The sequence below is a fragment of the Strix uralensis genome, chromosome 1, assembly GCF_047716275.1.
Source record: "Strix uralensis isolate ZFMK-TIS-50842 chromosome 1, bStrUra1, whole genome shotgun sequence".
NCBI classification, from domain to species: Eukaryota; Metazoa; Chordata; class Aves; order Strigiformes; family Strigidae; genus Strix; species Strix uralensis.
Window position 1 is genome coordinate 78,989,619 of NC_133972.1, and position 72,089 is coordinate 79,061,707.

Genomic DNA, 72,089 nt, shown 5'->3' on the forward strand with positions numbered 1-72,089 from the left:
CTCCATTAACCTCATTTATCAGCCAGGTGAAAATATTTGTGGATACTTGTGTCACTAATGGTATACCTATGTGCATGTTTCATGGGGAAACATACCTGTATTGCGTAATTTTTGCACACGTAGGAAATACTTCTTACTCCTTTAAATTCTTAATAGGAACACATGCAAGGAACACAAACAAGAAATTGCTCTGATTAATTCCCAACCTACTGTATAGGGCACGAGTACAGGCATACCATTTTACAGTTGAAAACTTAGAAATGCTCATATTCAAAGAGCTGGAAAACAATCTAGGCTAGACAACAAAGACAACAAAACTTAATATGTAGCTGGCATTTCTAAGTTAGATTGTAGCGAACAAAAGTTTTTGTCAGTAAAACTACAGCCAACAGCATTGTTGTGTATTTTCACTTATGTATTTCAGAAGAAAGACATAGGATTAAGTTTGTGCACATTTTCCCTACTGGTACCTTTAGTTGGTCAAGGAGTACAGCCAGGCAGCATGAGAACTTTGAGATCTTTAATACTTCCACTGCCTCTGCTTGTGATGTACAATATCTATTTCCCGGATAAACAGAGAAGTTAAGTCCCCAGAGTCTGAATCCAGTACCTTTCATAAGCCCTAACTTCATTTTTAAAAACGATAAAAGAAAATGTAATTTGCTTTCCAGCTTTACCAGTAATCCATACGTGTTCATATTGCAGACTGCAAAAACATCTGTGAGATCAATAATAAACATCCTACTCGTCGTTCATTCTTCTGCTTTATTTAAAGAGAACATTCCCCAGCATACACGCCGCTCTACATTTTCTCCAGTTTGAATGATGGAATACATATAATAGAAATAGAAAAATGCATTGCAAATGGCAAAAATGCATGTGCTTTACCAACAGGTGGGAGACCTTCCAAGGCAAAAATCAAGTAGTCTAAAAGAAAAAGTTAAAATAGGACAGCAACAAGACTGCAAAGTCTCAGATATTAGGGAACATCAGAATCACATTTGCCACTTTCTCTCCTCAACATTCTTCCTACACAAGCCCCATGCCCCCAGGTTCCTCGTTGCAGTTACAGGTTAGTCAATCCCATTTAGTGGTATGGTTTGACTTTTCCTCCTACCTACCTGCTCCCACTGAGTCATTCATGCACACTATACTCCAAATCTTGACTCCTATGTATTTTAATTTGCCTTCCAACTTCAAAGTTGGGAGCTTTGCGATCCCTCTTGATACCCATTTCCCACCTAGTGGTAGCTGGAAAAAAATAACATTGCGGACAAATGATCACTTCACTTAGATCTGTAAAATTCATTATGAACAACGTATTTAGAGAATTTACTTACAGGAAACTAGAAAATCCCAGCCGACCATGTGCAAGCTTGGATTCATTGACTTGAGTTATTGGGGTCGCTACTTCTATCATGGAGATGGCAAAAAGCTTCATCCCTATTGTTGCAAAACCCACAATTGTTTGCTAAATGTGAAATCCCTCAACCCAGATCAAGGAAACACAAACCAAGGAGCACTGGAACCTCTCAAGAAGATAGGTTCAAAATTATTACTATGTTTTTAAAGTCAAGCTCATACTTTCTTTTTGGTGTTTGTCACTTAATAAATATCCTTAAAAATATGATTTTAAATACTGGTGCACTTGTTGCTACTATCTGTAATACATACTGATTTACTATGGTAGCACTGGAAAAGGTAAAAGCAGACTTTTAAAACACTGCAAACATAAAAGCTCAAATTTCCCAATCACTACAGGACAATAGATATTTATGTATAATGTTAAATACGCCTGCACATTGTTACTAGAAACATAGCGTTTCCATTTTATAGCCTGATATGATTAATAACTAGATTTTATGTATTTTCAAGTTATATCTCATTCACATATTTTCAAAAAAATGCCTTTAGCTACTTTTCTTGCAGAGGTTTTTACCTGGCTCCTTTGGCCGTTATGTTTTCTATGCATTTTCCTGCTATTGCTGTCATTTACCTTTTTGCTTGTCATTATTAAATATTTTTATTATTTTCTTCCTGCAGTCTCCCATGGGAAGATGACCACAAGGCCTCCCTGTAGGGCCAAAGGGACGTTTCGATTTTTCACGAAGGCAGCAGCTTCACGTGGGTGATACACTACTCACATTGAAACTGCAGATTACTACCCAAAGCTTGGAACAAAACTTGCCAGGGATTCCAAACTACTTCGATTACCACCGTGGCACAAGACACAACCGCGTTCCCCAGAGGCCGCCCCTCACCAAACACCCCCCGGGCGGGCAGCTCACACCCGCGGGGGGAGCAGGCGGGTGAGACGCCCCTCAGCGGAGGGACCCTGGCTCCTGCCGCCCGGGACAGCTTCCCCACACCGGGAGACCGGCACCCCGCTTATTTCCCGGCGGGGCAGAGCGCGTAGCGGAGCGGCACCTCGAACGACCCGCCCCGGCCCCGGCCCCGGCCCCGGCCCCGGCCCCGGCCCCGCCCCCGTGAGCAGAGCCTCCACCGCCGCCGTGGGCGGTTCCTAACGCAGAGGCCCCGCCCCCAGCGAGGGGGGAGGTGGCAGCTGGAGGGCGCCGCTACCCACCCGCCTCAGGCCGAGTAGCGGAACGCCGAGCGAGTGACGCTCTTTCGATGCGCTCGACGCTCGCGCCGACCCCTGGCATCCCCACCGCCACTTCCGGCGGCGCGCGAGGCGGGAGGGAGCGGACCGGGCGCAGTGGCGGTTGGCGGAGGAGGACGGTTGGCCGCGGCCGCCGCGCCCCTCCTCCCCCGCGCCTCCGCCGCCGCCGCCGCCACACAGGTACGGGGGCGGGGCCGCTCCTCCCCCACGCACCGAGGGCGAGTGGGGTGGAGGCGGGGTTGCTTCCTGGGGAGCGTCACCCGGCAACAGGGGGCCATGGGCGCCGCGGTGAGGAGCGCGGGGGCCGGGGCCGGGGCCGGCGGCGGCTGGTTCTGAGTGGCGGGAGGGTTTTGGCTGGCCCGAGGAGGCGGTGTCCCGTGGTGCTGGGCCCTCGGGGCCCGTAAGCAGCGAGACGTTCCCTCCCCCGGGGGAGGGGTGAGGAATGGCGGCCTGTGGCGGCTCAAGAGCCTCTGTCCCAGCCCTGCCCGGGGCAGCTGGCAGGTGCTCGGGCAAAGCCACGTCTGTCCCGGCCTCGGGGCGTGGCGTGGGTCGGCCCCCGGCTGCTCGGCTGGCAGAGGGCTGGGTGCAGGCGAGGAGGCAGGAAGGAAGCTTCAGGGATCCTGCCGGTCCCTGTCCCCCTTCCTTCTTTTGTCTCCGGAGCAGGAGCCAGGTACCACCAAGCAAAGGATCTGCCCCGGTTTCCGACAGATGTACGTTTGCGAGCCTGTAACCCGGAGCATCCCTCTTTACGGTGCCAGCTGCTGTCCTGCCACCAAGCATTTGGAATTGGCTCCAAAGGAGATGGATCTTGGCCAGGGCCAGCGTGGAATTTGCCTTGCGTGGCTCATGCAAGCAGTTTTTCTGCGAGTGCTGAGATGCTAGTTTCTGCCATACTGATGTCTTTAAAGGGTGTAAAATAGACAGGGTTGAATAAAAAAGCCCTAGCTCCTTCATAATGTTTTTTCCATGCTTGGTAGAAGTCATTAACTACTTGGAGGCCAAAGAAATTTTGCTTTTCTAGGTACTTGTTCATTTGCATCTTTTTCATGTAATAATCTATTTTACTTGTGTGCTAGGTTAAAATATTGCTCTATGTGGTACTCTTTCTCAAAGGGGAAGGAACAAAAAGTCTGAGCCAAAGAATGCGTTGTTTACATTTTTACACACAGGAGAAAAAAAAGGAGGGAAATATGCTATTTTACACACATCAGGACAGTTCTTAAGCCACTTGACTCTTCATAAAACAGTTTTTTGCTGCATGTTTGTTCAAAAGGTGAATCAGTTGCTTGAGGGATTTTGGTGAGAGGAGGATGAATAGCATTTTTGATACTTAGAAAAATGACAGTTTGAGAAGTCACAGGGGACTTCAGAAGAGTTCTGTTACTGTTGGTAGTGAAGTTACTTGGTGGAGAGTGTTTGAAATGGATACATACATTTGCAGTTTCTTCAGTTGTTAAATAATGTTCCTTGAAATGTTTCTTGAACATGGTAATTTTTTTGTTTCCTTTAGAACATAATAGAGAAAAAACAATTACTGTGCATTGGCTTCTTACGGATGGCCTTGGGTGTGACTAGAGCTATCAGTGTTGTTTCTTACTACTTTAGTGGTAGATGCAGTAATCTGCAAGAAATTAAATGGACAGATTGTAAAAACTGATGGTGTTCCTGAGGAAATATTTTGAATACAAATAGTTGAAAATCAGAAAAGTTGTGTTAATTGTGATGTGGGTTAATGCCAGTAGGCAGCTAAGCACTACACAGCCACTTGCTCACTTTCTCCCCACTCCCAGAGGGATGGGGAAGTGGAAAGGAAGAGTAAAAGCAAGAAGACTTATGGGTTGAGATAAAACTTGTTTAAGAAGTGGAGGAAAGGTGGAAAGAGACAGAAAACAAAACAGATGATGTAAAGGCAATCACTCCTCCCACAGCAGACCGATGCCCAGCCAGATCCTCAGCAAAAGATGGGTAACCTCCTTAAACCCCCTCCTCTCACTTACTGTTGCTGAGCATGACACCTTATAGTGTGGAATATCTCTGGTTAGTTCTGGTCATCTATCTAGTTGTGCCCTTTCCCAATCCTCTTGCACACTCCCCAGTCTTCACTGGGGCAGGGGCGGAGGGAGAGGGAGAAACAGAAAAGGCCTTGATGCTGTGCAGGCTCTGCTGAGCAATAGCTGAAATGTTAGTCTGTTATCAGCATTGTTTTGGTCACAAATCTGAAACACAGCACCACTCAAGCTGCGATGAAGAAAATTAACTCCATCCCAGCCAGACCTAACACATAAATACACTTGCTACTGTTTCTTCTTCCCTCTACTTCTGCTTCTTCTGATCCTAACACAGGTATTACAAAAATAATATCCAAATTAGTGGCCAAAGTGGAAAAAGTAGGTACAAAACTATGCATTATACAATTTACTCCATTTTTGGACTCTTGAAGCGCACATGATAGTACATGGCTGTGCCTTCTGCTGGCATATATCATTCTCTGTGTTTCAGTTTAGGTGAAAAATGAGGCTCAGATTACTTCTGCAGCTCTTGTTGCTGTTGAGAAAGCGTGATGTTAACAAATGTTGTGTGCCTGTCAAGAGGAAGTGTACACTGGACAGGAAAGATCTGAACAGGCACCAATTAAAATACAAGTTCAGTTAAGATGTCAGCAATGGGTAGATTTCTAAATACATTGTCTTTCCTTCATGGTGATTTGCTCCTTGGGCTTGAATTTGGGAGTCCTAACTTTGCGTGCAGCTCTTCTGGGGGGAGTAGTAATTCATATCCTGGTTTAGTGAAAAAGTAAGGGTCACCAAGTATCTTCTACAGGCACGCCTACTCGGCTTTCCATAGTGATGGAATGCTATAAACAGGTCTAAACGGGACTGCACTGTCATCACGCCCAATCTTAACAGCTCTGCGTAACTGCTTTCATAAACTTCACCTTAAAACCAGTTCAGTTGTTCGTTCCTTCTTTTTTTAGGCTTCTCTAGAATACAGATAGCCTAGGAATGAAAAGGTAGTTTCTAGTAAAGTTTGTTCAGGATCACTTCATGCCCATTTGCTCTTATTCTGCTGTCCTTAAAATTAGAATTATTTTTCCTCCTTAGTGGTAATACATTTTCTTGAAAGCAAGTCTCTTTTCATCAGGTTTTGCTAGGCTTTACAAGTTACACTTTCATATTATTTTGGTTCATAATATAGGCAATCTGTGCTACCATCCTGATAATGTTTTTTTGAAGTTGTTCTTTGAAACCATCTTTGAGGGTGATCAGACCTCTATATGATATTGTACATGAAAGATCACTAGTGCCTCGTTGCATGACATTGATACTTTTCTGGTTTTACTGAAAAGAGTCTACTTAAACTTTTGCTTTTTGGGCTTTTTATGGCCACCTCATTTTGGGATTAACTGACAATCCGCAAGGGTAAGCTTTCTACCTCTCACTTTTGGTTTTCAACTGTAGAGCTCTGAATTTAAACACAAATGGTTATTATAGTCCCTAAACTCCTGTTATAGTCCCCAAGCTATTCTTTCAGAACTTTAATAGGAAGAATCTTGTTCCAACCTGATAGTAGGTTGTATCAAAAAAGGAAACATAACCATATTGCAAGATTTATACTAATCCTTAATTTTTCAGCTAAACTTGTAATTTCTTGTATAATAAATTAGCAATGTTCATGCAGATTACATTTACTATATTTATTGCATGATCTAGCTTTTATATACTAGCACATTTTCCATTTAAAAACGGTGAGAAAAGCATTTTTAACACATGAGTGATGAGTAGAAGTATTTTTGAGCTGGGGAAAACAAACCTCTAAATAGTTGAGACATGTTAATTACTGACTGCTTGCTGAATTAGATGCTGACCTACACTTAAAAATCTTGGGACAGCTGACTGACCAGTGTGTTTATCTTGAGGCTGAAAAGAAAAAATAAGAAAAAATAAAATAAAATCCTCAAACATCATACTCTGTGCTGAGCTGGAGAAAATAATTATTTGCCTTTCAATCTATTAAGCTGCTAAATTCCTTTTCCAGGCTTCAGTTACCCAATTTTGTTTTCTATTACATGTGGAAATGGCTGCATGTGGTTAATGCTAAAGGGATTGCTGTACCGTAGACCTCATCAGATAACCAGTCTTAATTTCTGAGGCTGGCTTCTCTCTGGCTTCTTGCTTCTATCTTCATGTTCTTTCCCCTCAGAAGTGTGTGAGAAATAGTGAATAACTGAGAATGAGGGAATAACTTATTCCAGTTCAACCCTTGTAACTAGTCATAGTCTCAAATTTGTAGTTTTTCGCAAGGCTTCCCATGTAGTGGACTAGTCTGGTATGTTTTGATGTGAAAATGAAGTAGACAGAACCGCAGTGCTTCAATACGAGTTCTTTCAATTGTGATTTGATCATGGGGATCACTTCTCTCCCAAGCAGTCACTGCTGTGAGTACTGGCATAAAAGGGCTAGTCTGAGCTACAATGGAGCTGAAGCTGGTTTTCTATTGCTGGTGTTTTAGGGGGGGTGGGTGTGTTTGCTTTGCAGAGCATAGGAATACTACCTCCCATGTGAAGCAAAACCGCTGTCATAAAGTGTTGTTGGCATCTAATATTAACTGGTGTTAACATTGGACATCAGAAAAGATAAATAAAATTTGTGAACATAGCAATCCAACAAAACTCTTAAACCTCTATATTATTCATATAAATGCCATATTCATTTACTGTTGTTGGATGGCTGTACGTTATGTTTTACCTGACTTTAGCATTTCTTTCAGCTTTCAGACAGAGGACACACAGAAAGAGAAGAGCAGAAAGAAGATAACAGTAGCACCGAATGCAGCGAACTAGGAATCATGGATCTGAAATTCACTTCATCAAGAAAATACATTTCCATCAGTGTACCTTCCAAATCTCAAACTATGTCTCCTCATATCAAATCAGTAGATGATGTTGTAGTTCTTGGCATGAATCTCAGCAAATTTAACAAACCTACTCAATTTTTCATCTGTGTTTCTGGAGTTTTTATGTTTTATCTAATCTATGGATATTTACAGGTAAATGCTATGAGCTTGTGTCTTAGGCCAATTCTTTCTACCTCTTTTCTTTTTCAACAGCATAATAATATAGTATGTATTTTAATATGTATAGATGTTTAAAATAGATATTGATTTCAAGGTCAAGCTTTCTGAATTCAACAGCAATAAGTAATTCTATAATGTAAGATTCCATCATAGTTCATGTGCCTACAGGATTTGGTTCAGTTGGATTTTCATAACTTGATCTTTTACTTCTGTGTGCAAGATACACCTTTCAATATTGTTTTGAATGTGTATTTTTTAAGTGTGATTTCATAGTCTTCTGCATCCAAGTAAACTGTAGAACCACACAGACTGACATCTAAGTCTTCATTGGTGTTGAAACCTTTAGATCCCCTTGAGTTCCATGAGTGCCATACAGTAATAGTAGTCTGTTGTTCTCTCTGCTCTCCCTTCAGGACAGAGCTGAAATATGTACTATAGTTGGTTGTTAAGCAGAAGCATAACGTTTATGTTGTTTCAGTTAAACATTCCTCTTCCTGCTAACCTTTTTCATGTTGAGCAGATACACTTCTGTTCCTTTTTTAATTTTTTTTAAGTTTAGTGAGTCTTCTCAATAAAGCAGTGATTTAAGAAGTTGATAATTAAAAAATCACCATGTTTCCAATGCTGTTTTCAAAAACAGCTGAGAAATTTGTTAAAATAAAGTTACTTCCAAAGAGTTAGACAAAGTTATCATTAATTGAAAGCAGAATCTCAAAAAAGAAAATACTAGGTAGCCGTTTGTTTATGTAACTGACACATCTACATAATTCTTCATGCAGTGCACATGGATTTACACCAGCAGTAAATTTTCTCATTGCATTTTGGAGAACCTAAATTGTCTTTTTCAATGCTTTGCAAGTTACATATGGCAGGTAAATTCTAGTTAATAACCAGCAGCTGCAAAGGCTAGATTTGCATGTACATGAAGAAAAAAAATCTTGATTTTGTTTTGATTTAACATTTTGGTGTATGTATATGACGTTGGTGGGTTTTTGTTTTTATAGGAATTGATATTTTCAGTGGAAGGTTTTAAACCTTTTGGTTGGTACCTCACTTTAGTGCAATTTGGATTTTATTCCATTTTTGGACTAATAGAATTACAGTTGATTCAGGACAAAAGGAGAAGGTATGTCTTTTTCCAAGCATTTTAACCACTGTCCATCAAATTACAAGCATTTGATATTTATGGTAAATTTAACTTCTGTTGTTTGAATGTGAATACTGTGAGGCATTGGTAGCAGTTCCGTAGTTAAACTAATGTGAATTTACTGGACAATGTTAGAAAATGTTTTATAAGCACCCACTTAGATTTCAGACCTGTAAGTGATCTTGTTGATTCTACTGTCACTTTGTCCCACTTACAGAGCATATTCTGTCCTTATATTCTGTCCTTAAGGTAGCTGATTCATGTATGTATTGCTTGGGATTATCACATCTAGAATAGGGCCAACTGCACTTCACAGCACTTGAAGTCATCTGTCACATCATCACATCAGGAATACCTTTTCCTCAAACCTTGGCACCTCCTCACCAAGAGGTTCCTCTAACATGCTGTGCATCTTGGAGAGTGTCTGAGGTCTGCTCTTTGTTTCCATGCGGTTATGTAGGTTTGCTTCAAAGGATGTGCTTAGGCTTTACATTTTTTATTTAAGATAGCACTTATAACAACCTGCCACAAAATTACTCTGTGTTTTCACTGCAGTTGACCAAGGAGATTCTTGCTGTCTTGAATCCTATGGAGATGGGATAGTTTGATCTGATTCAGGGTGGCCATTCCATGGCTTCCTGCCCAACTACAGCCTCTGCAAACTATGTTGAGGCCCTCTGGAAGCTTGGATAGAGGCTGTCATGGTGTACATGAATTTTAAAATTGCTTTAAAGCATTGTATCCTAGTTGAGCATAACTAATTTTCCTTACTGTAGTCAACCTTGGCTGATTTTGTATATACTGATTTTAGGTAATAGAATTCTTTTATAGCCAAACAACGTAACTTTGATAAATTATTCTCTTTATTTTAAACACCGACAGCTTATATTTCAAGTTACCTGACTTTTTGAGATGCATCAGATAATACTGCGTAGTTATCTTTTGGGTGTTCTGGAACTAGTATTTAGATTTTGATTACCAAATAGTTGCTAATGCTTACAGAGCATGACCCTGTAAGTTATGTTGGAAATGTAGATCTTGAATATATTTTACATTTTATTTTCTATAACCTAGATAGACATCATGTTGTTGACATTAAAAAATCTATTTCCTTATTTTTATGCAGAATTCTCTGTTTCTTAAACTTTAAATTTTTCTTGTATGCCTACATCACATAGTGAGTTATGGATAAGACAGGGTTGCAGCAAGACATCTCCTTATCTTGTTTACTGTGGCTCTGAGGATGCATAAAAAATAGCTGAACATGTGCACAACAATAACTGTAAAAAAATCACTTCACAAAGTGAGCACAGCGATTGCTAAAAATTACTGTTGGATCATCTGTTGTCAGGTGGTAATTTCATCAAATTGCAAACAATATCTCAAAATGTTCAATGTGCCCCTCTGTTCGTGATATCTGAATCACTTCTCTCTTAGTCTGCTGAGTTTTATAAAATGGTACTTTTTTCAACTTTCTTCATTCTAAAAATGTCAATGTTCATGTTGACCATGACAGGACTATGATTCAGGATATCTTGGTATATCAACCTTCTGGTTCTTTTGACAAATAACCTGAAGCCTTTGTCTTGATTGTTCTGTAAATAATATACCTTCTCAGAAGGAGGTTAAAGAAGTACTGTTTGAATACTTCGTGAGCCATGAAGTTTTTATTGTCTTGTATTTGAATGCTGTTTATTAGCAGTAATTGAAAGAAATGAAATTTGAAATCATGTGCATTTTTAAATTTCTGTTGCAGAACGAAATTCAGTGAGAAAGATGGTCGAATTGTATATATAAGCATATTCCTTTATCTGAATTTTCCAGGCTAAATCACCTCTAGATGAGTCTGTAATACCAAGATTCATATGTTTTTATTTTGTAGAATTCCTGGCAAAACCTACATGATAATAGCGTTTTTAACAGTGGGAACTATGGGTTTGTCAAATACCTCTTTAGGATATCTGAATTACCCTACTCAAGTCATCTTCAAGTGCTGTAAGCTGATTCCAGTTATGATAGGCGGGGTTTTGATACAAGGTAAGTGTTGGCCTTGCCATTAGATGATTTTTTTGTTGTTTCTTTGGAAGCATTCATGTATGGAATCCTTTACTTTGTAAATTCCGCTGAGGCTCTCAGAGAGGGACAGGTAGCATTTTTCCTATAGGAGGAAAAAAATTAGTTTCTGAAGCATCTTCTCAGAAAGTGTATAAATACAATTAGATGAATAGAAAATGTGGGGGAAGTTTTTTTTGCCAGGTCACTTGCAAAACTTCATTTTTATGCAGGGTTTCTTAATTTTTAAGTAGTATAACTTTGTTTTCTAAACCAAATCACTTCATAAATGAAACATTTTCAATACTGAAATGGAAAACTTGAGGTGGGGGAGGGGAAGTCCAGCCATGATTTGTGAAGAAATCCTCTACTCTTCTTGTTTGAAAAGCTTGATTCCTAAATTCGTAATTAAAATTCCTAAATTTTGATTAAGTGTTTAATCAGAAATACACCTGACTTACATGTCTTTGGCTAGTCCTAAAGTCATAGTTCGTATTCCAAGAACAGAAAAATGGATCTAGAGAACAACAGATAAAGACTATAGTTATGTGAATAAACATGCTTCAGTATTTCTAGATTTAGAAGACTTAAGTATATTATAAAAGTTTCTATTTGTTCAATACACAAAGGTTCATTAGTCAGTAAAGCTCTGCATGAGCAAGTGTTATGGAACAGAATCTAGAATGATATATTTCTATTTCTGTAGTTAATTCTGGCCTTCTAGTTGCAATAGAAAGCTGAACTTTCAGAGGAGGTTGCAAGTTTGCATATGCACATGCACGCATATTTTTTACCTTTAATTAGGAGTCATATCATTTTAATGCAGAAAGACTGGTATTTACTTAAAGCTTTGTGAAACTACATGTTGTAGTATCATATTCAGAAGCTGTGATTTTATTTTTTTACTATTATTTTTAGAAATTTTCAGTTAAAATTTTCAGTTTGGAAAATGTTCCCTTGGAAGCTTACATTTGAAAGTACAGCTTCTGGGCAAGGTATGTGTTGTTTCAAGCAAGATACACTAACTCCTGCCTTTTCATTTCCCTACGCTCTTTTTCCACCCCCCTCCACATCCTATCTCTCCCAAACTAAAAGGCAATGTAGGATTCTAGAGGTACCCAAATCATCTGTTAGTGTTTGGGAATGACCTCTCTTAACCAGTAAAGGCAGCCAAAATGTCTTGCGTGAGGGAAAAATCTTAAGAAAACATCTAAGCTGTCATGAAGTTGCTGAGATGGTGCTTTGTCAGGGAGGATGTGCTTTATGTCATTAGGAGTAAAACTAAAACTGATCACAAGAATCAGGTATTATCTGTTAAGATCCTCATCCGTGTTAGGAACTGCTATTGTAGAAGAAACTAATTCCAGTCATGAAAGCCGGAGCATTAAGTCTTCTGTTTAAGTAAAAGAATGACATTGGAACAGTTTTTTCTTTGCCTTCTGGTCTGCTGAACAGGATAAACATGAAATTCTGAGAGTGCTAGCAGTCCATTCATGTTGTTTGTATTGCTTTTGTAGGAAAACGTTATAATATTGCAGATGTGTCTGCTGCCCTATGTATGAGTCTTGGATTAATATGGTTTACTTTAGCCGACAGCACAGTCGCTCCAAACTTCAACTTGACAGGTAAAGATATATTATATTTTAGAGTTTAACAAAATGCTTGTTTTTTTCCTGCAAGTGAGTGTTCCATAGAAGTTCTGAGAGTTCTTGGTGGAGTGCATACAGAAAACGCAGGTTTCATTGTAGCTTTGCAGTAGCAGAGCTGTATCTGTGGCAGAAGAGACCTTTATTCTGTTAGTTTTTAGGTTCTTATAATTGCTGAAAATTCCACCCTTTAGGTTGAAATGTCTCATGCTTGTTCTCAAGAAATACTTCCCAGTAGGTATGTTAAAATAAGTATGATAAAATTCAGTTTGACCATTTTAAAACTTCAAAAGATTAGTTGTCTTTTCTAGCTAAACCTTTAAGTCTTTTTCCATTTCAGAACCATTTACTTTATATTTATTGACGGTCTCACTCAGATTTTCTGTAGTTCTTAGTTGGAGTGCCCATGTTCTAACTTTTCTATACTGTGTAAAATCAGAAGCAAAGATAAGATTTTAACCTGCTTGGCTTTAAAAACTTAGTTGAATTTCTTTCTCAAATGACAAGGGAGAATTGATTATTCATAAAATCCATGTTATTTACCTGGCCGGTGTTTGGATTAATACTGAACCTTGAAAAACTTTTGAATATTCAACTTCCAGTGTATTCTTCTTTTGAAATTCTGAGGTGAGTTACAACAGCTGTTATGACAGACGTTCACTGTGAAACCTTTATTTCTTAATAGTAGAGGCACTGATTTAGAAGTTTTTTCTTAAAAATAATAACAAATTCTCAGTTTTAAGGAAAAGACTTTTTGTCCTTACAAAATATTATTTCATCAAGTGTTAGTAATGATCAGTTTGTGATGTTGTCTAAACTGTATATATCTTTTGCCTTTCTTGTAAATTAGTTCTCATGCCTTTTAATGTAATTTTAGTGCTACTGGTAGTGGAAGAAATTACAAAAATCTGTGCATTACATAACCTGATATGCATTTAATGTGTTTGTGTGGTGTAACTGCGTGGCTACTTGAAAAAAATATATTTTGAATACAGTATAATGTTGGTAAGCATGTAATTACAGTTACCATTACAGCTATTTTTGGCTATAGCCTCTAAGTGCATTCACGAATATATTCCTTTAGTAAAATTTGAATTGTTTTAATTATGTGCTATGACTTAATTCTGAAAAGATTTGGAAAGTTGATTCTTCAACAGAATGGGATAAGGTAAAGTGCAGCAAGCGTAGCAAAGTCCTGACGCCCTCAAAGATCTACAAAACACAAGATAAAAAACTTTAAATGTCTTCAAAGAATCAACAGGGCTGTCTTTCATTATTAATTTACTTTGAAATTCAAAGCAATTCTGTAAATATTGAAGCCTAGATCACTACCATCTGGAGGAAGTTAGTTCTGTGAAAATAGAATATAGAACTAGAATTCAAAAGTCTGGATCTCTCCCTAGCAAGGTAATTCGAAATTCTCCTGCTCACCTTCTGAGAGGATTCTTTCTGTATGTCTCTGTTTCCTCTTGCCTGTTTTGTTTTATTCCCATGTCACTTAAAAAGTGGAAAGGTGGAGTTTTTCCATTTCTTGGATGACTTATGGAGATAGATGGTCCCTTTCTTCAAGAAATGTACTGATTTTCATTATTGCAGAAATATGTAGCTGTTGAAGTGTAAAAACAGTGATATGAATTATTAAAAACTTTATTCACTCTGCAAAATGGCATTTTTTTTGAATAATTACACTTGATGTAAATCACAAAATAAAACTGAAAGCAGAGATGCAGAATTTAATTTTGTATCTTCATAGAGCATCTTCAAAGAAATAATGAAGTATTTAAGGATATTAAACTTTCAAAAACATAAACAGCAAATTAAGTGTTAAACTTCAGAATTACTGTTTTCTAAAGTTGCAGTTTTATATTACTGCCTACTTACTGCCTCGTAAATTCCTGAGTTCATTCCAGTGATTTATACACATTTATGTAGAATTGTTTCCATGCAAACTAGTATGATTCTAGCATGATTTCATAGAACTTCTACTAACTTGTTAAGAACAAAGCTGTTTACATTTCACAGAGAAAACTGTACTGTGAAGGTAAACAAAACATAATCTTTGTTATCTGATGCAAATACTAAAAATGGAGTATGAGCAGATGTAAAATGCTATTTGGATGAAAAATTTTACAAGTTTTTTTGTTTTGTTTTTTCCCCTGCTATTGAAATGTAATCTCAGTATTGCTCTGCCAAAAAAGGAATCTACACAGATGTTGGGGTTTTTTTACACATGAAAGAGGTCAGTCAAGAAAACAAACTCTCTTCTGCCAGAACAGGTACATATTTGTAACTAAGGAAGAGGTACACTTTCAAGATGGAGTTGCTGCTAAGAGCTCAAAGCATCCCCTAGCATTATCAAATCAGAGGGGTAGTGGTAGATATCCTAAATAGCTGTGAATAGTAGATACAGGACTTCCAAAAGAGAAACCAGAAGAGAAGGTTGTGCAGAAGGAGACAGTCTTGAAACATTGGTGCTACGGGAACTTCCACAGTTCTGGCATTACAGATGTAAGTGGAAATTAACTGTTTTCACTGAAGACACAGTAGAAATATCAATTGCATGCAAATTCTTCTACCTTAGACTGTTTGTACAGGTGCGGTTTAGTCTTTTGCAGACTGAGGTGTTTTGTCCTTAGTTTCACTGTCGTTAAGATGATTTTACTTCGTTAGCTACCTCTGCTGTGTCTTTTAATCTTATGTGTGGCAGGCTTCTAAAATGTCGAGTATTAAAGAGGTCTCCAAACAACTCACCAGGCTAACACATTTGCATGGTGGGGCTTGCAAGTGTGAGAATGTATTGTTGAGGAACTTGTAAATATCCAATAGCTTATAAATGTATAAGCAGTGTTAATATTTTAATGACTGCAAGTATCACATTAATAGTGTAAAATACAATGTAATGTAGTCTTTCAGTCAAGTCTGTTGGTGCAAGACCTCCAGGTTTAATTTCTTCGAGAACTAATTTAGGACCAGTTCTTCCAATCATTTTTACTCGTGCTTTACATACTGGATAATGTTACTGGTCTTGTTCATGGTTTTGCTGCTGGTGCTCGGCAGGTGCAACGCTATCACAATGAGTGGAACAATTCTTCTCTTCATACGGTGTATGTACGTAATATTAACATTTGTCTTGTCCCTACATTTCTCCTTTCCATGCGCACTTGCGCTTCAGATCCCAGGTAACCTTCCCATCTCAATCCAGTACTGAACCCATGCATTCGTCCAGTGATGTGCCTGGGCCATTAAGCACTGCTGGAACAAGCATGATGGAGACATACTCGGTCACTTTACAGATGTGATCTGCAGCAGGGCTGTTCCTGAGCTGGAGATGTTATTATACCTTTGGATCAGAGCTGAATCCATGTACTTAATGTATCCATAACATTTAGCAATATAGTCTTTAGCATAACCAGTGTTATTCCGGTTGTCATGTCATTTTCATTGACTCATACGTTTTCCAATGCCTGATAACTTTGAATAATGAAGAGTCTTTTTTTGTTGCTGCACTTGCATAAGTCTAGCCTGGGAAAGGAAATGTTTCCCAAACTAAAAACACTAGTTTGGAAGTTCCCATATATCCAGAAGTTTGCCAAGGGGATGCCACCTTCATTGATCTTCAAAATGTTAAATCTTGCAGTTCTGAAAATCCTAGGAGCTGTGATTTTTTTTTTTTTTTTTTTTTCTCTGTCAGGAGCTTATATTCCATATGGTCCATCAGAATGCCTATGTTGAGACCTCTGATAGTAAAACATAATATTAAGAAAATATAATACTGATTGTTTCTAGTCTTCTACTCCTCATTCTTCCCTGACACTTAGGATGTTTTAAGGAACCAAGAGTAGAGCAGACAGTAAACATGATTTTGATAACTGATATCTTCTGTAAGGTTGTATACTTTGGAAGAGTGGTATTTCAACCTGTGTGCATCATTAAATACAACAGTTGCTACAGTTGTGAAGGAATCAAAGTTTGGAGGTTGGGAAATTAATTGACTGGCATGGATAAAGATTTATTAATTTCTATTATTGGAAAGCCGATTACATTATTGACTGTGTAGTGACTTTGTTGTGAACAGATAGGGTAACATAAAACCATGGGGTTTGTACCTAAACAGTAGTTTTTAAAAATTAATATTTCAGTAATTCAAGATTTCCATTGTGAATCCTCTTGCATTTGTTTTACCATTACATCTAACATTTCTATTTGCCTTTGTCAGAAAAAAACAATCTAGGATTAACTACTCAAAACAGTATATTCTCTGGATATTTATCTTCATTAAAAATACTTATATAAATGCAATTGACATTCTTTCACTCTTGTTACTACAAAAGTTACAACTGGCTTCTTCATAGCAATGTCCAGATGTTTCTATCAAGCCTAGACACACACAGTGCTCAGGGGTCAGCTGGTGGAAGGAGTCGGGGTGGACACTGCTTTATACAGGTCTAATGAAATAGTTTTACTGACATTTAGAATATGATATAGAGGGGGGTTTATTATTATTTTTCTATTCCTGAGATTTTATATTTTTTTCAGGATAAGTACAGAGTGGTTTTTGTTACTACTCTGCTGATAAATATTCTGAACAGGTTTTTGTTTGTTTGTTTGTTTTCTCATATTAGGTGTGGTCCTAATATCCCTTGCCCTCTGCGCAGATGCAGTTATAGGAAATGTACAGGAAAAAGCTATGAAGTTGCACAATGGTTCTAATTCAGAAATGGTAAATACCAGATTTGCAATTTTAAAAGAACACGTGCTATGATAGACAAGGCATAAAATAACAAAACATGAAACTTAAATCTGCTTTTCTCTTGCATATGTAAAGAAGAGCTCTTGGTGTGCTATTCTTGTGGTTTTCTGTTTGTTTGGGGGCTTTTGCTGGTTTTTGTTTGTTTTGTTTTTTAACCTTTCAAGGGTGCTGCTTTCTGTATGCAACTTCAAATGTATATTGCAGTTACAGAAACACTCATTTCTAGCAACAGGTTTTTTTGTCTGCCCTGCAGGCCTGAAATCAATGGAGTGTTTTCTATATGATCATGCACTTAATCTCTGAGAATATATATTGTTCTTCTGGTATAGATGAACATGTGTACATGGAATACATTGCTTTTTTTACTTGCTAGACTTCTGATTCTAGAGTGTGCTGGCATTTGAGAAGGAGCATTTTTTGAAGCTTTTGAAATCCGTAAAACTGTGACTTTCAAAATGGGTGAACATGTGTGTTCCTGATTCAGTGAAATACACAATTTTGAAAAAGTCTTGTTCAGTGTTTTTTATATACTTATTTGGAACGTGATTATCTGTTCGTATGGTCTGACTTTTTTTTCTTTTTAGACAAAACTTATGTTTGAATTCGGCATCTTTTTCTCTAAAGTCAAGTAATTACAAGAAAATCTTTTGTTATAACAGGCATTATTTGAATATGCCACAAGTGAAGAATTATTGAAACTTAATTTATGTATTTGGCACATATTTGACATTTAACTAGAATCTAGTTTTTCGTTTATGAGAGTAGCTTCATAAATGGAGAAAAAAAAATTAGTTAGAAGGAAGCTTCATTTAAGGCTGAAAGTGATTTAGGTTGGCTCAAGAAGTTTGAGCTGCAAGTTTCTGGAAAGTGGAAGAATATACCTGAAAAGTGTCACTGTATTCTTGTTTTTATTTTTGTACATTTTTTTAGTATTCATTGTTAACTGCTGTTGGAGGCAGAGATTTTAGCTACATAGACCTCACCTGGCCCAGTGCAGCCTTCTATAGCTACAATCTCTGAAATCCAAAATAAAGTACAATCTGTAATTGTTTCCTTGCCCACTTTGCACTTGCCAGCAGTTATCCTGTTACCTCCAGAACTTTGCTTTTATTCTGTGTTAGTCTGACAACTGTTGGTCTTCATATTGTGTACTCATACTACTTGTAGAGAATCAATGTAGTGATTAAGGATATAAAGGTTTTGTTTGTTTGAGGCCTAGAGATTACACTCCAGAATTTTATTCGAAGAATTCAGTGCAGAAGTACAAGCCGAATTTTGGAAATCAATTTTCTAGACTTGAGATTGTGGGTAAAAATTTAAGACATCTGCTGAATCGGAGATCATGTTTAATAAACCGTGATCTGGAAATAAAATTGAATAGTAAAGGAACCTGTCATCCATAGGATCTCTGTTTCAATGCTGAATTTGGAACTTGCCCTGGATTAAGCAATTATGAAAAGATAAAAGATGTCTTGTGGCTGAAATAGGAACCACTGCTCTGCTTTTGCCTTCTGTGTGATTCTAAGGAAGAGGCTTATATCACACTGCGTAACAAGGAACTGGCAATGTGGTGCTCATTCCTGGTTGTGAAAAGTGAGGTCTTTGGGTAGTTTGGGAGAAAACTCTGGATGCAGAGGCAAATGAAGAACCAGAGACTAACTTCTGTGTGTATAAACACTGTAAAATGAGAGTTCTGAAGATCAGGTCATTGTTAAGAGTTTGAAAGCAGTTCTGCTGTTGAAATGTATATTCATCCTTCTTTATTGTAGAGTAGTGTTCTGTTGTCTCATGGTATTGTCATCAATTGTTAATAGATTTATTTTTGTAAATAACTGAGATAGTGTAACAAGAAAACAATTGATGAAACCTCTGTCAGAAGAAGTAGACCTGCAATTGACCCTGAGTTTTGAAAGTGTGGTAGATCAGCATGTTTTAGCTAGTAATGCGTAGAACAGTTCTGTTCCCTGTTTCCCTTTTTCACAAGAAAAGCACACTAAATGTTGCCCAAACAACTGAATGTCTCCTGCTGCATGGGAGGCTGTATGATTGGACAGTTCCAGCTTCTATTGTTGCCCCCACATGGGAAAGGATAGGTTGAAGATTCTTTTGTTGCTGTACGAAACTATGAATTAAATAAAGGTACAGACAAAATGAAGAGGCTATCTGTTTGCTGAGTATAGTCTGTTCTGAGTACCGAACTAGGCCACAGCTCATTGTATTTGAAAATCTTGTATCCTATAACCATAATGCAGGTGTGCCATCTAGGTGAACTGAAGTGACGCAGGTGAAATTTACGCGACACTTCTGGCACTTTATGGATCTTTACTGTGCAGGATAAGTAGCAGAAAACAAAATACATTTAACATATTATTCAAACTATTAAATTACATAGTCGTGTCAAGTTTTATTTAGGCTGTGAAATCCTGAATTTGAAGTATTTACCACAGTCAACATTGACCTCAGGATATTATTAATGGACTAACTTACAAAACTTTTTTTACATAGTTGTGGGTAGAAAGAATGTCTCTAACATTTATTATTCATTTTTCACTGTACATCAGCTATTATAGAAATCCTAGTAAAAAAATCTTCAAACACTGCAAATTCAGCTCTGAGAAGTTGAACATATTAATAGGGCCAAGCATTTGCAAGCATTTAATTTTGTCCTTTTGTGTCGTATCACCTGGTAATTATTTTCTCTTAAACTATTCTAGGTTTTGTATTCCTATTCAATAGGTTTTGTGTATATTTTGTTTGGATTAACATGCACTAGTGGATTAAGCCCTGCAGTAACATTTTGCTCAAAGGTAGGTGTAAAGATTTCCTTTTTTCTATGAAGAACATCATTGGAAAACATTGCTCTGTATGATTTAGAAAATCTCACCACTTCTTTAAAGTTGTATTTTTGTCATGTAAACTGGTTAACTTGTATAATTCATACATTAAGCAAGTAGTCACAGTCTTTGATGTATAAGATAGGGTAATGTTTTAAAAAAGAAAACAAAATCACAAGACCAGATTTATGAGCTTATAATTTCGTTATTATTTTTCCATTATTTAACTAAAATTAAATAAGGATCTTTGCATGAATGCATTGTTGAACAGCTTATTATTACTCAAGCAGTTGATTAAAGTCTGTAGTTTTATGTCATTTTGCAATACCTCAGGGTTTGTTTTACATTTTCCTAACAGGCTTTTTTTGTTGTTGTTGCAGCATCCAGTGCAGACTTACGGTTATGCATTCCTTTTCTCCCTGACTGGGTATTTTGGCATATCCTTTGTTCTAGCTTTGATTAAAATCTTTGGTGCCCTTCTGGCTGTAACAGGTATGAACAAATGATATCTTTACTGCTTTTGGTATAAAAACATAAAATAATCCTATTCTATTATTTAGGACAGAGCTTTTGAGAATTGTTCTTACTCTGGCTTTTTTTTCTGTTCTTTGTGCTGACTGATCGTGGTTTGTGTGGCATGGATCTTCACTAGTAGTATGTGTTTGAGAGCTTCCTGATTCTTTCTGTGCCACAGTTTCAACCTTGAAGAGCCCGTTTAGTAATCTTGTCCATATAGGCTGTGCTATGTTTTAATGCAGAAACAACACTGTTCTAAAGAGGGTAATTGCAGTGCAAATGTATAGCAAGGTGTAAGGAAGAGACAGTTATTATTTGAAACGTGAAAGGAAAAGTAAGGATGTTCGAGTAGACCATAGTAGGCAGGGCCATAGTCTCTGTGCATGGAATTTCTGGAGACTGCCAACAAATGGTATTGCTAGAAAAACTATGAAGAACTCCCCCAAAGCTTCTGAATGTCCATACACTCTCAGTGGAATGCTGCTGTGGCAGTGTTAAATGTACACTCCAGACTCAGTTCAGAAAGCACCCAAATGGAACAAATTCTGACTTCTGTGATGGTGTCCTCAGTTCTTTTTATTAAACTGAAGGGAATAAAGAGTGTGTATTAGTTTTGGAAGTCAGAATTTGAACTGAACAAAGTTCTAGTGGGCTGTGTAACAGCTGCTGTATTATCTCTAAATTGCAACTTGAGTATTCACAGGATGGGTACAAACCTATTGTTAATGACAGAAGCAGACTGTCTAGTCTTTCAGATCTTCCAGACTTCCAATGTAATTTTCCCACAAAAATGGAAGCAGTCATGTTTTCTGTTAAATGCATAGTACAGCATATGACTGTATGAAGAAGAAACATGTCGGAAGAAACAAATGTAAAGAACTCTGATCAGTAATATGTTGAAACGGTTTGGGCCACTCACTGGTGGGTCTGCTAGCTGCACGTGCATGTAGAAAAATAGAGTCCCTAAAGTATGTCAAAAGTTACTGGAATCCTCTTCAGGCTAAGCATGTCACCAAATGCCATCTTGTCTTCTCCTGTGGTAGTTCACATCCAAAAAACAGTTTCTGTGATGTGGTGTTCTCACCTAATAATACAATACTTTCATAGCAGTAAATGCAAGTCAGATCTATCTGTGCTGACATGCTCCAGGTATGTGTCCAGATGGATGAGGAAAAGGAGGACATGAAGCAAGAGGCAGTCACAATCATTATAGATTTTCAACCTTTACAAATATTCAGACTTGACTCTTATCCTGTATACGACTGGACATATTCTTCTCATTGAATAGTCAGTCATCTGGAAAAATCATGTGGAGAGACTGAAATCCTACTAGCTGAGATTGGATCTCTATGAATGAGGAAGCCACTGAGCACAGTGAGTCTCAGCACTGTGCTGGGAAGTAATGCCATCCACTTATGCTTGGTCTTTAGTAATGCATTGGCTGATACGTGCCTTAGAAACAATGAACAGTATTTAAACATATTTTGGGTGGAAGGACAACTGTATGGCTTCAGAGAAGGAAGTGTGTTCAGAGCCTATTGATACTTTGTCTGCCTGAGATCCTTAATGGAAGAAGCAGTATAGAATATGATTAAATCAAAGGAATCTCTAGTAAGACAGATGCAACAGAAACTGCAGCTCAGAAATTATTTGTACTAGTTTACTGTGACTTGCATCTGTATTTTTGAGGCCGTGGCCTATTTTAGTATGCGGTGTTACCTGAGTGTGGCAAAGCCAGCTACAGCCAAATGACACAACTGTATTAAAGTGAATGCTTTTAGCCTTTATTATTATGAGATTGTAAAACAGCCACTGAAGTGTTTACCTATCAGAATATCCTCAACTGTTGGACTAAGGGGAAATGACCCTGCTGTTCATTTTAACAGCAGTTAATTGTAATATTAACTTTTTTTATGTATCTAACAACACTAAAGGAAAAGTCTGACAATTGATCATTTTTCATCATCTTCCTATACACGTGTTTTCAGGCTGTCCCTAAAATTATTACTCTTCACTATATGCAACTGCTATGGAATGTAAAATTGTTTGTCTGTAGAAAATTGTTGCTTCCAACCTTAAAATGTAACTTGAGTATATTTTTCAAAAATCAGTCATGGCCTATTTAACTTTTATCATTTCTGTAGTCGTTACAAGTCTATCAGAACAGATACACCAGGCTTGTGTCTTCCTCGGGTTACCTTTACTTAAAACTACAAACATTAGTCACAAGGACTTGGGAGAGGAAGGTGTAGCAGGATGCTCTGGAGCTACTTTCCTGTCTTCCCTCTACCCCTAAAAGCTGTTCTCTGTCAGGTGATGCTCTACTTTGCTCGCAGTAGTGGAGAGGAAAATATGGGCGGTTGTTTTCTGACCTGAGGGTTGCATGCTCTGCTTTCCTGTGAACTATTTCCTCTGCAGTACTTCTTTTTCGCATTTGTATTTAACAATGTTCGATATGTCTCGTCACTGGAATTTGGCGCAGATGAGAGTGTTGGTTCATATGTTAAAATAGCTCTTTAAAAAAACCAACTTCTTACTGGGCTAAAAAATGTTTTAAAATGCTGCAGAAAACCTTTCACAGGTTTTCTTATGCCTGACCTTGACAATGCTAACACTTGAGCCCTTTCTGTCTTGCCTGTAGCAATGTGAAAATGTTTATTGTGCTTTGGAAGAACACCACATTCATTACTGTCCCTCCCACCCCCCATCCATCCTCCCCCTTCTTGGGGGGGAATGGGGTGAAAGAGTTTAATGAAAATTGTATTTCTATTAGCAGAATGAGAAATTATCAGACTTAATTGGGAAAAAGAAGAAAAGGCACTTAATTTAGAAGGAAATGGCTACATAAATATTTTAATTAATAACTGATTTGAAAGAACAGAAATAATCGTAATTAGAAAAACTGAAGTAATTTAACCATTTTTTAAATTATTCATCTGTAAACTGTTTCCTAATTAAAACTCAATTTTCTTTTTCATTGTCCTTTAATTTTTCATGTAATAGAAAATCATTTTATTTGATGCACATAAATTTCTTAAAATGTAGAGAAAATTGTTACTAAAAAGTTGAGATTGGGGCAGATGAAGCAATGGTGAAGGCTGTTTCTTCCACTACAAAACATGCTTTTAAGTAAATGTTTGTAGGGGAGGGTTAGGGAGAATGAAACTTGCTTTTCTAGCCATAACAGTGTGCAAATACGTCAGTAGTCATTGGTTCCTTTTGTCAGTATGTTATACAAGTAAGGCTTTCCAGTACAGTATAGTAAAAAGTACTTCATGGTAAGCAAAATATTTTCTGTTAATAAAAAACGTAGTTTTCTTTGGGTCAAGAGAATTGTATTGGGGTCTTTAAGTGAGAAGCCTGCCCTATCGTATCAAATAACACCTTCTCAGGCCCTTAACCTCCATAGCTAAACTTGTAAGCCTGGCTGCATTGTTACTATTTTTTTTTTAACATTTTCTATAACTTTTACTCATTCATTGATGTTGTTTCATTGGTAAATTATATAGGTTTCCCAGTACGCAGTTTGCTAGCAACGCTGTATTCTTGTTCATAGCAGATAGCACTGCAATTGTTCAAATAATTGTTGGAGCTATAGTAATTTGAGAGTAACCCAAACAGCTAGTTCGCTTCCCTTCTGGTAACAGGATTATATTCTTGGGTCTTCTTACTACCTTGATTCTTTCTAGTGATAAGATCACATGTAGAAGAGGGTCTCTTAGTGGTTTTGATGAAAACTTCCTAATGTAATTGTTGAAGTCAGACATCCTTGGTCTCTTAGGTTTTTAGGTATATCTCTGGACTGTTAGGTAAATTTTCAGTAACTTCAGAAGAATGACAAGATGATGATCCCATTCCACTTGAAAATAAAGCCCAAAACACCACTGAACTGTAATAACATGAAGAGGAAATAACAAGAGATTTGGTGTATCCAAATAGTGATACCACTTTTTTCTGCTTTAACAGATTAGTTTATACATCAGTTACTTGCAAGGATGGATTGTTGCTTTCAGATCTTGTGAATTGATTAGCATGAAGTTATTAAATAGCAAGTCCTGTTCTGGAAGTTTCTCTGCTGCAGATACTGTGACTGGAGCTGATACTACTGACACATCGTGCATGTTTCAAACAGCGTATGGTTCTAGCGCTATTTTGCACTGAACTGGTGCATTTGCAATCCGTGTTTGCACCAAGGATGATCATAATTAAGTGTCTGGCTATAATGATGTAATAAGGTTATCTACTAATATTTAAGCCTCTATTATGTTCTGCTGTAACTGAATTCTTAAAGTAAATATTTGTTTTCCTCTGCAGTAACAACAGGAAGAAAAGCAATGACCATTGTGCTTTCTTTTTTGTTCTTTGCAAAGCCATTCACATTACAGTAAGTATTTATAGTTTTAAATGGGGTTTTATATAATTTATAAAAAATCATGTTCTTGATCATGTAAATATAACAACAGTAATTAATCATATTCAGGCTTTAATGTTTTTCATATCTTCTACAAATGTTGGCAATCTGCTGTAAATATTGACTGGCTTGTTGATGCTATTCATGCTAGAGAAAATAGTTTCCATTTTTCTAAAGGTCTGGAAGACAAGCTGCTCCAAGTATTGGCATTTTTTTTGTTGTTCTTTTAAGAAAAATCTTGCATAACATCTAGTGGTTATGATATTTAATAAATTGGGTACTTTCTCTGTGGAAGAAGCTTTGGCTAAAGGAAGACATTTTCTCCATTACAGTATTGTTTCCACTTTCATGAGCTCAGGTTTGAGTTCTTAGCTAGCCCTTTTAAATAATTGCAAGCTTCTATTATCTTGATATATTAAATTGCAAGATTTTTGAACTTGGATTTCTTCTCTGTTTTTAATTCAAGGAAGAGCTTACATTGAAAAATGCAGCTAAGTTGCTACATTAATCCTAATTGCTTCTGGTCTGAAACAAAATGCTATTCAATTTTATTGCTATGTATAAATTTATTTGAGATTTAAGAACAAAGCTTACAGCCAAATGCCCAAATGGAATTTACTCCAGCTATCTTGAGGCTTAAAATAATGGAGAGCTGAAACAAAAATGTGCTTGCATTGGGAAGTATGGATATAAGGCACTAAGTGAGAACACATTTTGGACCAGTAATAGAGAGTATAGCTCTCATAACTGTAGGCAGGAAAAACATACTAAAACCCCTCAGGACTACTTTATTCATGTGAGAAAGAACAGCTACTGTTTAGTTATTATTAACTATAAATGCACCTTACTGAGCTCTCCAGCCAGGACAGGAAAAGAAAGGGTGGAAGGATAGTAATAATAAAGATCCAAGCAAATTCTTTCTCAGAGCCCACTAATTTGGGGGGGGGGGGGGGGGGGGGGGGGGCGGGGTGAGGGTGTCCTTAAACTCTTCTCTCCTTAATGTAGAGGCTTTATTGTTGTTTAATCCACAAATACTGGAATGTAATTGCTACAGATAAAGTGTTAATGGTAACTATTTTTTTCCCTTCCTCTCCTTTCCCTTTAGGTATGTGTGGTCAGGCTTACTGGTTGTCCTTGGTATATTTCTTAATGTTTACAGTAAGAATATGGATAAAATCAAACTGCCTTCACTGCATGGTCTTTGGAAAAAAAGTGTGGAAGAAAGAAAAACAAGGACGTTGTCACAAACAGTATAGACAGTGGTTTATGCCTTGTCTAGACTATGACTTACTATTATTTTGTTGGAACAGTCTTCAACTGATTCACTTTCCAAAGGGAACATTATTAAAACCAAAGGAGCTGAAGGCATATTGTCTGCTTGCAGATTGCTATAAATGCACATTTTTGTGAGCCCTTTCTTCAGAGCACTTCCATTCATCATAAAAGGTGTTGTAGGCCCTTGTCAGATGGCATTATCAGGCAATGAAGGACAGCAGCTCCTGGCAAGCTGCTGCAAAGCTGCATTCCAAGTGGGACACAGCAGAAGACTAATTTGGGCATTTTAGTAATATTGGCCATGTGGCTGATCTGACTTTAGTGGTTCTTTGGTTAATTGTCTAGGTGAGGTAATTTAAATGTAATACGGTATTAACATTTAATGGAACCTAATCAGCAATTGTTTGACCAAATCGCGATTTTAAAGGTGGAAGGTTTAGAATATTGTATGTTGTCACTCTGTTTCATTTTAGATAAAAATGTTGGGGTTTTTTTAAGTTATTGATTAGATCATCACAGAACTTGGTATTTATTGTAATAATTGAAATTTTTAGGGAAATCTTATGCTGTTACTCTTTTTGATTATTGCTTGCAAGTAACAAAAATGAGATTGAGTTTGTACAGTCAACACCCATGCTTTTACAAGGGGGGAATGGGTTTTTAGGCCTGGCCAGGGTGAGAACACAGAATGAAAAAGTGATTGAAACTGTGGTGTAAGAGGCTGTTATTTGCTTGTTCTGTGGTGAAATACAAAATTTTTAGTGGCCTGTGGCCCTTCATATCATAGTGGTGTAAGGAGACATGGAATTCTCTCTAAATTAGTATCGTCAAGTCACAACTCTTCATTTTCAATATTGGAGTAAAGAATAACAGCATCTGCTGATGTATTTGGAATATGTATTGTGTCAGTCTTTGTGTGGTCCTGTGATGAATTTAAGAGGATTAGGGTACAGATTACAGTTTTCTTTATTTAATGACAGGAGGAGACAATGTACTACCAGGCTGTCTTTTCATCATAAATTTAGGAAAACTAAGTCCGTTTATCTCTCTTACTTTCATATTCAACTCGCTTTTGAATTGCTTGTCATCTCTTTCATTTTATATATTTGACAATAGCACTTTAAAAATACTAATCACCTTATAGTTCATTGTTCTCATGTGGTCATGATTTTTTGTTGTTGTTGTGTCCCTCAGTTGCATCTTAATGTGTTTTCTTTCAACTTAGACAAAAGTAAATTGTATAATAGAATTGTATAGTCAGGAAGAATGTACAAAGAATTGAAGTATCTCACAGGATTGCCTTCTGCCAAAATACTCATTTATGAAAGTATTCAAAATGTACAAAATGATTTTCAGACATTTAGGAAGAATTGTCGTTCCAAGGAGCTTGTAATCAAAGCACAGACACAAAACGTGCCTTAAATTTTGTTTATTGAGTTGGTAGCTAGCATATGCCATATTGAGTACGTTATAAAATAGACCATGGAATAAGAGCCATCTTAGCACGATGGGACGAATAAGTGGAGTGGAGAGCTGCACTAACGTTAACTGCACTGTTTCTGGCACTTGAGCTACTCTGGTGTGTCAGCAAAACCTCTCAACCCATATACACCCAGTGTTGCCAACTGAGGAGAATTTATTGTGGGTGACAGTTGTGGTTTTTAAATTTCCAGCTGCTGCATGATTGATTGTGTTCTGGATGAGGTAGAGAGGTGTGATGCATGAACAGATGCACCTTGAAAGAGAAGGAAGGCCTGCCATGGCTATCCATTTTCATGTTGCAACCAGAGTTGTATGATAAGATATGAAAAAGCGTTACAATTTCAAATTTGATGTAAGAGTGCATTTGACCAAGTCAAGGGGATTGATACAGATTTCTTTCCCCATAATATTTATCAATTTTTATATTCCCTTGCATTCTTTTCACTAAATGAAGTTTCTCTTTCCGGTGAGGTTAAGTTATGTATCAAGCTTAAAAGAGGGACATTTTTGAGCCACTGAAAAGAAAGTAATTACAGAACTTTTAACTGCTCTGTTCACTAGCTTGGTGAAACTTGGTAATTAGCATTTGAGCATCATTTTGACAATTTTTTCAGTCTCAGTTTTGCCATCTGTAAACTCTGTCTGTTGTTAAGCTTTATTGAACTTCAGGAAACCAAATTATGTGAAAGCTACCATACATGCAGAAAGTCGTAGTAAATGTCATTCTTTTGGCATCTGTTTTATATAAATAGATGAGAAGTCACACCCAAATTTTCTGACTAGAATTCAAATGTAGTATGTAGGTTGCAGAACTGTTTATATAATCCAGTTTTGTCTCTATTTTCTCTCTTTGGAGAGAGTAGTGTTCACAATAATTTACCTTTTAATTTATTGTATACAAGACTGAGTTAATGGAGCACATGTTAGGGGAAGTTTTGATTTATTTTTTTATTAATTTTCTTTTTCTTAACTATAGAAATGTATGTTTTGTTTTACAGGTGTACTTTAAAAATTATTTTTATACACAAATGTAGGTTTAGTGTTAGCATTAAATTTAAGAGTTATATTTTTACTTTCATAGGTGTGAGTCTAGTACTTGCTAATCAACAGTATGTAAGCGTGTTAAAGAAAATGCAGACAAGTGAGAGTAGTTCATAACTTGCCACTTGTCATGGTCTGCAGAGTTTCATGCTTTCATTGAGATGTGAAGAAAACCTTAATTTCAGTGAATTGCTGTTTGTGTTGGGGTTTTTTTTTAATAAGCTTTATAGTGCATGCAAGTAAGAGAACCTTACAAACCTTCAAGTGTTCTTATTACAAAATTTTGTTTTAGGATCTTCTGTACTGTATATGTATGTTGGTTTTGTGTTGTCTGTGAAATATGAATAAGGGCTTGTTCATAAAGTAACTGTAAATTCTTTAGTTTTTGTGTAAGAGCGCTTAAATTGGGGTTTTGGTTAACCCTTCTAACGTTGCTGTGTAGACTGATCTTAATAACTTTTGCATTTTATACTCATTGGCTCCTGGACTCTTTACAGTAGTCATTATGGAACTACAGAAAAAAGCATTCATTCTGTCAGCATAAAATTTATTGTCTAAATATAATGTGAATTAATTGCTTCTTATGCTACATAATTTTCTCCTCTTTACAGAAAAACAATGATAAAAGAATTAGTTATAATAGGATTGAAGTTCACACTAAAATTTAAGGCTGCCCAAGGTCTCCATTGATGTCAGCAATCTACCTCTGTGACACCCTCTACTTCTGCCTCCTTTGGAGGACTGAGGGAGCTCTGTTTTCCTAAATTAGTATATGCATTTGCAGTTGCTTTCGCATCATGTTTGCATTTATGTGACACACTTGAATACTGAAGTAATTGACTGTGCGGTGGATTTCTTCAGTATTTCAGTACGTCAGTATCATCAAACTGCTAATTATTCAGATACCTGTATGTGAATACAAGTGTAGAAGAACTAATGCTCTGAACCCCCCCACCCCTTAACCTACAGTTTCCTGATACTGCATTAAACTGTTTTTCTTAATCTTGTTTTACTACTCATGGGCTTTGAACTTACCAGGCATTTTAAACTAAAACCTAGGCATATGTCATTCCTACTTGCCTGTCTTACTTTTGGATGCTAACTCCCTTTTTAACATGCTCTGTTGATGTCCTATGGGTTGTTTCATGTTTCCATTCCTGCATTTAAGGGCTCACATCATATTATTACAGATTGGTCACATTACATATTTTCTGCTTCATATCAGTTATGACTTTCTGGATGATTGTTTTAAATCCTTTTTTCTCCACAAAAAAATCTCTCCTTTTATACTTGCCATTATTTTTGGAAAGGTCTTGATGAGTACACGTATGAGTTAACTCCTTGACCTCATTCCATCTTCCAAGGAAATCTCTCTTCTCCCTTGCTTGCCTTTGAGAACTAAAGGAAGAGGAAATAAATTATTGCAAGTGCTCTTTTTTCTTTAATAAGTGCCTTCCTTACTAACCTGGTTTGTCTTAATTGTTTTTGTTCTTTCTGCCTCCCCTGCTCCCAGGCACAAACAAGCCCTTTCTCATGTTTGACCACTGCTTGTTCAGTCATGGAAACTTTTTCAGTTGTTTACTGTTCTGAAAAGAGGTATAGAATTGCATGTATACTCTGGAGGGCAGGAAATAATAAGTAAACTTCACAAGTTAGGGAAGTAATTAAATGGGTTCATTTTTTTTTTTTTCTGGAGGGATTTTATATATGGTTTAGGTAATAGCTCAGAATTTGTTAGTGGAAGGGTTTTTTCTTCTTTTACATTTTACCTGTTTAAAAATCTTTATATTAATTTTAATATTTAATATAAAACTCGTGACTATTCAAGCAGTTTATAGAGATTAATTTTAGTCTTGCCTTTGAGGCAGAAAATTTATGTTTCACTGATGAAGCAGAGATGGTAACTTGCCCAAAGTTGCCTTGGTAAGTCTGTGATGAGCAAGGAATAGATGTTAATACCCTCAGTTACTCTGTGCCCCAAGTCCAACAGAGCCCTGCTGTACCTGAAATGAAACAGTACCAATGTAAGCTTAGCTTGCTTTTATCCCAGAATCAGAGATTTTAAATTGTTTCTGTTCTGTGTTCTATACTAGTATAATTTAAAGCGAAATTAAGACAGCCATAAAATAGGCTTCCTGCATTTTGTTTGCAGCTCCTTTGCATTGTGTGAATTGTTATTGTCTTGTTGATTTGTTCTGTTTTCTGTGAATGCTGCTATGGAAACAAGCCACAGAGAGTAGCAGTTGTAGGAGAAGCATAATATCCTTCACTTTCAGATGACTGGTCTGAGTTTTAGTTCACCTTGCTTCTGGTCAAAAGCTGCTGCCACTGGAAAACTGTGAGGAATTGTCATAATGTGAGGAATTGAGCATAATGATGTTGTGCCGGATCTGTATTTTTGACATCCACTTGTAGAGAAGCAAAGACAGTAATGCAATAAAGAACGTTCATGCACAAATACTCAGCTTAGAATATAATGCTGACTTAACCCTTCTTTTCTATACCTAGATCAGTTTCTGCTGTCTTGCTGTCTTTTCTTGAGGCGTGATAGTAACATATTGCTTCTCTATACCTTTGGATATTTAAATATTTTTTTTCTTTGTTAGATTTCTCAGTTTTATGCTTCCCGTTCTCTTGGGTTTTTATTTTAAGTGTAAAGTTTTACCCTGTCCAGCAAAGGGACATGAAGATGGTGAAGAGACTGGAGCATCTCTCCTGTGAAGAAAGGCTGAGAGCCAGGACTGTTCAACCTGGAGAAGAGAAGGCTCGGGAGGATCTTATTAATGTGTATAAATACCTGAAGGAAGGGTATAAAGAGGATGGAGTCAGCCTCTTTTCAGTGGTGCCTAGTGACAGGACCAGAGGCAATGGCAAAAACAAACACAGGAGGTTCCCTCTGAACGTCAGGAAACACTTTTTTGCTGTGAGGGTGACCAAGCACTGGCACAGGTTGCCCAGAGACGTTGTAGCTTCTTCATCCTTGGAGATACGCAGAAGCCGTGTGGACGTGGTCCTGGGCAACTGGCTGTAGGTGGCCCTGCTTGAGCAGGGGAGGTTGGACCAGATGCCCTTCAGAGGTCCCTGCCAACCTCAAGCATTCTGTGATCGTAAATCTTATATCTTTGTCCAGATACTTCTGCTTTTTCTCCTGTTTCCAAAGTGTTAATAAACATAGTTAAAACACGTATCTCTGGGTTGGCTACAGTAAGTCCACTGAAGGTGAAGAAGTCGTGCTGACAACACCCGATGGTGTGATTCTAGTGAGTGGCTTCAGAGCACAATTCCGTGGGAGAGAACTGCATGTCGTAACTGCTGCTCAATCCAAAATGAGAGTATGTGAACCTTTTAGAGCAAATGCAAGAATCTGGTCAATGAAATTGATGCTGTCAACTCAGAACTATTTGAATGTATTCATGAAGGAGTTCAAAGTTACTTTTGTTTTTCTGCCTTTAGCTCTTACAATGCTATTGGGTGTTTTAGTACAGCATCTGGTCTGCAGGTGTCTCTTAGAAGTGTTACACCACTTGTTGCCTGTTAGTGTTTTGCATGAACATGGTCAGCTGTGGTAGATGCTTTCCTACTTGCTCAAAACCCAGGTATAAATTCCACTTAAATACAGTTCTGTAGTATCGGCCATTTACACGACCATATCTATGCAAAAATGTCTATCATATAGCATTCCTAGTTCCAAATAAAACTGTAGCAAAATTCTTATGTCAGGTTGAACACTTTAAGCCCAACAGCACTGGAACACAGGTGTGTGCACACACAATAAATGCCACTGTTAACCCTTGTACAGTCTGTCACATGGTAGTCTGCTGTTTACCTGTAACTGCAACATTTACTGGGAAAATTGGTCAAGTAACTATCCCCTGGGCTTCTGTTAGTATGGTAAATCTGAATACAGAGTGCTGTACGTTTGGCTTCTGCTGCTAACTGTCTCCTGGGATGGACTCGGTGACGAGATGTTCTGGGTGAAATACTCGGACATGGGAGAGGGCTGCAAGACAGCAGGCTTTGGATGTGCACTAACTCTGGTTGATTCTATGCTGCCAGCATGTCTGCCTTGCTCTCTGTTAAGACAGCAAGTCTGTCTGTCCATCCTCAGCTTACTGATTTTTCTAGGTAGCACTGGCAGTAAACTGGATTTACCAAGCCAAGTATTACACATGGTCTAAAAAGAGCATGTGTGTTTGCTTCCTCTGAAGTCTATGTCTTGGGGAAATGTGGACATCTGAGAAGTCTCTAGCATTCATAAGAAAATGGAAGGTGTTTTTTAGATTGAGGCAGAATAGGGTGGTCTTCATCCTCCCTAGGAAGGACAAACACAGTGCTATCATATGAGAAAGGTTGTAGATTCAGTTGTAGCCTGCACAGCAATTGGTGAGTGGTTCAATAGGCCACTAAAATCTTCTTTGGGAATTCAGACACATTTATAAAAGCCATTTACTGGTGCCACTTGTAGAAGAATGAGTCTTCCCTGACAGGCTACAGTTCCCATTTTTTCACTTTTGCCTCATTCTAGGTTACTGAACTCTTATGTTTCCACAGCATTACAGTAACTATTGACACACAGTGCTAACAGAAATACAAACATAATCAAACATCAGAAGAGAAGAATCTTTTTCACACTGTTGTCCACAACTGGGGAATGGGGATGACGCAGCGGTGACATCTTGGTGATGGAGTATTGTGAAAGCTCCACAGCCCAGTCTCATGTATAATGTAGAATTGTTGGCTGCATACTACAGAGGTGGTTCCTCACTGGGTGCTTCTCCATGACTTCAAAAGCTGCAAGCCCTTGCAGTAGTTCCATTACATGAGGACTATTGCAGTATTTTGCAGGACTCTGCATTATAGGTAAAGAGCCCTCAGCACAAAAAATTAAGGGCACTGCAGACTATGCTTAAGGAAGTGGATTATGTTACAGGCTATCTACAGAAGGTAGAGGCACTCAAATTTGCAGATAGGTGAGTTATTTGAACTCAGCCTTAATTTGAATGAATGACCAGGTCTAGCTAAATAGTTATCCCTCATGAGCAAAACAGTGATAGCAAAAGTGCCCCATCTCGACTTTCAGAATAACCTGTAGTTCAAAAGTTAAAAGTACCCCTTCAGAATAGAGTTGAGAGGAAACAAACTTGATGGGTGTTTCAGTTTGAGGTAGGCATTGCAGCCACAGAATTTGGACAATCCTGGACATGGAGTACTGCATCCAGCTGTGGAGCCCTCAGCACAGGAAAGACATGGACCTGTTGGAGCAGGTCCAGAGGAGGGCCACAAAAATGATCAGAGGGATGGAACACCTCTCATCTGAAGAAAAGCTGAGAGTTGGGTTTGTTCAGCCTGGAGAAGAAAAGGCTCCAGGGAGGTCTTATTGCAGCCTTTCAGTACTTGAAAGGGGCTTATAAGAAAGATGAGGACAAATATTTTAGCAGGGCCTGTTGTGATAGGACAAGGGATAATGGTTTTAAACTAAAAGAGGGTAGATTTAGACTAGATGTAAGGAAGAAATTTTTTACAATGAGGGGTGTGAAACACTGGAGCAGGTTACCCAGAGAGGTGGTAGATGCCCCATCCCTGGAAACATTCAAGGTCAGGTTGGACAAGGCTCTGAGCAACCTGATCTAGTTGAAGATGGGACTGGCTCATTGCAGGAGGCATTGGACTAGATGACCTCTAAAGGTCCTTTCCAACCCAAACCATTCTATGATTCTTTGTCCACAAAGAGTATGTGAAGTCCCTGAAAGGCTGTAATGCATGAAGCAGAGTTCATACAGGCTTCGGGCAGCGACTAAGCAGAATTTAAGCTCTTTAGTCTTTAACATGCCTTTAATCTTTTGGTGCTCTATCCTAAAGTTAGGATTATTTATTTTGTGTACTATTCAAATTTTGGTACTGGAAAGTCATTTCAGTGAGAAATACACTAAAAATTGTCCTTAGAAAGCAGTTGAAGTTAACAGTTGGTAGTATTCTATCCCTAGTTTACACCATCCTGTGCAGTCCTGCTAATAGTAAAATCTGAATGTGAGTGCTTGGCCTCTTTGAATGAAGACTGTATTCTTGCTGCTAGGTGGTATCACCATCCTTGATTTTAACAAAAGAAACCAAATTCTACATAACTACATAGGTAAGAACTGATTTAAAAGTAGCTAATCCTTACTATGAATCACACCTGATTTCCCTGGACTCCTTGATAAATGACTCATGCCTGACTGTACAAACTTGGTTGGCAAACTCTCTCTCTCCTGGGATTAAAGCAGCTTGAGATGAAGCAATCATGCTTGCATGCTTGCCAGGGATGAGACCAGTTACTGCCTAAAGCTTTTGGATCCCCAGGCACATAGGTAAAGGCAGCTTGAATTGACCATCTTAGACTTGGTAAATTTTGCATTGCGAGACAGCTGTAATATAATCTATTCTTTCTCAGATAAGAACTCTTTTTTTTTCAAGAGTGGAAGCATGGACTGTGTACAAATGATACATGTTTGGCTTCTAAACAGAAATGTCACTAGTTGGGAGAGCTAGCTTTTTTCCTACCGAGAGCTAAATTTGTATGGAGAATGGGAGTAGCTGTGTGTCAGAAAGGTGCAATGTGGTATCTTTTACCGGATTATATTTCTGCACTGTATGCTGTTGTGGGACGAGGACAGAAACGAAAATCAAGATGTGTTGGACAGCAATAGTGTTAATTCTTGGCTATCCTATTTTTCCGTTACATAATGTTGGATGCAACAGATACAAAGCAAGTTTCAGAAATCGGACTAAGAATCAGGACAGGGATTTTTCAAAGCGATAGAAGATAATCAAAATCCTTTTGAGATTTAGCTGCTTTATTCTTCTGAAAATACCAAATTCAATCACCAAAGAGCACTAGACTGCCCCTCCCTGTGCAGTTTCCCTTGCTGTCTGTGGAAGTCCACTGTGAAGACAGAGTCATCTTAAATGTATACCTTGATTGATGCTGAGACTTCATGGTCAGAAACAGGATGGCTCCTGTCAGTCATCTTCATTGCAGGTCCTTCAAAGTTGAGAATAGCTGTGCCAAACTGAAAATGAGTGAACCATGTTTGGTAGATATGCAGGTGGCTGAAGGGAGCTACATACAGTTTAGTGTGCAAATTCTTCGGTTTGCTACATTTCTTCTGCCAGAGCTATGACTGTTGGATCAGTTTAACTGTTCTCTTTCTGGTAATGATTCAGAGTGCTAAAATGTGTATTTTTGAAAGTGTGGATTCTTGTGTTTTGCACAGTTGGGGGGGGGGGGGGGGGGTGTTCAGGTTGATTTTTTTTCTTTGTATTTTTCCAAACTAATATTCTGTGGCACAAGGGATTTTTTGTCAGTAATTTTCAATATTGACCTTTTATCCTCTCTGTTTAGTTTATTTATTGAGACTCACAGTAAGAGCTGTCTGCATCTCTTCTTCCCTGTGTTCATTTCTATTATTGTAATCTCTCTTCAACAGAATTGGTAACCTGTGTTATTTTCTCAGCCTCATATAGTAAATAATGGTACATGTCTGAAGCTTATCACAACAGCAAATAAGATGGTGCATAATGCACCATCCGCTCCAAATTGCCACAGCAGGGAGGGCTGGCAGTACATCCATTACCTCTGTTATTTCTCACAAAAAGCTTAGTTTTTCTGCCTGTGGACGTTGAAGGGTAGCAATAGAAAAAGAGCTGAAGTGGCTACATGAGGATGAGGATGTGGGCCTTTGGGAGAACATTGTTGCTTTTAGTCAGAGAAGCAACACACACTGGATTCCTTATGGTTTTATCTCCGTATTTGCTCCTCTGCCCTCACCCTTTTCATTTTTTCATTCCTGTAGTCTAACTGGAGAATACCAGTTAAAAACCTAGCATCCTAGTTATTAGTTTTATGCTATGCAAGTAATTTTTATATCAATTTGCATTCCTTTCACTATGACAACTATGACCTTATTGAGTGTTCATAGGCTTCTTCATTTTTCATCCTTTTGAGCCAAGGGTATATGTACTATTTCTTTATGCAAAGAAGGTCTTGAATTATTGAAAAAATTAGGGACCAGATCCCCCAAAATATGTAAATATTTTGCTCCTTTGAGTGGAGGATACCTAAGAGTCTGTGTCCACAAATTTCTGTGACATGAGACTCAGAAAGGTGCCACACAGTAGTACACTGCCCATGTACGCACACTTCTTACTGAACAACATAAATTATCTCGTATGTATTGAGCACATAGTTTGCAAATGTGGAATAGCTGACAGTATAAGATCACATTCTTCCCTATCTTGCAGTAACTTTCATGTGTCTGTGATCTGAACTCGGTTACATTTTGCAAGAAGCTGGAATAAATCTGGGACTGATCAGAGAGATGCAACCGTACTTCCTTGAATACACGTGTAGCCTCATAACCTCAGAACTCTCTTTGCAAGAAAAGATGGAGAAAAATCATAGCAAGGTCCCATTACTTGCAGAGTCTATTAATATCCAACTATCAAAACACCAGTACCAGTAGCCTGTGAGTTGCACATTGCTGCAGGGGTGAACATACCATCTCTCTGTTAAACCAGTTAATATTAAGCATGACTTTATTCTTGTTATATTACCCTACCGATAAATAAAAGCAACACATTTTTCTAACAGGTGTAATTTCACCTCGGTTAATGTGTGAGCTACATCCTGACTCTCTTAACTCTCAATGAATGTGTGTAGTCAATTGATGATTTGTTTTGACTCTGTGGAATAACTGACACTGATGACTCTAACTTAATTTAGTCTCTTTGCCTCTGGAATGCTGGTATCCAAAAGCAAACCAAGTGATTTACTTGGATTTGTTACTCAAAAGTCTACGCTGACACTACCGCAGATTATTTTTTAAACAATGGATTAATAAAGTTCTGTCAGTCACAACTCCCTGTTTCTTCACAGTTTTCTATAAAAATCTATATTGTTAGTTTGCAAGAAGTGCAATAACTACGAATTTGTACAAATTCTATTGAATGTAGTGCACTGCACAATGTACCATAAAGGCTGTTGTCACATATGAGCAGCATGGACTGCAGATCTATTGTTATTTCACTGCAAGAAGACTGTAACTGCTACTTACATTCCAGAGAACAGAAACCTCAGAATAACAGAATCTTATATCTTTGGGATTTCTTGTTGAAATAGAGGAGCTAGTGCTTCTGCTCTGCCAAAAAAGCACATCGTTCCTGAAGAAAAAAGTATTTGAGACCTTTCCTTGTAAATGACAGACAGGGCACTACTATGAGGTCATATGTTTAATATACATGAAATTAGGGTTTTATGCAGAACAACTAACAACAATTTTTAATGAAACAATACAAATAGAGATTTGTAGAAATTCTTGAAAAGCAAAAATGTACAGATTATTACAAAAAGAGATCAACCAGCTCCTCCCTGGGGCTGAGTTTCAGCAATTTAAACTCATCCAGACAACTGCCAAACTGAAGCAATTGCATGTATAATATTTGACTTGGGCTGAGGGCAGTTTTAATCCTTAGGGAAAGTGTAGGGAACATTTTGGTGGTAGGAGAGACAGAGGTTTCTCCAGAAAAACAAAACTCAAAGGACTGTTTGAGCTTACTGTTTAATCTAAGAGAAGATGTTACCTTTTTAGTTAATGATACCATTAAAAAGCCAAAAGAAACAACTAGACTGACAGAAGTGCTGGAACAGGAGACTTTTATCCGGTGATGATCTAGTTACCAGACCAGTTGTCTTGACTGCTGGAGTCTCTCTCAGTCCCTTTTTCTTGAGAAGGTTGTAATGTTGCCAGAGATGATACTAATTTATAGAGTAGGTTCAAATACGAGGATGGAAAAATGAGGGGACACTATCACACCACATTGTACAACGTAATCTACTTGGGCATTTCTGTAGCTAGTAGAGAAGTGAAATAATAGAATTAGGTCTTCTATATAGGTTTTCTATAAAAGGTGCATCATATCTTACCAGTTTTACAGGTTGAAATTGAATCAGTACATTTATGAATGATTGTGTTCAATTTTATTCTTTATATTTCCCTAGCATTGTAGCTAGAGCATCAATACCTGAGCATCTGTTCCTTACACTTATGTTACTCATCACAGTAAACCTGTGTTGGCAATTTAGCAAGAGGTCAAGAGTGTATTCTCAATGTGGAGAAATACTGGGTCCTGTTTAACCCATTCTTTAGAAAACCGACCACTCTGATAGTCCTCTAAAACAGCAAGTAAAGGGGAAAAAAAAAAAATGTCAGCGTAGTAACTTGGTTTTCTTTGCTCTTGCTCTAAACTTTTTTGGAGTAGAGGACTGCATGAGTGTGAGGTTTTTTATTTTTTGATGGTATCTTCATTAGGAATATTGAGTGCTAGTACTTTATTTGAGTTTCTTAATTGGCATTCATGTAACAGATTTTTAATAGCTTATCCTAAGGAAAGTCTTGAGCTAAATTAAAATTGTGTTCAGATTTTGATAATGTAATGCACAGAACATAAATTTTATGGGGAAGTTGTAACTATCCCCAGACTGAAGACTACAGTTTGCCACTTTACCCTCCCCCTACCCCAGAATCCCCCCAACTTTTCTCTGCCTTGCATCCAGGCTTGCAAAGGATAAAACATTGGAGGAAAATGTATAGCATTCTTATTGAGGAGTTAAAATGCCTCTCTGTCATTGAATAGTTATATTTTTGTGTCTCTACAGGGCTGAGGTAAGGCTGAGAGCTTTGGTTACATTCTCTGTTGTCTTGTATTGTTGAATTTTGTTGAATTTTCTGGGTTTAGACAACTTGGTTTAGAGAGAGTATTTGAACCACCTAGCTATCGCTGTTTGTGTTGGGGTAGCACGTACTTAGCTCTGCCTTGCTGGTTCCCAAACAGCCCTGCAGTAGGAAGTTGTCCTCACTGTGGAAAGCAAACAGAATCAACAGGCAGTCAGCCGCACATGAAAAATGACAAAACTTTTCTCCCCATTTCACAGAAAAAGAAGAGAGGATGGCTGACCCAGGAACGCTGCACAGGGTGACTCTAACATGGGCCTGCTGGATCCCAGCCTTTGTACCTTAACTGCTGTATTTCTCTTCCTTTGTTTTATAGGTTGCACATTTGGTTGGTGGCTTTATGCTGCTGTTTTAAGAAACAATATTACATGGCTTTATTCCCATCATCTGACAGAGATGTAAGAATTTCATTAGCTTGATAACTGCTCTCATTCTGGCTGATATAATATGAAAAATGTAGTTTGAAAATACCTTCCAGGGCTGCTGTGGTGGCCCAGATAGCACTGTGTCAGAGACCCCAATTCATTTCATAGCCTTTCAGTTCTCTGGATGCCACATTTACTAAGTAGACTCCCACAGGTTTCTCCACAGCAGGCAGAAGGGCAGCTGAGCAAAAAGCTTAGTCAGTACTTCAGCAAGTATTTGGATACTTGCTGGAGATTCATCAGGAAATGCTTCTGATGCAGTAACTTCCTAAGGCTACCTTAATTAGCACACAGGCTTGCAGTCTTCCCTATGCCAGGATGCTCTCACAGCAGCAAGATAGAAGTAGGTCCCTTTCCCACCTAGCTCCAAAGGGAGCTGTGAGTCTCTTGGGCAGTGTGATCCCAAAGCAAAGAACTCCCATCCTCATCTGTGAGTACTGGATTAAAATGTTCATGTGCTCAACTTTAGGAGAAATATTGTTCAAATCTTGAAACCCTGAGTATTCCCAAAGTAAAATTGATCCATACATCCCACTTTCCAGACAGACAACACAATTAATGCTATGTGACTTCTGCATCCGCTCAAAATGCCTTGACTAGCTACCATCAGGCACCCAGCTTCTCCTGGATAAACAACAGGCTACAAATTCGTCACAAAAATTGGCAAATAATGTTGAATTATAAATATATTTGAGAAAATTGTACTGCGTTGGCTGACAATTCATTAAAAAAGAGAAGTTGAAATTGATCAAATGAATTGTTTGTTACTAATTATTTGCCTAGTGCTAGCTGTGATGTGAGACCTTGAGGGTGGGAATAAATTATCTTAATGAGGGATTAGGTTAAGGCATGTTATAAATTCTCATCTCAAGAGCTAACCCCAACATTAATATATTTGCCTATAACTGTGAATCTTCTTTAATAGCTGCCTGCCTTCTTTGCACTGCATAAAATGTTCCTCCTTTTAAAATCCATGTTCTGACAAGGAAGTATGTAGCCTCTCAGATTTTGTCCTCATTAGAAACACCAAAGAAACACCTACAAGGAAATAACAGTAATGTAGACTGTTAGTTATACTTCAGTATGGAGAAAGAAATGCTCACATCCCAAGGATGGGTGAAGTACCAGATACCTTTTACTGTGAGCTGAACACATCCCCGCTTTTGAAAACCTCATCTTTATAGTGCATGTGGCCTTAGAGATACAGTTTTCCAAGTGAAATGAGGATGAAGGTATGGTGATAGGCTGCCTCATACAACCTGGAATGGAAAAGAGGAACGAGGATGCATTTATTGTTTTGCTTGTAATAGAGTCAAGAGTTGCCTTGTATGATCCGAACTGTGTACAAGCTCAGGATAGTAACATTTGCCTCAGACACTCCAAGTAGCAAGGATTTTAAGTCTGATCTTCCTCCATTAAGTTTCTGTAGCCACATTATTATAATATTTAATTATTATAACTGCTATTAATAATTCACAGCAAAATCTGAGACAGGTAAATCATAGGCCGAATGAGATAGGCCTATCTCTTTATGTATTTGTGCAGTATCTCATAACTCTAGATACTACTGCAATATAACAATCATGCAATAGTAAAACATGTTTTTCTCTCCATGTCTCTTTCCCATTTTCATTAGTTGACCTCAGAGTGCTTGTAAAAGAAAGGGCATATTACTGTCTGTATTTCTACAGGCAGGTCAGCACCCACAGTCATTCAGCAGGTCAATGTGGCAATCAGCGTGCAGACACACAGCTCCCCATGCCATGCCTCCTGTGCATCAGCCCTATGCATGCCCTTTCCCTTAGAAATTGCTTCCTCAAAAGATCAGCAATGCTGGCTATTTTGTAAGTCGAGGGTGGAGAAGTAGGAGGATATATTATGTGGTCTTGCCCTTCTGTGAACTCGTTTCATTTCAGAATTTGTTTGAATTTCCTCTGTATTTTTAAGGCATGATATAACGCCTCAGTTTGCCAAGAGCTTTAGAGCACTTCTTAAAATGATACTTTACTTGCCTTCTTTTTGTTTTGTCAAATAATCACTGCTGGTTTTCACTAGTTACCTGTCGCCTCCTTTCTGCATCACTTGGTGTATAATCAATTAGGCTCTGGGAGCACACAGGAGATATGTTATCCATACAAATTGTCAAAGTTCTTTGGACATGCTGTTCATCTCACTGGAAACAGAGTTGGGCCCTCTCTGCTTCCAGAGAGACTTGTTTCCGAGCACCATCAAGCCCCTTGCTATTGAAATTCAGCGCAGTAACAAACTTCCCAGCATTCATTATCCTATTCAGTATCAATTCAGAGGTGGCACTTGTGTGTTTGTGTTTGTGCAGGAAAGATTCATCACATTTTTGGGTCAGCTACCTTGTCAGCTCCACAAACACATACACATGCACACACAGAAGGAAGAAAAAATGAGCTTCATAGGCTTCATTCATGTCAGAACTCAACAACTTTAAGAGCGCAAATATTCTGCAGTCACTCATGAAAAGAAATTTTTAATAATAAATATCTAACAATTAATGGGCTGGTAGCTGCAGTTGTCTTCAGGGCATAATATCTAATTTCCTTGCAATGTTTCATATCCTTACTTTTCACGCTGCAACAGTCTATCATTAAAACCGAATGCAGGTTTCTATCACTTTTATTTATTTTTCAAATCAACTTATAAATCAGTGCCAGGCCTTGTTACAGATGAGTTCCAATAAATTATCGGCTGTGGACAAATTCTGAATGTTAAACATTCTCTGTTTCTCCCTTTTTTTTCTCCACTTACTGTGCTCCTGTGTCTCCCTCTGAGCCTGGAGCGTACAACAGGCAGGGATTTTTGGAGGGCTTTTCCCCCTTTTAAACAAGACGAGAACCCGGCTACTTAATTATGTGCTATTTAAATAATGTAAAAATGTATTTGTTTTTCAGGAAAATAAAATACCTAGGGAAACAGTTTCATTCAACCCGCCACAAAATTTACATCTCCGGACTGTAGTAAGATAGACATCATCTCTTTTACTTCTAGCTGACAGGTAATTCCCAGAGCGACTTCTAACCCTAATCTACCTCATATTAATTCTTTTACCAAAATGCTCTGTTGTTGCCCTTTGGAAGCAGGTCATAAGTGCTTTTGTGAGGTAATGCTAACTTTTCCTTAGCTGATCTGTCACTTCTAATTTGCATTATTGAAATTAGCGGTGTATTGCAGATTTTGACGTGACTCTATCAGTTAAATAAATTTTGTTTCTAGTTTTACCACTAGACTGAGATACATCAAATAGCCTAAAGTGACATAGCCTTGTTTGACTGATGGGAAACTCTGACTATTGTAATTAGTAAAATGACCTTTAAAAATATTCTGGGTTGCAATTGTCTACAGCTGTTGTGCAACAGTGAGTGAATTAGCTGTGGTCCTTAGCCTAAATGAACTCTGTATCACATGAGAATGTATGGAAGTAAAGATGCTCAACAAAACATTCATTTATACACAGCCCTCTTCAAAATGGTGTTTTTTCTCCCAGTTTTCCTTTTTTGGGTCTCCTCCATTCTGCTTTTTTTGTTTTGGTTTGGGTTTTTTTAACTTTTATGACTCTTCTCTTTCACATCTCTTGGGCTTTCAGCACTTTTGCCCTATTGCTAGACATCACAAACAGAATATGATTTGATTAATTTTATCTCCTTGAATTCAAGTAAACTCCAGCCCTTTCCTTGAACCATAAAGGGAACCAAATGGAAATTGCCCAGTGTTCTTTCTGTTCTTATCCTTTTTAGGTTTTTTTAGCAGAAACCCCCTTGTTATTAAACTTACTGATGATTTATCAAGTGATATTTCTGGGCATTGTCTGACATTTACCTTGCTGGATAAATTATGTCATTCAATACATTGTTGAGTGGCAGACAACATTAATCCTTAGCATAAAATAGGAAATCCTTGAAGAAAAACAGGAAGAATTTCTACACAGCATGGCTAAACCATGGCTTGGATGAGAGCCAGAAGTGTGGAGTATGCAGCAGTTTTAGACACTTTTCTTTCCATCCGAATTTTTTAAAAAAACCCACCTTGTAACTATATAGTGCCAACTTCTGGCCTCATCTGAATGCAGTGAGAGAATCGTTGGTGTGTGTTCAAGGTCTCTTCTGATTCCTGCCTAACGAATAATTTTCAGTCTTTTTATGCATCTCTTCCCAGGTACCTGCCTTTATTTCAGGAAAGCAATTACTTTTTTCCCCTAAATTCTTCCTTTAAATATATGTACTTGTAATTGGTCAGATGAAACTGTCTTATTCATATGGCAAAGTAATTATATATATGTTTTGTTGTTTCTTGTCCCTCAGATTAAATGCTTTTGAGGGCAAAGATACTGTTGTTTTCATGGTCTGCTCTACATCCACTGTGAGCACAACTGCAAGCGCACACAGAAACAGATGCAGAGTTGAGCCACATACTCTCCCTCCTATTGCAGAGGTAACTGTTTCTACTCTGCACATGCAACTCTTTTGCTCTATTTATCAGTTCACATGAATGACTGATAAGAGGAATTAAAGACATCTTGGTCTGTAAAACCTGAAAATTTGGTGACAAAGCAAAACTACAAGTTAAAATTTGCTGTCCTGCACTGCCTTACTAAATGAAATTCAGCCCATTTGCACTGTTTGTGCGATACAAAATGGGCTGCCTAGAAAAGTACTGAGCTTGAAAATGTGTAATTCACACCTTTCCTGTACAGGTGTGTTTTAAATCTGGACCCAGTGAGAAAAAAGGTATTTTTTTGCTTCGTTCCCTGTAAGTCTACTTAGATGATAATAAAATGGGAGGTAAGAGGCAGACATAAACTTCTCCATTCTCTCCAGTGAGCCTTTTTAATTTATTTGAAAAGTATTTAATAGAGCTGATAAGAGTGCACTTATATACCCATTTAAATCCCATAGTGGCTAAGCTAGATGGGAGAGATGTTCCTACCACACACTACAAGGAAGAGCCTGTGCTTGCACAAAGACTCGGGCTCCTGGGTCAGTGCGAGGAAAACTTCCCAGTGCTTCCATGGACCTTTGTCACTCCTGCACTCAGGTGATGCCTCTCCAGCTGCGTGGGATTAGGAGCTCCTCTCATCAGTCTGTCTCTCTGTCAACAATATATCTCTGCAATGTAACATGGTCCTATGAGATGATTCTATGATTCTAGCACAGATATGTTAAACCTTAACCATAACACAAACATCTCACAAACAGATCAACTGTACACCAAATAACAGCCAGGTACACAGTTTCCATTACCTGTGACACTGAATTGCCAGCAGTTTGAAACCCAGATGCTTTCAGCCAGATATCTAAATTCATACTGAGATGCCTAGATTTAAGCTGACATTTAGATGCGTATGCTCAGTGTCACTGAAAAGCAGGGCACTTTTATTTACGTGTTTATACAGAAGCTGATTTCAGGAACCCAAACTGGAAAATAATAACTGATACTGATATTTTATTACTGAGAAATATCTTTCCTGATCTTCTAAACCCACTGTGCTTCTTTGCACTGTATTGAGCAATGTTGTCTTAGAGTCCAGCTGCAGGGGAGTATGAATCAGGACTCCAGCTTCTGTCCACAGCTCTCCCATTAACTTCACATGAAGTCTAGGGCAAATCTTGCTCTTTCCCCATCTACACCCTTTTGGTTCCTACAACACATCAGTAGGTGATACTACTTCCCAGAATCGCTGTGAGGCCTAATTAATTTGCTGGGTGCTTGGAGTTGTTTGACTGAAAGGTGTTATAGAGGTGGAAAGTTGTTGGGGTTTTATTATTATTGTTATTATTGTTGTTGTTGTTGTTGTTGTTATTTCACAGGAGCCCTTTGCATTGTTCTGAGGAGCAGCCTGTGTCTGATGGAAGACTGCCTTCCAATCTTTCTAGACACAAGCTCTATTAACATACAAACGAACAGGTCACACTATTCTTGGAGCAGAACTCTTTAGCATGTTAATGACAAATTCACACTAGTGGCCCCTGAGTGCTCTGGAGAAATACAGGTTTTGCTTAGCACTTAATAAAAAAAGGCCATCATAAAATATGTCACTTGGGGCCGATTAATACTGTCGCAAGAGATAAAATAGAAGAGGAAAATGACATAAATTTATCTTTCCATGGGTGCCAAGTGTGGCTTCCAATGTACTACAATCTCACTATTAGCATAGTATTCATTCGCAGAGGCATCTGTGGGGCCATCTATTGGCAGAGGCATCTATGGGGCCAAATTTGGCTACTTACTTTGCTCCTTCTGTGCAAGATGAGCATTTCTGAAAATCTGCCCCTGCATATAAACAGATGAGCTCTTTTTACACTTATGGCATCATGCAGTACTTCACAGCTTCGGGTATATTTTCATGTGAAAATGTATAGGAAAAACTCATGCTCCTTATTTCTTACAAAACACAGTTTAGGGAATATTTTTTTGATCAGGGATTCTTCAGGCCATTTACATGGATGAGAGAAGAAAATTTTGCTCAAAGGACTTTATCCATAGTCTGAAGAAGTCAGCAGAAACCATTATCCTTGATTCTCTTGGGCCTTGGACCAAGACTTCAGTAAGGAAATGATATTTTACTCTTCAAGAACATTGTTTGGTGGCAAAATTTGTATGCATGCCTTTAAAAACAGTCTTCTTTTTACAGATACTTCATTAATATTCTTCTGCCATTTTTAGTTTAGAAGCCAACAACTGCAACAGGGCACAGGAATGCACAGTGGCATTACCCATATTCAGTGCTGACTGCTTGTTGTGTTGTCTGTGATAGCAAGGGTGAGTTTTTCCATAAGGGGAAAACACTTTAGGGCTTACAGCAGCCAAGCTCCACGATCAAGCAGAGCTCTGCACCACTTCAAGGCTGTCTGCCTGCTGCTCCAGCCAGAAAGGCTCCTTACACACACTGAAAATCATGGCAGGGATTTGAAGATAGCATGCTGACACTGATGTTGCCATTTTTAAGTTCAATCAATTAATATTATGAAGAGGCAAAACCATTACTATAGTAGATATACCACTGCTGCCCTCATGGAGCTAAACATTATACCAAGTGCTGGTGCTAAGTGGATTTCTGAGTCCTATAAAGGTTAGATTGTATCTTTGAGGATTTCATGCATTTCTTTTTTTTTCTGATTAGTTCTTTTTTTTCTGATTAGTTTTTTTTTATTATTATTATTAGGTATAGTGACAGTTTATAGAGGAGTGAATGATAAAATGAAACTGAAAAGCGGTATAATTGGTAATTTAATGGCACAGATACCAGCTTCAAAATTCCAGTAGCAAACCAAAGTTACAATATTTACAAGGAAAAGAGCAACAGAGATATTTCTTCACAGGCTTTTAATTGGAATCCTAATGAAATCACCTTGTGAAGGTGGGGGATGCCTGAAGCGTGCACATGATAGCAAAGAACGTGATTTTGTGCATTAACATTCAGAGAGAGTAGAGCTTGTGGCATGCTTTAGGGAGTGTCCACCTAAAGCTTCACAGCTGCAGGGAAAGCAAATTTTGCCATTCCAAGAGTGGGAAGCTGAGCTTTCCAACATATGTTTCCAGGCTCTCACTGCAGTTGATGGGTAGAGAGGGATTTCTCCAAGGGAGAAGGAGAAGTAAGGACCTCTATGAGATGTGACAGGACTCTTTGTCCTTCGTTCATGTGTTTCCTTCTTACGAAAACCAGAGCACCAAGTAGAGGTGCACAGCTGATTTTCACCCAGAATGAACTTAAGAGCTAGCACGGAGCATGGCCTGTACCCAGCTCAAGATGCAGGGGAGCTCTCTTGGGCTCCACAGCAAAGACCTAGACCCAGATCAGGCTTCTCCTCCAAATCACCTTCCTGTCATCTCCATCAATCAAAGAGGAAGAAGGGTCTCAACAGATAACAACAGTTAATTGGCGTGCCTTGGGTACTCCTGAAAATGTATTAGAAGTATAGTAGTCACCGTGTTACATTTCCTAATGTCCATATTCTTAGTTCACTGCAACTTTAGAAATGGCAGAAGAAGGATAGGCTTATTTTTTTCTCACTTTCACTGGTTTTATGCAAGAGGAGCTATCCTGACTCCTATGAAATTACTCTTTGTTTCCATAACTCTGAATGTACTGGTAAGAGTACTAGTGTACTTACAATAGTAACACAGCATCAGCCTAAGATATTAATGTTTGAAAAGCTTGGTCTGGAATAAGGAATATTTGTGTCACGTGAGAGTCTGCCTCTGAGGGAAAAGTGGTATTTTGGTCAGCATCCTCAGATTTTTTGCATCCACAGAAAGGATCTGGTTTTCAAAGATGCTGCCTGCATAGTAGGTTTCAAAGGACTAAGCAGAACTGTTTTGATGAACATTCTGGAAAACTACAGACCTGTTCAAAAGCCTTAAATAAGGCTCCACCTGAAAGCTCCCTTTTTATCTGATTTTAGCTATCTTACAGTGCACTGCTTCATAGCAGCAATTTTCCATTCCTATTACACAGAGAGCAAAGAAGGAAGAAGAAACCAACATATCAACCAAATTGAAGATGGTCATGACCGCACTCATTCATCAAATAAAATCAAAGTCAATACAACAGTGGCAGTAAATCCCATTTAATAACCCCTCCCCAAAGAACTTTTACATGTAAAGAGATCCATTATTAATTTACCTATTTGAAACATAACTCACTACACACCAAATGCTCAATAAGCCACAGGGCCAGGAATCATTTGTAAGACAACTTTATGCTTTACCAAAACCACTAAAACAGTCAAGGACTGCTAAGACCAATTAGAGTAGCTAGCCCAAAGATCACTTTCTCTTCTGTTGTCTACTGAAAGGCCTCTATTAAAGCATAACATTGGCAGGGGAAACCAAGATATGGCACTAGCCACATATATCCTACTTTGCTAGACTAGCAAAACAAAGTCTTAAGCAGGGCAAGATTTTTGTTTCATAGAAAGGGGTTAATTCAGTCTTTCAGAAGAAAATGTCAGTTACCATGTGAACATCTTAAGTCCTGATTCTCATCCCATGTATCATATTCTTTCCTTTGCAATATTCTGGTGACTTGGTTTTTTTAAAATGCAGCTTTCAACCAAAGGCACAGGTAGGTTTTAACTTGCATCACAAACAAGCCAGCACATATGTAGTTCAGTCAATGCCATCAATTGCCTTGTGCCCACCCCTACTCTCACTGAACTCAGTGAGAACCTGGGGAGAGCAGAGTACTGAGCTGATGGGCATCAGTAAAGATTATAAAGCTCTTTGGGGGCCATGCCTGTGTAAGATCTTATCCCAGTGTGAAAAGCAGCAGAATGGAAGCAAAGTAAGAGTATTTATAGGAATCACCAAGTGACATTTTGTGGCATATTTTACTTGAGAGATCATTCTCCTCCATTCTGGTCTTAAAATTTAGAATAGAATAGAATAGAATAGAATAGAATAGAATAGAATAGAATAGAATAGAATAGAATAGAATAGAATAGAATAGAATAGAATAGAATAGAATAGAATAGAATAGAATAGAATAGAATAGAATAGAATAGAATAGAATAGAATAGAATAGAAATTTCGTTTGGAAGGGACCTACAACGATCATCTAGTTCAACTGCCTGCTATAATAACATTCCTTTCTTCTCTCTCTTCCTCCACATATACATATGGGTCACTTATATGGTGACTGCATTCTCCAAATAAGCAAAAAAAATGTACAAAATTTAAAACTATAGAATTTAATTATAGATTTAGTAATACTTTCTGACAGAGATGGATTATCATTTAGATCAGCTAAGTAACCTTTTCATGCAGTAATACCTATCTACTCATTGGCGAATATTATTCTGCATAAAACTTACACACTTTCTTTCATTTGAATAAATCCAGTTGTGCACAACTTCAGGGCATTTATTCATAAGTATTCTAGAAAATCTTTCTGAGAGTCAGTAAAGAAAACTAAAAAACTTTTCTATGAGAATAAAGTAGTATTTGCCTGGCTAGAGTATTTTGGTGGTTCCAAAATCAACATGATACCGTTTTTAGGGAAAAAAATATCCTCTTTTTTGCTTGTTGGGACAGATCCAAAACACACCAACATAAGATGTGCATTAACGTCAGTGAGCTCTGGATGAAGCTTCCAGTCTAGGAAGGAAGGATGCTGCTGTGCACTTCAACAGCAGCAGTAACCCTAGCAGTTATCTTCCCCCCTACACATATCCAAAAAGCAATTTAACGCACCAGCAGCAGTTGCCTATTAATCGGGCTAGAAAAAAGGTAGCCTGGGAGGGTGGGTTTAAAAGAGGAATGTGGCACTATTATGTATTGCTTGCAAAGTAAACAAGCAACATCAGTATAGTCATTTCCTAATTACGAGCTGTTTCATAAACTGTAAATGCTAACATGGGAGAGGTAAATCATAGCAATTTAATTAATAAAACACTTTAGACAATTAAATCCATATGTGCATGTCCTGGGGCACAACATCAATAATAGAAGCTTGCAGGCATATTTTGGAAATTTTATGCAATCATTTGCAGATCTTGTAGTCAATAATTGGTACAAACTGTTTTAACTCTTCCTTGACTGGTCTGGAAAATGGAAAGGAATTGTTAATTACTATTATTATTATTATTGATTTCATTACTGTTATTCTGTTGCCCATTTTCTCATCTTATGTGTGTATTTTAAAATCATTTTTGTGAAGGGTACAAAATGAATCTGATTTCTTAGATTTCTTCTGATATGTGAGCTCTCTACACAGTATAGTGAATAGACTTCATCCTAGAAAGGTGATAGCCTTGTTTTCCTGGTCCACAGAGCTAGACTAAAATTTGCACATACACTACAACTTCAGGCTCTGAAGTCTGAGTACAATTTCTGAACAATGGGGCTTGAACTCTGAAGTTGCAAGGATTTGTCCATGACCAAAGATATCTTAAAAGATTTGGAGACCCTAAGCACAGAGCTGGATGGAGACTTTGATAGTTCCAGCTAAACAACTGATGGATGTGTAGAAAAGCTAAAACATGTGTTCAGTAATTCCGACTCATGCACAGACTGTTATCCTGATACTTTGCAAACCAGGCTGACAGTGATCCAGAAAAGCAACAGGTAATCATATCCAAAACAGTGCAAGACCTATGTCCCATACAGTTCTCCTGTGGGACACATTGCTTGACAGTATAATATAAACTTCTATAATTTGGGTTATCTAGCCTTGCCTGTTAAGTCTGGTAGCCCATTTGACCACAACAGCAGCCACACACTCTGGTAAATGTGCCATTTTTCCACAGACAAACTGCTAACAATAGCCAAGCCCAGCATTTATAAACTGTCTGAATATCTCCAAGGAGCTATCTCCAGGATGAAGCAGCTGGCTGTAGATGAATTCACGCAACACTCAAAGAACTGGTGAAAGTGTTGTGTCCCCACCTGCCAAAAACAAACTTCTGTATACCAAGAAAGCACTGGGGTCTTCTAAGGCTCATTAAGCTTGGAGAAGGAAATAGCATGGATCACATCCCTGCACTGGCTCCCAGCTAATTTCCAGTGTCCATGTAAAACTTTGTTCTTACAATTTCAAGCAATAATGAATCCAGCCCTGGCAACATCAAAGCCTGGTATGATCTTTGAACCACTATAACTGCATGTCCTCTGGGACAATGCAAATCACAAAGACTTTTAAAGCAATTAATGGATTCAGCCCCATTTACATCAAAGTTCCAGTTCTGATTTATGCACTGCCATGATAGCAGTGCTCCCTGGGGACAAGGCAGTTCACAAAGTCCCAGAAGTAGCATATAAATGCTGAGGATATCTTCAGTTAAAGGGGATCTCAGTAGGCAGTCTTCCAGTAGAGATCAAACAGATGTTAAGTCTCCAGGGAAAACAGTCAAGCCTTCTGCAAAACTCCACTTTGAGTCATACATGTAGTTTAAGCCCCTGAACTTTGTCTACTGATGAACGGAAACAGACCCTACAACTCGGAGAGAGTTATAAAGCAGGTATGTTTATTCTGGCACCGGGGTTCAAGGGGATTTCTCCACAAAGCTTGCACACCAACAGGACATTTTACCAGAAACTTATAGAGTGTGGATATACATATTCATTGGATTACATAACACAAACATACATATGCATGAGTAAGGCTGGGTTAGTTCAAAAGGCTGGTGTCAACAGTTTATGTTATCTTTGCACCTGCGCATTCCCTCCTGGTGGGCATCTTCGGAGGTCTTTTGGAGGAAGGCTCACAGTCTTCTTCACCTTGTACTTTTCCACCCCATTCCTCGGAGCATGCGCAGATTCTCCTAAATAATTTCTTGAACAAGAGTGGTCCCAGTTGGTTTACTCCCTCTATCTTATCTGAAAGCACTAGCATACTAATTTCTACTGTCCATATATGTCTATCTATACTCTACAAAGACTCAACTTGTTAGAACACAACTGCTTTCCAAGGACATGTCTCTTATTTTTGCTGAACATTGTAGTTCTTGGTAAGTTTCCACAGAAAGCTGCTTTGTTTTGATGAACACAATAGTCCTTGGTAAGTTTCCACAGAACAGTCAGGGCAAGCAGGATTATTAAGCAATATTCAGAAATCATTATAAGTTGCTATAAGTAAATAAGTTGCAAAGCAGGTGATCATTTCCTTGTATCACTACCCATTCTGAACCTTAAACGTCCACCCACTTCCCAAAAAGAACCAAAGAGATTTAATTCCAAAAAGGGAACACTTGCCAAAGACTTAATGAAATCCACCACGGGTTTCACCATTTCTCTTGCTGTCATATGAAAAACAGTGGATGATTGTCCTGGTTTAGCCAGGATAGGGTTAAGTTTCCCCAGCAGTGGGGAGGGAGCTCTAGGTGGGTTATTCAATACCATGCTGACGTCAGGTCCGGGCGCCCAAGCACAGGAAGAGCAGAAACGGCTTTTGTCTGGTTCGGTCCCCTCACTGCTGTATCTGTGCGGTATATCTCTTGTTCTGTTCATTGTTATTACTGTTATTGTTATTGTTATTGTTGTTGTTCGGTTTGTTGTTGCTACACCATTGTATTAAAACTCTCCTTATCTCACCCCCGGGGTTTGTATTTCACTCCCTGCCCCATCCGGTCGGAGGGTGGGGGAGGGGCAGTGGCATCGTGGTCTCGGGTCCCGGCAAGGCCTAAACCACCACAATGATGATTTTAAATTGTTGAATAGATAAGCAGAGAGATGAATAAGCTGGTGATTCTGCTGTTTACTGATAAAGATACTATGGGGAAAAAAATCCCTTCTCTGAGAGCACACTCCTACTTCCCATGAATTCAATTTTCCCTTGCATTGTTGTTGTCTCAGGTTATGTGAAGTATTGCTACTACTTTTCTCATAGTAGAAAATCAAGGGATTAAATTTGTGTCCCTCTTCCTGATCTTTAGGGATGGTGTTTTCACTGTCTATTATTATTTGCAGGATCAGGATTTCATATACTACAATCCACAGAGCATTTGAGGTCTTCTGAGAGAGTAAAGTAAGTATGAATCACTAGTGCTGTTACCGATAATGATGCAAAAATGTTTGTCTGCTGGTAGAGAGAAAAAAAAATCAGGAACCTTCTGGAAATGTGGATTACAGAGTGAGAGAGATCTTAAAATTTCTGTGCTCAATTGAAAACTATTATAAATTGAAGCTTAGCTTTTTCAAATTTCTTTTTTATTATTATTATTCAGATATTTGGTAATTCAACACAGTATACCACAGCAGTATTATTTTAAACTGTGAAGGCACTTGTATCATAAAGTTCTAATATAAAGGTTGTTGGTTGTAACTATGTAGGCCATTATCCATTAAATTGCCAAGATACAATAATGAGTTTTTGCTTTTCCTTTTTATTTAAAATTGTTTTTCTAGACTGTAAAACTCTTTTGGTTCATGCATGTTTTCACAGCGTGGGACGATATCAAAATGAATAATAATGCTGAGGTGGTCACTGGCAAAGGATTATGGAGAATATGCTTGTATGACATCATTTATATGTAAATCCTGCTCCAGTTCATCAGGATGTTAGCAATTTCAAAGTCATACTGCGCTGCCTTGCAACCCACTTGAAGGAGTTTCTTCTATTATACTACTTTGAATCCTGATATGAGCTGGCCTCCTTCCTCTGATGAGAAGTGATCAAAAGCCCTCACTGCATTTCAGGTCCCATCATACAACCATGCTGGCAAACATTGCCTCTGATAACACTGCTGCTAACTCTTGCTGCCCCCGCTCTAAGACTGTCTTGACATCTGAGACCAATTTTCCCAGATGTGGTTCAGTGGCTTAGTATTTCTTTACTGCAGAAAATCTTAACCGAAAGGGCAATGTTCTGAACTGGCACCCCTGTGAGCTGGCTTCTTTCTCCGGTTGGGAGCTGTCAGCGAGTGGAGATGTCACCTTGTATAACAAAAGTTAAGAGAGTCACAAAAAAGAGTCCTCACAAAGGGCTTAAAAGTACAATTGTTAGTTGTTCCAGGTAAGCAGTGAATATCACACCTAGCATGATTGGCTGGAATGGTCAGCCCATAGGACCTCATCCAAAGTTCTCTGGAGATGATTGGGAAACAATGGTAGAACAAAACCCTACAAAACTCTTCATCACTCAGTCACTGCAAACCTACTCAGCTTCACCTGTATGACTCTCATGCAATATGACATGCAGTTTCATTTTGAGTATCTGTTCAGATGACTACAAAGATTAACATTTTTTGACATCACTTTGCTTCTTTGAGCAATGTCACAGGCATCTGGAAGAGCCATCAGTCGTGTGGCAGAAAAATGATCACCATGCACAAGCTGAGTTCTGGGGCTTCAGAGAAATGAGAAATGATACAGCAATATTAGTTAGTCTAAAGATTTTTTTCTAATATTGTCTGAGTGTGTCTCCTGAGGTAAATCCTATTCATTGTGCTTTCAGAGTCAACCCTTCTGTTCTAAATGGATAAATAACTCATGAAAATCCTCATTTATTTAAAATGTTGTATCTATGCATTCTCTCAGAATGTGCATATATATCCTATATTTATACTGTAATTATAAATTGTGTTTCATCAATAAAATATATCACTGCTTGTTTCAGATCTTTCTTTTTTATGAGCCAGACAACTTGACCTTTAAAGGCTACATGTTCTTCAAGAGTTAGAGATAAGATTAGCCCTCGCTGTACTTTCAGTTTAAACCCACAAATAGTCCTACAGAATCAGCAAGATCACTTCCATGTTTAATGATAAGACAGTTGTGGATTGGAAGATTGTTTCTGATAATGAAAAAGAAACTACTCTCTCTGTTATCTCCTTTGTCTTTAGGATTTTTGTTACAGACTTTGCTACATAATTTAATGGAATGGGTTGGAAATTATTCTAAGATTGAATATTTAAACTATTTTCTAATATATGTTTTTAAACAGAGAAGATTCTGATTTTCATCAATTCTATGTGCTCTTTCAGAAGACAAGTCTCTTATGTTGAAACAATGCACTCATTTGAAAGTAAAAGTGGATATATCCTGAGTGAAAAATAAATTTCAATTTTAATCTCAGTTGTTCTCACATTTCCAGTTAAAAAAGATTACTATTTTATTAATTTTGCAGAGCAAGACATGTATATCCAGGATGGCTGTATTTTTAATTTTCTTAATTGTTCCTGCCAATTTATGATTATCAATGCTGTAGACTGACTCTACGTGTGGACTTTGGTATCTCTGATAGTATATGGTCTTGTGCAGTTGTATTTAACTGCTGAAATATTACCCAAAAGCTCAAAACCAATTCAAAGTTATTAATCAGAGACTGTTATGTTTGATCAACTTCATGAATGTTTTTGGATTTTTTAATCCGTCCCATCAGTAGGTTTGTGGATTTGATTTTTATTGAGTTTGATGTGTAGCAGAAAACTATCCTGTATGGTTTAAACTACAAAATGCTGCTGCAGGCTGACACAACGCTATGTACCTAAACAAAGAGTGAGAAACTTTTAAACAGGAGTGATGTTGGGTTTTTTACACTGCATGAGCTGGAAAAGACATCCATAAACAATATTTGCTACTGGCAGACATATATTCTCGTTGTTAAAGAGCAGAAGCATCATGGCCTTTGGGTGAATGTGGGAGGAAGTGTTGGGCATGTTAGACAACCTTCCCTCAGACCCTTGAGCAGCTGAAGGGAGGCCACTTGCAAAGGAGGTGATTAGAGATTACTTCAGGTGTGGAACATTGTCCTTCTAAACTGGATTATCTTCTCTCATCACCAGACTGATGTTTTAAAACCTCAGGGATGGTGCAGATGCTGAGTATTTCTGTGGGGTCTGTCAGGAAATGGAGACATCTACTGGTGGGATATTAGAAGAAGAAGAAGAGGAAGAAGAAGAAGAAGAAGAAGAAGAAGAAGAAGAAGAAGAAGAAGAAGAAGAAGAAGAAGAAGAAGAAGAATTTGTTATTCGTCTTAAAATATTATTTTAGTGATAATTACTATAATAGTGATAATAAAAATCACAAAACCAATAAAAAACCTTCAATGCTGCTTTGAAATATAGTTATATGGCCAGAGCATAGAGATTCAGAGACCACTGGAAGTGTTTAGCACATATACTCAATGATGAGAAATGTTTTTTTTCCAAAGGAAGGAATCATATTGTTGTTACTAGAGAGGGAAAGTGTTATGAATCCAAACAGCTCCCTGATATATCCAAATGTGAATGCAGTCAAAAATTAAACAAGGGCAAGTTCTCACTGTAAGAACAGTTTATTAAACAGTTTATTAAAAAATATAATTTATATCCATGAAAGCCCTCTCATTGTCAGAATTCAATGCTTTTTCTCTCTTCACTGCATTTGGTAATAATAAAAATATATTTTCAGGAGATTGTATGAGCTTATGGTCCTTTTTTTGGTAATAGCTACATGGTTTTAGATATCTCCCTAGTAAATTATAATTTAATTTTCAGCTATTTAAAGGTCACTCTGAATAATATATATGCTGCTTAATAATCAGTTAAAATAATGGCACCTTTCAGGAGTGTAGACTAATAGCAGTATTGCCTTTGTGCAGGCCTTTGCTGTTTTCATTTGTTGTGTGGTCGGTGAAGCAAGAGAGAAGTTCCCCTTATATGCCCGAGCCAGATCTTCAGTCTCTCTTTCTTTCTCTTTTTAATGGGAGGAACAAAAACCTTTTCGCAATCAGCAGTAATCTCTCCAAAGGTCTTTTAATTTAAAAAGTCATAAGTGTTAATTAGCTATTATTAAGTGCCCCCTGTATAAATTAACGTGATTGATGAAAAAATTAAGGGTAATGAAAAATGTAGCAATGCATGTATTTTTAAGAGACTATATTAAAGATGAAAGTCCCCAAAGACAGAAACTAAGGCCTGCTGCACCCGTGCCCTGCCTTTATTAGTATTAATAATAAAAAATATATAGATATATATCTCAGGAATGCACATGGACACATTGGATATGCCAGTTGTAACATACTTCTTACTTCCTTGTACTTTGAACACCTCTTTGTGGCAAAGACTTATTCCAATGTGGTCTAATTTGTCCAATTTCTTTTTGGTTTGTGGACCAAAAGGAGGTTCTTTGAAAATGGAAACTGGGATCCAGAGGTAGAGAGAAAAGTACTGAACTAACTGAATGACTGTTTTTCTCAGTATTTTTGTATGTATCGCAGTAGGGCACTACTGTGGTTTACAGAATCAGTTCTCATTTTATCTGTTATCAGAATCAAAAAACAAAGTCTATATAAGAGAAATATTCGTTTGCAACTGTGCTGGGTTCTGCAACCTGTTTGCCTACATGAACCGGCTTGAACCACCGTTAGTTTTAATAGCATTTCACAGGGAACAGGCTAGATTAGGCCACAGTGACTGCGCATCAAGAAATGTCTCCCAGCAGAAAATGTTTGAATAAATAATATCAGATCTGAACATTTTATTTGCCTTCTTCTTACCTACTCAAACATATACGTGCATCATACAGTCACAAGTTTATTTGGATTTTTGTTTTTCATAAAGGCCATATGTGAAATCATAATCATAATGTGATATACACTACATGGATATCCATTGAGAAATAGTTCCCACTAAAAACTAGATTGGCAATACAAAGAGAAGGACTAAGAGAAAATTATTATTAGCATTCTTGTATGATATTAGTGCAGGATCCCTCTCAAATTGTCAGGGATTTAACCTTAGGCTCCAGGACCTCGCTGAGGTGTGCCAGCAGCAAGCAGTTTCATAGTTCACAGCGGTAATGAAGCCTGGTTTCCTATGATGCTGTGTCATGTCATGTGGCCACAATAACTGCAGCTCTTGTCTATTGCTCCACCTCCTGTTGCTTGGATGGCAGGCCAGAAAATAATCTATTTTTCTGTGGGGGTCTGAACCTGTGGGGTGTGGACTGGCTGGTTAGACCAGGTCTACTGAGTAGCAGGTTGGTTAGTATTTGCTGACTCTGGGCTAGCCTACAAAACGTTCAGCCTCTCAACAGCAAGTAGTCCCCAAAAATGGCTTCAGAGGGTTCATGAAGTCTTCTTTCAACTCCAGCTCCAAGGCAGTTATTACATAGAACTAACATGGGAGTATCTCTGTGTGTACCTCTGTCAGGTGTATCTGAAACTGGCCATGACCCAAGTTATTGGATACTCACCAACAGCTTATAAACTTGTTTGACTTATTTTTCTTCTTTCTTCCTCCATAGCTTCTCCACCCCAGTGCCTCAGTACAGTTCTGTATCTTGCTTACTAAACTAAAGGGATTTAAACTGCATTGTTTTACAGTCTGTGAGCCCTGGAATTCCACTCTAATTTGTCTCGTTTAGAAGCCAGCAGAACTCAGAGTGATGGTATACATAAGTGACACCTCACATTAAACCTGTCCAACACCTTCCAGTATGAGACCTTTTTTTCCATTTGCTCATCACCTTTTTAATTAATTATTTAATTAATTAACTGGAGTGAAATAATTTTTCAGGGCAAACATCTGTGTCTCACTGATTGTTTTAAAGCAAAAAGGACTAGACATATTTGAGAGAAAATGTGTTCTTTGAGTTCTAATAAAAGAATTTTGCAGGTAGTACTTGATAATATGCCCCACATTTTATGCTCTAGTGCAAAAGTTTGGAATTGGGAAGAAAATACTAGGTATATGCCTTTAGCACAAATCTGATCAAATCTCAAATCTCTATAAACCCTCTGTGAAGTCTGCTGTCAAGACTTGGAAAGATTTTGACAGCTGAAGTCTCTGAAGAGCCTGACTGCGTTAAGCAGCCCTACACACTGACCAAAGTGCAGGTGCACCATCCCAGAGGGCTGGGCATTCTCCAGCCAAGAGCTGCAGGGGAGGAGAAAAAAATTCTCTTGACATACCAGAAAGGGACAAAAGACCAAAAGAACAGCTGTATTAAGTCAGATCAAAAGTTCATCTAACCCAATAGCCTATTTCTGATGGCGACAAATAGTAGATGTGCAAGTAGAAGAATAAAGTAAGTATAAAAAAATAGTAGCCTTAAATATCCTTCAGGTTTCTGAAAATTTGCAACTCTTGGACTTTCAGAGTCAGAGGTGGTTTCTGTTTATGAAATTCTCACTGGATTTCTCCTCTGTGAGCTTGTCCAGTTCTTGACTTTATGTAAACCTCACGCTTCCATGCTACTCATGAAAAAAAGTTCTATGAAAAATCCTCTTTCCTTTGTTTTGAAATTGTTCCAATTCCTTTGATACCACAATAATTCTTGTATTGAAAGACAAAGTGAACAATCAACCTCTATCCAATCTGTATTAATAAGACAATTCAGGTTGGAGGTACCCTCAGGACACCATCCAGACCAACCTCTTCCTCAAAGCAGGGTGAGGGCAGACTAGTCAGGGCTTCACCCAGTCTGTTCTGGAAAAGCTTTGAGGAAGACTGCACAAGCTCTCTGCACAACCTGCTCCGCTGCTGGCTATCTTTGTGGGGAGAAAGTTTTTGTCATGGAACAGCAGGAACAGGGCTGCTCCACAACAAGGAATGAGCTGGGAGATAAGGGTGACCACCGCCCAGGCAATGCCAGGGTGCAGTTCCACAAGGATGGACAGTGGGAGGGGTAGACCAGGGTGGCAATGACAAGTTCCAGCTACAGTCCCAGACAAGCCCAAGGCCATGAGTCAGGTCTAGGGTCCAGCCAGGGTCCTACTAGGGCCTTCCAGTCAGAAGTAGCAGATGGGGCCAGAGATGGAACTGGAGATAACATGACGAATGTGGGTCTGAGGTTCATCCAGGAGACAAGCCCAGACAGGACTGGAGGGAGGCACATCTATGCTATACTTCAGGAAGGGACTGTCCTGAGCTTAAATGGAGTTCCTAGACCAGTGATCTTGGGCTTGACTCAATTACCCTCACATTGGCTTCTAATGGAACCTGAGACATCCTAGTATACATACCCCAGCTGCGACACTGAAAGGGCATGCACAGCAAGTTCATTATTATATCTACCAACAATGTGTGAATATGTTGGATTTTCAGATACCTCAACTGCTGCTGGATACTTATGTGCAGGTAAATGAACCAGGCCTTTAATGTTCCTTGTACGGCCCTTCCATCCTATAACTGATGACACTTGTTGTCCTCCTCTGGAGACCCTCCAGCTCTGTCAGATGCTCTTGAAAGTAGAGACAGTAGAGACCAGATCTGTACATAGTATTCAAGATAGAGACCTGCAGAGGTCTATTGACATTATCTGGTTTCATGTCTACTGTTTTCTAATGCTATTTGGTTTCTTTCCTCGACCATTCGGGAACTGTTTTGGTGTTTTCATGTAAACACTGATTTTGTTGTCATAATATCTGGTTCCTGAAAGACAATGAGCAGCCTAGAGCACATAATTTTATATACAAATCTGGGATTGTTTTTTTCCCCATGTGCCAGTGACATGTACCTACACTGAATTTCATCTCCCTTTCAGATGAATCTGACTATGGTCTTAATTTTCATTCTGCACAAGCCATATTGATTCTAGCATTTTTAACTCTAGGGCACTTGATTCCATAGCCTTAACTTTTAACATTACTTTGTTTTGCATAATACATATCTTAGCCTTTTATGTACACTACATGCTTTGTTTGAATCACTTTTGTTGTGCATGAGGAAAATACACAACAGTTAGCAGTGCACATCTTATACTCTCAGTAATTTATTCTTTGAAAACTTTATTGCTTATGGCACAGTACAAAATGAATAGCAACACTTAATTACAACACCAACTACTGTTGAGAAGAAAATACAGTAAAGAGTAGTTAAACAGAACTTGAATCTAGTGAAAACCCACCAGATGAACATCTGTTCTTATTTCAATGCATGATAATATATGGAAGTGGTGTGAAAATTTCAGTTGTAGCAAATCTCTGCTTGTGAGATGAAGAGTACTTACATAGAACCATAGGATAATTTAGATTGGAAGGAACGTCTTGGGTAAAATGGTTCAACCCCAGCACAAAACAGGTCCAGCTAGTTGCTTTGAACCTTGGCCTGGCAAGTTTAGAATATCTCCAAGGATGGAGGGTGTGCAGCCTCTTTGGCAATGTGTTCCAATATTTGACTGCTCTTATTGGGAAAATGTGTTTCCTAATATCTAATCAGATTTTTTTCCTATTGCAGCTTGGGAGGCATCCTTTCACTATGAACCTTTAAAAAGAGACTGACTCATACTGTCCTTATGCTCTCTTGGGTGGTAGAAGACAGCAGTAAAATTTCCCCCAAAACCTCCTCTTTACAAGTGAAATGTCCCACTTTCCTCAGCCACTCCTTGATATGATGTGCTTCCACCTCTGACCATCCTGTTGGCCCTGGACTCAGGTCAGTGTATCAGTCTCTTGTAGTGGGAAGATCAAAACTGGACACAGTGCTCAAGATGCAGTCTCATGGATAATTACAGGGCTGCATTCATTATTTATACTTCAAAGTAGTGTTGCCGGGCCCCTAGACCCCTAGACAAAGGTTTCATGCTTGTTGTTAGCAAATGGGCATGGAAAAAAAGCACTGGGGAAAAGTTAGTGACTCATCAGTAGAAGCAACAGTGGAGACTCGTTTCCAAGAATACAGCAGACCCTGATCCTCATCTGGTATTAATCATCACAGCTGAGTTCAAGACTATGGAAGTATACAGATTTAAATTATCTGAGAAGGTGACTTGCTGCACAAACCACAAGAGCACAATACAGCCAGTCACAGAAGGCTTGTAGTGTAGCTCTGTTGCTTATTGTCAGCCATCCGAGCACAGAGCAATTCCTTATTCATTTGCTTTTAAATGTAGAAGAAAAGTATTCTGTGAAGAGCTGTGGTGGTTTAGGTCCTGCCGGGGTCTGAGACCACACAGCCGCTGCCCTTCCCCCACAAAGGGATTGAAATACAAAGCCCCGGGGCTGAGATAAGGAAAGGTTTAATACAACAGTGCAACAGCGGCAAAACAAACAACAATAACAATAACAGTAATAACAATGAACTGAGCAAGATATCTACTGATACAGCAGTGAGAGCAGAGAGATGGCGTAACACACACGTTCACCAATTCTCCCTCACTTGGGCGCCAGGAGGTGACGTCAACATGGTATTGAATAACCTGCTAGAGCTTCTCCCCAACTGCTGGGGAAACTTAACCCTATCCTAGCTAAACCAGGACAAGAGCTAACAGGTCTATTGGCTTGGTCTGAAGTCCACCACATCAGCAGAAAGATTCCCAGTGATTTCAGTGGACTATATTTACTATTTCATGAAATGTACATTCAGTTAACAGGTACTATTATTCTTTACAATCTGCAGCACAAGGAATAACTCTGACACAGATCTTATGCCACCTATCTGCATGGAATCTCTTTATTATTCAAGGCAAAGTTTTTTTGATGTTTGTGTAATATGTAAAAAAAATCCACCAAATCACCAACCCAAAATTTACAACTGAAAATAAGTATTTTTCTGACTAAAAACCAATAGAATTACCTAGTCACTTTAGGAAAATTAATGAATGCTTTTAATTGCACATGACCATACGCTGTGAAAAAAATACCCTTGGATTCTGTTTGAACATGTACAAAAAAATCTGAAAATTTTGTGCCGCTCTATACCATAAATCACTCCTCCATAATAATGCCTTCCTGTTCAAGCACACTAATCAAATCTCTTCCCTGTCACTGGAATTATTACATTTTAACAAGCACAGGATTTAATCATCAGTGCAGACTTTTCACGCATTTACTTCATTCAGGCCTTGACAGCAAACCTTTACTCATGAGTTGTCCTTACAGTGGTGGTTTGATTACCATTTTGACTATTCATGTGAGTAATACTTTCCTGTTTAAGGCCTTTAATTAGCTGAATGCTTTCAGAGATATTTCTATATACTGCATTTTCTCTGTGCATTAACCATGGTATCCTTCCTCCCTCCCTCATGTTAATGACTTGGGCAGGTGTGTATTTGTCTAATGTATCAATCACTTTCTCCTCACTTTCTACACATCTAAAGTCTTTCTGATTGCTTCTCATGAATTTTAAGAAGCTTCTCTGATAGAAAAGACCTTGCATCTGTATTGCATGTCACATAGGATTTAATCTTTTGCAATTGAAATAAAGGGTATTGCTCAGCTGAAAAATAGCCCATGTTGTTTTCAAAGTTACCAGCTGCTTTGCTTCTTTGTCTTTTTGATGCCCTCTCAAGTCTTCTGCAGCTTGAAGGTCATCAGTGCATGTTCACAGGTCTCCATCAGCATCCAGGAGTGACTACAGATGTTGCTAAGGTGATTTCTTTAATTAGATCTGTAGCTGTTCATTGGCAGAATATTCTGCACCTGGGACTAACAATTACTTTATGTAATATATTAACCTATTCCTGTTAGAGACACAAGGAGAGAAAGGAGAAGGAATTTATAAAACTTGACAAATTGTCTAAATTAACTTGTTATTCAAAATACTCCCTCTTCAATATAAACTGATGGGTAATCAAAAGTTAAAACTCATCTGCAATACAGGTTCTGCAGCCAAAAGTTTATTTATGGTCTTTTTCTCCTGTGCCATATGTTGAAGGAAGTCCAAACTAATAAGGTTTTACAAGGAAGCTATGTAAGGATTAAAAATCCATGTAATAAGCAAACCTAGCCTCTGCAAGGTTACATGCATTGTTTTTCTTCACTTATTACTACGGTCCAAAACTCATGTGTGGTTCTGTGTGGACTGTTCTTTCCACTGATTTCAAGAGAAGCCTGTCCAGGTATTGTGGTCTACCTGAGTGATGGGACTGAGGCTAATGTTGCCTGGAATTTACTCAGCAGGGTTTTACATAACTTCTCTTAGCAGACAGCTAGAGGAATTTAAGATGCTGCTACTCGCAGCTCTTTATTACACCAGAGGTGACAGGTCCCACAGCAGAGACAGAAGAATGGTCACCCTACAGCTGCTTTCCCACAAAGACCAGTAATTTAGTTCAGTGGACATTTCAGGAAAGCAGCTGAGTGAGGCACACACACATTGAATCCTGCTAACTCTTTGTGATAACAGTAATATCCGTAGATGGTTGAAATAGACAGCTCGGGAGGTAACTTATAAGGCTCAGCTAGATTAGTCAGGGCTTACCTGTCATCATGCTTGAGTTAGAGGCTGGAATGGCAACTAAAAGAAAGGAAGTTTGACACAGAAATTCCCATTGTGCTCTGCTCCATTTCTCATTGACACTCTGTGATACATCATTTTACAACATATCCTGACAGATGAAGAATCTGAGGTCTCAAGCCCATCTAGGGACCATTCCCCATTCAGGGAAAATTATTTTCTTTGCTTATAAAATATTTATTTTATATTCAAGTGTTATTCACATTTTCAAATCCAAAACATTCAAAACCTATTCACTTTGGAGGGAAGGGAAAAGGGATCCATTTTTCACATCCAGATACAACTCTGTGGGTTTTTCTCTATTGGATCAAGTTTCAGAAAGGGTTTTTTTTCCTAATCCTTAGAATATTTTTTTTTCAATGGTATTATGGCCAAAAAGACAGAAACTTTAAAAAAAACCCTTGATATCATATAACTCAAATTTGCTCTTGGCTCATTTCTATATTGCCTGCCAGGTTTCATCTGCTTGATTGAGAAAAAGCCACACAATTTCTGTAAGAACCGACAAATAACAAGGGGAATGTGGACTCTTTTCCTGACATGAAAAAGGCCAAAGAAAATAAGGGGAAAACGGACTGTAAATGAGGATTTTCAGAATTGTACCCAAACTCTAGACAATGCAAGGACAGTATCTAAGTAATGAAATTAATTTTCCAATGCATCTATTTCTATTTTACTACTACTGCTGTTCCTAGTGAGGATTTGAGGTCATCTGAAGCAGACTGGTCAGTCCATACCCTCAGATCAGAAACAACTTCATCAAATTCCAAAATCACCCTTGGGTATTGCAGATCATATGGGAAACAAGATAATTGAATGTTCTGAGAACCCTAGAAGCTGATTCAATCAACTGCCCTAGATAAGACTGATAGGTGAAACAAGAAGAGAGTTTTAGCCTTAACTCTGAATATCCTGCATTCACCATTCATACAGATGATACTTTACTAGGCGACTGCAGCCTTGGGAATGGAGGGGGCAGTCTCAACAAATATTATGGGTCCTGTGATACTAAGAAATCTCCACTGGTTTTAATGAATCAAGGTCTGCCACTTTATAAGCATCCTCAGTAGCACTAGGGCTTTGTTCTCCCTCTAAATACCAGCGATTATGAGACAGCAAAAAATTCAATATTTTACTCTTGTTGTTACTTCCGTTTCTCATGTGCATGTCCTTCTACTACTAATTGCAGTTATACCATCATGCGGCACAGAGTTAAATTCCTAAAACACAAAACATCCGAGTGTGATGTCTGCACCCAACAATGAAGAGCCCCTAGAGCTGACTTTCACTCTTATCAAGTTCAATTTCGAACAGCTCCCAGAAATTCTTGAGACAATGATGCATTCTCCCACTCTAGGCTTCTTATAAGGCATTGGAAAGCACAGCTGCATGAAGGAAAAGCATTGACAACTGTCTTGCTAAAGGACAAAACCAGAGCAAACCATGCTGGCACTGAAAGCCCCTCCCTGTCAATAAAGAGGTTTTACAGCAAAAACATTTAATTTTATTTTGTTTTTAATCCATTACTATCAAGTCCTAGCTGTCTTCAGGAAAAGAATGAATTTGACAGTTTTGTGTTGACTCTTACATTTCCCATTACTGACTCTTTTCATCTCTGTCCTGGAGCAAAAATAAATTTCCCTTTTTAAGCTTTTGATGATAAAAATCTCATCTGTAGCCTCATAAATGATCCTTTATTATCTATATTAATAATGAATAAATGTCTGTTGAATACCCCTGATCCTTTGCATTAATAGTGCCAGATGTATTATAGATAACCTTTTGATTTAACAGCACAAACTGTGAAACAATATTAAACCAGTAAAGGACTGATCTTACTGGAGTCACTAAGGTCAAAATTATAAACATTTCTTTCATTTCTGTTTGTAAATTGTCCCATTATGCAGCATCAGTCCCCATCATTTATTTTTGAGAGAGGTACCAGACTAGCTGCAGTCCTAGAAATAGAGCTCATAAATAATATCTTGAATAATTTTTTTAAACATTTCCGGCTCTTCCACTTCTCCTTCCTAATGCCTCCTGATGATCTTAATTAATAGAGCATTACTACATGAGCAGGTCCACTTCCGCTTACTATACTATCATTTAAAAATATGTTGCTCGCCTCTTTTCCCATTAGTCCTGTCAGAATCAGGCACAAACTTCATTCAATCATCTTCCGAGATGACACTGAGAGAACTGTAGTTATTCCTGAACAAAGGGATGAAGGTCCCTTTAGACTGGCACAACACCATCCTGTAAGTTTGACTGCTTTTCTCTTACATACCTGTTGTCTCTTCCTTTATGATCATTTTCAAATGCATTGTTGCTTTACACTGATGGCCATAACACCTGAAAATCCATTTGCCTGTAAATCAGTATAACACCCTTCATAAATGTTCCCTTCTGTTTGCTGTCTGTGACTTCTATTCCAACTTTCAATGCCTCTAACAGAAGTCCTATTTTCGATATTAGGCAACAAAATACAGCATGTCTTTTTTCAGGGAAAAAAGATTCCCACTGAAGTCAAGTGGGAAATATCCTAGTTCTGTTCTTTTCTTAAGTGTAGCTTCTGAAATGAACTGCTTAACTCTGCTGAGGCCGAAGTACAGAAATTCTGCACACCCACTTACCTGTAGCAATAACTGTAGCTACAATGTTATCAGGCCAATTTAAAAAAAAAAAAAAAAAAAAAAAAAAAAAAAAAAAAAAAGACTAAAAAGCTCAAATTCCCCATGCAGCACTCTATTTCTAAGATGGACAAGCTAACAGTCACCTGACAAATGTTAGCATAACTGAAAATGTAGATGAGATATAACATGGCATGGAACTAGGCAGCCTTAGCGCTGCCCAGCTTTTATTCCCAGCTACATGCTACCAAGTTTGCTTAACAACTGTCTTTATGAATACTCGTGTATCTAAATAGCTAGGACACAGTTTATGCTGAAATACCCGAGGCTTTTTTAAAAGCAATAAAATAACAACCTTCAGTAATAAATTGACTACAAGTAGAGTTCAATATCTACTAGTTCAATATCTAAACAGAACTAGTAGTTCAGTGACTCCTTAGGTTCTGTTCAGGACCCTGCAGTGGCTGGATTTTGCTGCTAATTTAACTATCAGGAAAATAATTCAAGACTTAGACATGTAAAATGCAAAATTAGGCTTTGGAGTCAATATTACAGTGAGCTGCACCTGTTCTCTTGGAATTGAGAGAAAACTCAATTAGTTTTGATACAGCAAAAACGTATCCGGTATCAATGACTGAGTATGACAATAAACATTAGAGGAAAAAATTCATTTCACAATTATTGACTTGTACCGTTGGGCAATTTTGGATGACCCACTACCAAAACACCATTCAAGGCTGTGTTTTGTAATTATACATATTGTAACAAACACTTTGTGCAAGGACAATTCCTCAGATTCTATCACTGGTGGAATTACCCAGGAACAACGAAGCGCACAGGTTCTCAAACGTTTCTACAGACACATTGTATGTAAGAAAGTAGAACCCTTCGGGCAGTTTGGCAATCTGTAGGCTGAGAAAATACTTTTGCTGTCATCTTATAGATGAATTTGGATTTGCATGTCAGTTCAAACCATTCTGGAAACTGTGAGTGAAAACCTGATACCATTGAAGTCAACAGCAGTTTCGCTGCAGTTTCACACAGGCCAGCCGACAGCTTACCAGACTCAGCTATTCGAAAGGAAGTCAAAGGTGGCTTCTGACAAATAACAAAAAAAGAAGAAACAATTTAAATAAAACTAAATTGCTGAGACAATAATAGCAAAAGTTGACATTAAAATTTATTGTGTTTGTTATCAACTCAAAGGCAAAAATAAGTACCTCTCTTCACCCAGCATTGTAACGTTATCATACATCAACTAATTCCATTTAATTCGTGACTTACATGCACAACAGTTACGGATGTTGGGCAAGATCCGCTTTAAAGGCCTAATCCAACAAATACCTGCATACTTAATCACTTCAGCCACAAGCACAAGTGTTTTCTGTCTTGCAGACTCATTTTCAGTACTACATGCATACAGCTGTCAGGAAAGGTGTGTAAGACATGTTTGGCCAAGTTCCTAGCTCATCTGGTCTGGAAAGTGGCATGGCAGTATTCTGACTTTACATATCATCTCCTGACATCACTGGGTGAATTCTTTTGTGTCAGTGAAAATCCAAAGAGCAACAGAATTAGATGAACACATTTACAAATGCCAAAATGAATCTGTGTATAAAATCTTCGCTCGCTGGGTCCAATAGCAGTTTTGTTGCCTGCTTGGAGTAGACAGGGTTTCATTCAGTAACTCCAGCTAGTAGTATTTGTTATACATAATGTATGCATCTCAGTAGTACCTAGTTTAAACCTCCCTGTAATCTCAAACCAGAGAAACAGAGATTTTCCGGTCTACACAGGTGATTAAAGAAGGGTTCAAAATATATCCAATTTACTTAGGCTAAGCTCTGACAGGATTTTTACCAAAATGCATATTTTTGCTACATTCTTTCTTAACTGCTTTACAAACCACCGTATAGTTCATCATTTGCTTTCTTGTTGAATGATAAATAGTGCCTCAAATTAAACATGATTTTTCCCTGTGAAACTAAACTACTGCTTCTTAAAGGCAGTAATGGCATTTCCTCTTTGTGTTGCTTTTCTCTCCATTTCCTGTTGATGAAAGCCACTGTCTGTATTGCCAGGTTTTAGTATTTCAGCTGGACTGATAGCATCAAAGCTATTTCTTGCCTTGATCTTTTCCTTTGTCACTACCTCACATGACTGTTCTATGAAATAAATACTCCCCTGTCTGGTTCACTGCATCTCTGACTTTATTTCTCTAAATTAACAGGTACTTCTATTTAATGGCCCAGGCACCTAGGTGGTTAAAATACCTTCAAATTTGTTACCATTTTCCTTCCTACTTACTGCATCTACACTGTTGCAAACATTAGCAAATGTTGGTCTCAGTCTATCACTTTTTTTATTACTCTTCCTCATAGTGAATAGCACCAGCTCTTCAAGGACTCTTGATGAAGTCACCTAGTGACATTCTCCAGATTTATTTCATAACAAGCTCATGAGCCACTGCAGAATTGTTACTGACAGCTAAAAGAATCCTGATGGTATTCTTGAACTCTAGAAAAGAAAAGAAGGAAAGTTGTAGTCTAAAACTATACCTCTTTCTTTCTTGTTCATGTACAACTGTGTATTCTGGTTTCAGTTAGAAGCAGAAATACAAATATGTTATGAAAAAGGTGTTTCCGCTTCCAGAACCCAGACTGGGATATGTTAAACAGCCACTATTTTCTGCAGAGATACTGCCACAGTGCAAGCACTGTAATAAAATAAAAAAAATTAAAATGAAATAACAGCTGTTGAGAGAGGTAGGTTTTTAGCTCAGATGTCCTGACTGTTGGACGAACTTTAATTCTTAGTGTGGAACCCAATAAAATAGTCTTGCATGAGAGATATACAAGAGAGATTAAGCATGAAACTCCAATATAAGCACTACTAAAACTCATAGGCTTGCAGCTGATTTATAAGAACAGCAATAACTTCCTTCATGCAAAGATTTAAGCAACTAGATGCAGAATTCCATGACTTATCTTCTATCCCTAAACTTCTTCTGACATTACAACACTGCAAATGAAGTTGCAGTGAACTGGATTTAATCCATTCTTCCTCTACCTTATTGCATTGTTCCCTACCCATAAGAACAGAACTCTATAGGTATTTAGCATCTTTTGAAGCTTTGAACAGGTGAAGGTAATATTTGCTTCTGAACACAGAAAAATCAACCTGTAAATCTACATATGTTAGCCATCAGCAGTTGATTGTAGATTTTTTACTATTGTAAAACATTTTTTGAACTTCCATTTAAACAAAATTGCCAGAGCATGTCTTAAGTGGCAGTTTACATTACAATGAAATTTGATAATTGACAATAAATAAATCAGAAAAGTAGGATTTTACTGTTCCTGATGTGTAACGCTGACACACAAAGAATAACACATAATGTTTTTGCCAAAGTAAATAGAAGCAAGATGACATTCTCTTCCAACCTTGGGACAATTTAAGACAGCATGCCTTTAGTGGTGACTGATAATAAAAGGTTCTAGGTCCTTTTTCTGCTTGTTTTGGGGGAACCTAATCCTTTTCCTGCAGTGAACAAGCACATTTTCTCTCCACACTCCTACAAACACAATGGTTTCTTTTTTAGCCTCCTTCACAGTCCTCACCCTTTCCGGTTCTTCTGTCAGCCTGGAATATTATTTTAACCATCTTCAAAGAGGTCATCATGGCAGAAGGAGTCAGGGGCAAAATGAGGGGGAGGGAGAAGAAGCAGTGAAATAAGTGAGCGTAATAATTGTTCTTCGATGAAGAAAAAGGTAGAAGAAAAAATACCCAGGTTCATCAGTAATGCAGGCCCTGCCATCCCCAGATGTTACAGAAGCATTAGAATTGCTCCCTGCAAGAAAAATTGGATTAGTCACAATCTTGTCGACTAATGGGCACACTCTGTGATCTTTAGAGCTTCATTTACTGGGTTAATAGTGCTTTGCCTGAGTTCCTTTGCAATAGGGAAAAAAAAAAAAAAAAACTGTAAGAAGAAATATTCTGGGTGCAGTCCACAGCCACTGACACGAGTAATATCATATTCATCACAGACAGACCTCGTATCTCATTACTACTGAAGAGTTTGCCCCCAAGGCATTCAAGCTCAGTCAGGCCAGGCCCCTCATGTGGAACCGTTCAGGTATATTGTGAAATGATTTAATGCGATAATAATGTCCACTTTGTGAGATAGATTATGTTTTTTATAGTGGCTGATGGTTAATGAATGATACATTAGCAAACATCACTAAAACATTATTGAGAAAATGCAGATAAGAGATAGTAACTCCCTCATTCCCCACCCCCACTGTCTCCCAGCTGCATAAAAATGGAAAGCAGAACTTACAGAAAACAGAAAAATTGACATTTTTGTGACACTACCAGCTTGCATACTCTCTCTTGCTTGCTTGTTCTCTAGAGAAGAGGGAAAAGAGATATTTAAAAATGTTGTAAACACAAACTGAAATATCTCTTCTTAAATCAAATGAGAATCAATGAAAGTGCAAACCTGAACAAATACATTATATGTTGACCCAGTTTATTAGATGAAGTCGTTTACCCTGATTTGATTTATCTGGCAATACACTGCTCAGCTGTGAAATGAGATAAGGAGAGCCTATTCACCTTATTTACAATATTATAGTGACTCCCGCTAGCACCACTATGGTTAAGGATCTGTCAGCAATTCCATTACAAACACCTTTTTTTTTAGGGTTTGTAACATGGCTGTAGGTTCATGCTTAGCTTGAATATGGCAACCCAAAACCAATAGATTCAATTAAAATCTCCCATTGAGTTC

At 38.1% G+C, this 72,089-nt stretch overlaps 1 protein-coding gene across 8 annotated transcripts; it reads left to right on the forward strand.

The window, feature by feature from the left end:
* Positions 1-2,679: 2,679 nt before the first annotated feature.
* On the forward strand, positions 2,680-32,034 carry SLC35B3 (solute carrier family 35 member B3). 8 transcript variants are annotated; one of them, XM_074872226.1, is made up of 11 exons: positions 2,680-2,800; positions 3,284-3,330; positions 7,388-7,666; positions 8,698-8,819; positions 10,723-10,877; positions 12,410-12,517; positions 17,161-17,258; positions 20,003-20,095; positions 20,503-20,614; positions 24,953-25,022; positions 26,155-32,034. In XM_074872226.1, the coding sequence occupies exons 3-11, from the start codon at positions 7,466-7,468 to the stop codon at positions 26,303-26,305; spliced, it is 1,110 nt and encodes a 369-aa protein (XP_074728327.1). In that variant the 5' UTR covers positions 2,680-2,800; positions 3,284-3,330; positions 7,388-7,465; the 3' UTR covers positions 26,306-32,034. The 8 variants fall into 8 exon arrangements, with proteins under 8 accessions (XP_074728327.1, XP_074728322.1, XP_074728318.1 ...); XM_074872217.1 differs by having other exon boundaries at positions 2,709-2,800; positions 3,284-3,641; XM_074872223.1 differs by having other exon boundaries at positions 2,721-2,800; positions 3,287-3,641.
* Positions 32,035-72,089: the final 40,055 nt, after the last annotated feature.

What these genes read in the sequence shown, in the direction of transcription:
- SLC35B3 (XM_074872198.1), top strand. An exon ending in TCCAAACTTCAACTTGACAG is followed by an intron (nt 12,518 to 17,160) that starts GTAAAGATATAT and finishes TTCTCATATTAG; the next exon opens with GTGTGGTCCTAATATCCCTT. An exon ending in ATGGTTCTAATTCAGAAATG is followed by an intron (nt 17,259 to 20,002) that starts GTAAATACCAGA and finishes AAACTATTCTAG; the next exon opens with GTTTTGTATTCCTATTCAAT.